Consider the following 72,089-nt stretch of genomic DNA (forward strand, 5'->3'; position numbering starts at 1 on the left):
ATTATCTTTACGATGATTCCACTCCCATGATCAATTGAGAAGAAAAAGATTAATTCTTCTACGGGACTTCAAGAAGCCAACTCTGAAATGATTGAATTTATTTTCGAAAACAGAAACAGACAATCTATATCTCATCGTTGAAAATTAACACGCAAATATCTGTGGTTGTGTTAAGTAGTAAATTCCGGAAGAACGGATATCGTCCCACAAAGATTATCTTCTAATTATCACTAATTGATTTTCAAATTCTATTTGGTGAATTAAAATTTAAGTGAATAATTAAAAATAAAAGAAATACTATAAACTATGAACAAAAGTTAAAGAACTGGAAACAAAACAATGAATCACTTAATTAAAAATCAATAATAAAACAAACCTAGGAATTAATTTCATCAATTGTTCATTCTATTAATTTTAATAATCAATTCTAAAACAAAAGAAGTTTTCTCTCTCTTCGAAACCTTCTTTCAGCAAGTGCTGGAGCCATGGCAAGAGGAACAGGGAAGAAAGGGAAGGCTAAACGGAAGGTGGAGATCTCGTCGGTGGTAAGGGCGGCGAGGAGACGCGGTCCGGCGTCTGCGAATATCCAAAAAACCAGAACAGTTGATGAGGTAACAGGAGTTTCCGCCATTGATTTCTCGGATGTAGGGGAAGAAGATGGAGACTCGATGGATGATGACGGTGGCTTCGGGGAGGCGCTGGGTCCAGATCTGGGACCTCAACCAGATCCCGGCGTAGTGCAGAGCAAACTAATGCAGTCAGATATGGAGAATCGAAGTCCTTCTTCTCCTCGGGCACTGATGAAGAAGGCGCAACAAGATCAGGAGGCTCGTATGGATGTGGCTAGTTACCTGGAAGCAACTATGAGATGCAAAACTAATCTGAAATCAGGTAAGGCTACAACTCTTCCAATTTTACATTCTTCACATGTTGTTCAAAACCTGAGCAACAGATTTGGGGATAATGACATTGGGGGGGAAGAAGAGGTCGAAAAATGGAGTTAAAATTGAATTTGATGATGTTAAAGAGGAGATTGAGTACTGGAAACCTTCAATGGTTTGTTATGTTCTAGGGGCACACCCACCACTTAGTGTTTTAGATCGTTTCTGCCGAAGAATGTGGAAAGGGGATGTGGACAAGGTTGGTATGCTTTCTCCAGGAGTTTTCATTATTCGGTTTTTAACAGAGGAGAAACGAAATTCAGTTGTGGAAGGAAGATTCTTATTTTTCGATAAGAAACCAGTGATCATGAAACAATGGGAACCTTATATGGACTACTCAAAAGAGGATGTATCATCAGTACCAACTTGGATCCAAATTCCGGAATTGGATATTAGATATTTTGGGGAACGATCCTTATTCAAGATTGTGGGTCAATTGGGTACTCCAATTCAGCTAGACAGTGTGACAAAGAATAAGGAACGACTTAATTTTGCTAGAGTTTTGGTAGAAATTCAGATTCATCAAGAATTTCCAAGGGAGATCTCTTTTACAAATGAGCTAGATCAAGATGTCACATTACCAATAAAATATGAATGGCTTCCAGTGACTTGTGGTTTCTGCCATGGAATGGGACATACTGCTGAGGAGTGTAGGAAGAAAGTTGAGAAAAAGGACGAGAAAAGAGAGGAAGGGAAACAGATATGGGTGGTCAAGAAGGATGATGCGAAAGAGAAGGTACCAGCGAAGGAAAAAGGAGTTGATGATGAAGTCTTTGTTCCGGTTAAAAAGAAAGGGAAAGTAAGTTCTTCTGTAGTTGAGCAGACCATGATTTCGAACAACTTTCAGGTGTTAAGGGAAATTGGAGAAAGTTCTCAGGCAATGCAGGAACAAGACAATACAGTGGGAGGGGGGGGGGGGGGGGGGGGGGGGGACCTCCCATTGGGAATGGATAGAATTCTAAGTTGGAATGTTAGGGGGATCAATAAACGCCACAAGCAAGAGGAGGTGAAGAGATTAATATATACCATGAATGTGGGTTTAGTTGGTCTCCTTGAAACTAGAGTGCAGACCAAGAATTTAGGGTCTGTATATCTTAATGTGTTCTCAGGGTGGTGCTTTACATCAAATAATGTGTGGTATAAAGGTGGGAGAATAATGGCTAGTTGGAATCCGAGTATGTTTTCGGTTAATATAATGCATTGTACTAGCCAAATGATGCACTTGGAAGTGATCACAGTAAGTAACAAGGAAAGATTTCTTGTTACATTTGTGTATGCTTTCAATGAGGAAATTAGTAGGAATATGCTATGGGCTGACTTGAAAGAAGTTGCAAAAACAGTAAGGAATCCGTGGCTTTTGCTAGGGGATTTTAATGACATATTGAGTTTAGAGGAAAGAATAGGGGGCGGCAAGACTCATCATTGCTCCGGGGCTTTCAAAGAGTGTATGGATTTTTGCTAAATGGAAGATGTCAAGTTTTCGGGAGCGTTCTTTACTTGGAATAATAAACAAGGCCCTGAAATGAGAGTGTACTCTAAGATAGATAGAGTAATGGGGAATCAAGCATGGTTGGATAGATACCAGAATGCAGAAGTGACTTTCATGAATGAAGGCAGTTTTGATCACTGTCCAGGCCTTTTACAGGTCTACCCGGATGTGCGGTCAGGTAGGAAACCTTTTCGGTATTTCCGAATATGGCAAAAGGCTCCTGGATTCTTAGAGAAACTTCGCTAGGTATGGCAGGAGCAAGTTTATGGTGCTCCAATGTTTCAACTAGTACAGAAGTTAAGGAAGTTTAAAGGAAAGTTGAGAGAATTAAATAGGGTGGAAATAGGTGATATTAATGTGGCTGCCTCATTCAAGTTACATGAGCTCCTTTCCCTTTAGTCGAAACTTCAAAATAATCTGAGGGATAAGGAGCTTATTATCAAAGAAAAGGAGGCTCGGGAGAGGTATGAAGAAGCTCATTCAAGTCTCATTTCCTTCCTTAGGCAAAAAGCTAAATTGCATTGGCTTAAGGATGGGGATGAGAATACTTCTATGTTTCATGCGAGTATCAGAGCCCGAAGAACAACTAGCCGAGTTTATGCTATAGAAGATAAAGATGGTTGCCAGGTGCACGAGCCTCAATAAGTTACAACAGCTTTCTTGAGTTTTTATGAAGATCTCTTGGGAACGGCCATGGCTCACAAGAAAAATGTGATTTTAGGGATGATAAAACAAGGGCCAGTTATTAATGAAACTCACAAAAAGACTGCTACAATACCTGTATACAGATGAAGATGTTAAAAATGCCACTTTTGCAATTCCGGGAAACAAGTCACCAGGTCCAGATGGATACAACAGCTTCTTTTTCAAGACAATTGGGAAATGATAGGGGATGATGTGTGCAAAGCGGCGCAGTCTCTTCTACACACAGGTAAGCTTCTCAAAGAAATAAACTCCACTACTTTGACTTTAATCCCCAAGAACAAATGCCCTCGGTCAGTTATGAAGTTTAGACCCATTGTATGTTGTAATGTCATTTACAAGATAGCCACAAAGTTGATATGCTCTAGACTGAGGAAGGTGCTGCCAGACATAGTTGCTTAGAACCAAAGTGGGTTTGTCCAAGGTCGATATATTACTTACAACATTATGGTTTGTCAAGATTTGGTGAGGCATTATGGGAGAGGGAAAGGCAAACCGAAATGCATAATTAAATTAGATTTGAGGAAGGCTTATGACACTATAGAATGGGATTTTATGGAATAGATGTTAAAAGCACTTGGCTTTCCGGATGATTTTATTCAGTTGGTTATGATATGTGTGAGAACTCCAAAGTATAGCCTAATGTTTAATGGCTCTTTACATGGCTTTTTGAAGCTAAAAGAGGCTTGAGACAAGGAGACCCAATGTCACCCCTGTTATTTGTGCTTGGGATGGAGTATTTATCCCGAATTCTGATGAAAATAGGCAAGAAGGAGGAGTTTAAGTTCCATGATAGATGTGAGAAACTCCAGCTGAATCACTTATGCTTTGCAGATGATGTTCTACTTTTTTGTCATGGTGATTTCAAGTCCATATACCACCCGCTACAAGGTTTGAAGCTCTTTTCTCAATCTTCAGGCTTGCAGCCTAGTGTGGAAAATACATCAATCTATTGTGCCAATATGAATGAATATGAAGTACAGAGAGTGATCCAAGTATCAGGCTTCCAGAGAAGTTCCCTTCCCTTTACTTACTTGGGGATTCCTGTCTGTGCAAAGAAAATACCAACTGCGGAATGTGAGGTGATTATTGAAAGGATAGTACAGCGAATTCGAGTTTGGAGTACAAGGAACCTTTCTTATGCGGGAAGGGCTACTTTGGTGCACTCGGTTCTTATGGCTATCCATTCATATTGGGCGCAAATCATGATTATTCCTAAGAAGGTCTTACATAGAGTTAATACTATATGTAGGAACTACTTATGGAAAGGTATGGTTGACTCAACTAGTTCGGGTCAGGTTGCATGGGAAGATATGTGTCGTCCTAAGAGTGAAGGGGGCTTGGGATTCAGGCGGATTACCAAGTGGAATGAGGCAGCTATTGGCAAGTATGTTTGGGCAGTGGCTTCGAAACAAGATACATTATGGGTACAATGGGTACATGCGGTCTACATAGGTAATGGGGATTGGTGGGCCTATACGGCCCCAAGTACCAGTAGTTGGTACTGGCGTCAGATTGTTCGGGTAAAAGAAGCATACAAGCAACTCAACTTGGTCCACTTGATCTCCTTGGGTAAATACAAAATTAGAGAAGGGTACACTCTCCTTTGCTCATCTCATTCGAAAGTCCATTGGAGGATGGAGGTGTGGAATAGACTTTCCATTCCGAAGCATAGATTTATTCTATGGCTCTCGGTCCTTGATCGATTACAGGTGAAAGAAAGGCTTTACAAGTTCAAGATAGCCCAAGATGACCAATGTGTAATGTGTGGAATGAGTAAGGAAACTAGAGATCATATATTCTTTTATTGTCATTTAAGTAATCTCAGTTTTCTTAGCATAAAAGAATGGCTAGATTGGAAGGTGTCTACAACAACAATTCCAAAATTGCTAAGATGGATTGCTCGGGCAAAGCTCTCACCTTTCAGGAAGCAGGTTATGCCAGCGGCACTTGCAGCTGCAGTATACCAGATATGGCATTGCCAGAATGTAGCAATATAAAACCAGGAGGTTTGTACAGTGATGGTGCTCACAAAAAGAATACAAAGTGATGTGAAAAATAGAATACAAGGTGTAATGCCAAAGAAAGTAAAATTGGTAGATAGAGAATGGTTTGAGAATCTGTAGTAGAATTGTACAGGCCTAATTTTATTGGTGCTGTATAGGTTGTAAATTGTTTGAAAGTTGGGCAATACATAGTTCTGATTTACCCACAAAAAAAAAAAATCAATTCTAAATCTCTTCTTTTGATTCTAATAGCAAATTAATATAGTCGATTCCTATTCTTTTTCAAGATATAAGATCTCAATCTATATGTAGGTTTTCTACATTTCTGTGATATAGTTGAATATATAGAAGGCATTAAACATGGAAACCTAATTACTACACGAGTCATACAGGTACTTTCGTCCAATATGCAACCTATGTCTATACAATGATAGCATATTCAATTCTCATCTTTCGAATTTTGAATCAAAACCATTAAATCAAGTAAATAGTGATCAAGTATTTACTAGCATTAAACAAACATCATATAGATCAGAATAGAAGAGAAGTATCAATAGAAAATCATAATAAAATCAAATAGAAATCCCAGTGACTATATTAATTCCTAGATAAAAGAAATTAGTTCATAAATAACATGATGGAAATAAAATGCAAATAATTGTTCATAAAATCAACCTAAAGAATCCAGATGAAAAACAGAGAACATAAATACAGCAGCCTCTTTTAATCTAGGGTTTTTTAAAACTAAGACTCCTCTCAAAATCGCAGAATAATGTTCTTTAAACAGTCTTCCAAGGTTTCCAAGTGAAAATACCAAATTGCCCTTCAAAAAGTGGTTTAAAATATGAAAAACACGTAACCAGCACTGTAGCGCTGTGTCTGGAGTGCTTTAGCGCTAAAGTCAAAGCCAAAACACATAAAAATTTGTTTACTAGCGTTGTAGCGCCCTTGTTGTAGCGCTGGGACGCTGCTTCGCTGTTCGTGATAGCGTTGTGGTGCTGCATTTGTAGTGCTGGGGCGCTACTTCCAGAATCAATCATACTTTCAAAGTCCTTCCTAGCGCTACGACGCTCCTTTGATAGCGCTATAGTGCTATTAACAGCATCGAAACTTGCACATATCAATCCCGAAAAACCTAATTTTCTTCAACTTAACTAGATTTTCTTCCACTTTCACTCATTTTCACTATTTTCACCAATTTAGCATGGAAAACCTAAAACATGAACAAACGAGCATAATTCTGCAATAAAATAATCCTAAACTAACGAAAAATACCCTAAAAACAGACCATAAATGAGCCTAAAACTCATTTATCAAACTCCCCCAAACTAAACCTTTACTCGCCCTCGAGTAAAGAATCTAACTAAACTCAAACCTAAATAAATCAAGTTGACATATCTAACTAATTCAAACACTCATTACTGCTATGCATATATAATCCGTAGGAAAAAACAATCATACTATGTAAAACATTAATCTAGTTTCTAAGTCTCAGTCACTGTTATATTATTTTATAATATAATGTAATATTATATTATTTTATAATATAATGTTTTAGATTAAATAAATGTGACATGGAGTGTCACATATTGTAACATATAATAGAGAGTTACATTATTTGGATATATGTGAAATATCCAAACATGTAACATATTTGGTGTTACAAATTCATCACAAATTTGTAACTCCTAAATATCACCCATTATTGTGTAGATTTGTTGTTACACAATATTGAGATGAATTTCTTAAAGCCATATGAGAAATGGCTGATAGAAATGTGATTTTAACTCCCATATTGTGTATGGAAGTTACAAAATCAAGTGGGAATAAATTGGAACGTTTTGGAAAAAACTGAAAAAATGTGTTGCTGAAATTGACTGAGGGCCGCGGCGCCTGGAACTAGCACCGCGGCCCTAATGGCTGACAGCTTCTATAATTTCGGTTTTTTATCCAACTTTGAACGATTCCAACAGCTAAGTAACTCCCAAATCTCTATTTTAATTCCATAAAACACCCAATTAATCATTGGTAACAGCCATGGGGGTTGGTGGAATTTGAAATTCAAAGGGTGTCTCTAAACTCTATAAATAGGAGCCTAATGCTCACTTGTAAGACACACCATTTCTATCCACTAGAGCACTTGGCTAGAAACACCTTGAGGCTTGATTATTCCAGAAAGCATTTCCAAAATCTGTGAGAGATCCCTTAGTGCTTGAGTTAGGGGGAAATAAGCTTTTGGACAAAGGTTTCAAACCTTGTTCAAGTTGGTGATCCCCAATACTCTTCACTTTGGTTGTGTGAGTGAGAGTTCTTTGTTCATTGTTCTTATTCTTGTTCTTTTACTATATTGCTTTTCTTTTCTTCTATTATTCACTCTTTTACATGTATCTTTTGTTTTAGAGTTGTAATCTCATCTATATCTTTTCATTATACTACTTCTAGTTTATTTGTATATTTTGTCTTAGAGTTGTATTTTCTATTTCTATCATCTTCTACCTCTTTCTCTATATTTACATGTAACTTTTGTCATAGAGTTGTAACACTTTTAATCAATCAATATTTATTTGTAATATATTGTCTAGAGTTGTAATATTATCTTACCATTTCCATTGAGGCAATATTATTTTTCCTAACAGTCACTTCACCATTTCACTGCAATCTATCAACACCAAAGCTCATTTACTCATAACTCGCAAATAAAATAATTGAACCACTTTATGCACATCAAATTCTTACCAACTAACCACATAACCAAATATGTCCATATGTCTGCATTACTTACTATTCTCCATTAATATAAACAAATGCATAAATAAGAATCAATAGGACTTTATAAGGGTTGTAATAGAAGGCTTAGGTATAGGTAGTAAAAGAGAAAGAAAATTTAGGCTTAATCATACCACAAGCATTCCAACTAAACAAACTTTCCCGGAAATTTCACACATCTCATCCCTTGTTACCTCTTTTTCTCTGCAATGATTGAGAGTATATATATATAAATATATATATATATTTCAATACACTCCCCCAAACTTTGATTTTTCAATAGATAACTATTTGGGAGCATAATCATTTTTCACTTTCTTTCTTTTTCTTTTTTTTCTCAATCATAAGTAAATTTCTGAATAACACATAGTACAAACATCCCATTACACATTCACTCCCCTCATATAGTAATTTTCATGCTCATGGTATGGGTCAAAAAGAGTAAATGGTAGTTTATTTCACAGTTAGGCTCAAAATAATGTGTTAATCAAGAAAATGGTTATAAGGCTCAAAAGGGTTAACTAAAGATAAAATTTAATAGGGTTAGCTTGAAAGGCACAACCAGTCCAAAAATTGTCTGTATCATTTTCCTAAATGTGCACTGTTTCAAATTTCATCTCAAATAGTAAGTGATTAGCGAGTTTTAGACTTGTTTTAGTGTGTCTACATAGGAAGTATTTTAGAAGTTTAGGGTTGTTTTGTTCTATTTTACGCTTGTGTTTGTGTTGTTTTTGTTTATTTTCAGGTTTTGAAGGATTAGGATGATTTAGAATTAAAAAGATGCCAAAAAGCACAAAAATTTGTAAAGCTGTCAAAAATGCCTTTTCTGAGAGAGTAGAGCGACCTCGCTACTGTAGAGCGCGACCGCGCTAGGTTGCTGGAAATTGAAATTCGGCAGATTTTTAAATGAAGGGCATTTTGGTCCATTCACAGGAGCTAATTTAGGGAAACGTGTTCTGATGCGATTGGGAGTGGAGAAAAACGTGAATTAGAGGATAGAGACAAGGAGAAGGCAGGGGAAGAAGAAGAAGAAGAAGCTTGGAGCAAGCGTGGGCGATCTGTGACAATTCCCCATCAAGTTTCATTCTCTTTTTCTTTAATTTTCTATGTTATTGTTTATGTTTAATTTGATTATGGATATGAATATTGAGATTATGAGCTAAACTCCTATTTAGGGATTTAATGGATATTGACTGAGATTATTCCATGGATTAATGCTATTTGATTATTCCTTCTTCCTTGTTTATGTGATTTGTTCATTTTTGTGCTCAATACATGTTTGAGATTGATCACCTTAAGCATGATTCATGATCCTAATATGAAATCTGAAAAGTGAATATTAGGAATGCTCTAAATGAATAAACATAGGTTTTGATGTGAAATGAAAGTATTTGCATGGCTTGTGCAACTTTTAGATTATTGCTTAATGCGAATTGTTTGTTATACTATCTCAAAGATGCAGTAGTTGACATGCAATTTAGCACCTTTATGATCTGAAAAGAGTTTAGGTGATTTTATAATCTGTCATCACATAGGAGGAAGAAGAATAGTTGACAGGTATTAACAATTGGGTAATCAAAGCAATTGACATCATATTCCTAATTTCACATCCATTGTTAAACCCCTTTTTTATTTATTGTTTTGCTTGTTGTGTTTTCTGCATTATAATTTTAAAAACCAATTTTTATTGTTGCCAAATAGAAATATAAATCCAATTTTGTTAGTACTTAGCTGCAATTCCCTTGGGTTCGACCTCACCTGTGTGAGTTACTACTTGTATGATACGTGCACTTGCGTGTAATAAAAATATCGCAACAAGTTTTTGGCGCCGTTGCCGGGGAATTGTTTAGTTAATATTACGTTAATTGGGTTAAATTCTAATTTGGTTTTCTTTTCATTTTTTGCTAACTTGTTTGTGTCAAATTCTTCTTATCTCATCTCAGGTACCATTGGTTTATGCGACGTCAAGGACCAGCTGCTAGAGTGCCTGTTGATCCTGAGATAGAGAAGACTTGCTTGCAGAACAGAAAAAACAAAAGGTTGGAAAGATTTGTACAAAGGATTGAGCAAGAGGAAGTTATGGCCAACAACGGTAATAATGGGGGTGCCGTAGAAGACCCAGCTAATGGTCAAAATCCACCCGACCGTAGCCTGAGGGACTATGTGTTGCCAACAATGACAGGGGTCCAATCTTGTTTAAGACCCCCTACTATAGATGCAAACAATTTTGAGATAAAGCCAGCCATACTTCAGATGGTTCAATCCACAGTCCAGTTTGGGGGACTACCCACTGAAGACCCAAACATGCATCTCTCTAATTTCATGGAGCTCTGTCAGACATTTAAGATGAATGGAGTTAGTGATGATGCTATCAGACTTAGATTGTTCCCATTTTCTCTGAGGGAGCGAGCTAAGAGTTGGTTGGTATCTTTGCCGCCTAACTCAATCAATACATGGAATGATCTAGCACTGAAGTTTCTCTCCAAGTTCTTCCCTCCAGCTAAAGGAGCTAAGTTGAGAGGAGAGATCAATAATTTTTCTCAATTGGATAATGAGTCTCTCTATGAAGCTTGGGAGAGATTCAAAGAATTGATAAGAAAGTGCCCGCATCACGGAATAGAGAAATGGATGCTAGTCCATAATTTTTATAATGGGTTGTGTGGTACCACTCACACACTCATTGACGCAACAGCTGGTGGTGCATTTATGAGAAAGAGCGCCAATGAGGCATATGACTTGTTGGAAGAAATGGCCTTGAATAATCAGCAGTGGCCAAGTGAAAGAAGCTCTTCAAGGAAAGTGGCTGGTATGTATGAAGTGGATGCAATTTCGAAATTGACTGCTCAAGTTGAGGCCTTGACTAAGCAATTGCAAGGCAATATAATAACAGCTCCAGTGCAATAGGCCCAGACTCTGTGTGAAATATGTGGGGGGGCTCATGCCTATGAACAATGTCAGTATGCTGATGTAAACAACATGCCTATGGAGCAAGCTCAGGCTATTGGGAATTTTCCTCGACAGAGCAACAATAACCCTTACTCCAATTCCTTCAATCAAGGGTGGAGGAATCATCCAAAATTTTCTTGGAAGAATGATCAACAAGGCTGTAATGCCCCGGATTCCCTAATGTGGTTTAGCGGCTGGATTTGTAGGCCGGGAGGGCCATAATTGCTTAATTACGCCGTTAAATGTGTTTATGCATGTTTATGAGAATTATATTATAATATAATGTTACTTGTATGCATATCGATGTTATGTGTTGAGACCACATTATGATGTGGGTTTTCTCGAGCTATTCGACATGAGACGATCGTAGATTATAGATTAGCGGTTTAGTCACAACGGGATTAAGCGTCGGGACTTGGGTTGAGTCTCGGGGTGGTTTTGATGATTAGAGCGTTACCGGGAGATAAAGGGTAATGGGGTGTGAACTATTGGTGTTTGAGATTATTGAGAATAGCGGGAATTGGAGAGCGTTAATTATGATTAACGAGTTAGGAGGAAAGTACCTGTTACACCCAGATTTCGAGCCGTGGTAAATATGACCTCGAAAGTTGGATTCACAACAAATGGTCTCGTAAGGATTGAAGTATGCTCCAGGATTGTATATCGAGCCTGCAAAGTACGATATATGACCTCGAATATATGAACTCGAAATGATCTTGATCTCGAAAGGTAGCTCCGAGAACATACTCATCTTCGGGGACGACTTCGGATCGGGGGTCTTGAGCTAGATGTACATACGATCTCGAAAGACACGTGATCTCGGGAGATGCCATTAGCTCGAACAATGACATGAGACCTGAGATGCTAAAGCCTTAGAGATACGCGATAATCACCTTGAATATTTACAAGTGTTATAAATATGAGATGTAATCCTCATTTATTAATGTAAATCCCCAAGAATCGTGGGATATTATTTGGTCAGTTATGCGTTTCCTGGTCTTCAGGGACGTTTCCTTTTATATCTGATTATAGGCATTTAAAGCCATTTATTTTATTCACAAAAGAGTAACTACCCAAAATATGTGGGATAGTATTCTGCGTCCTTCTCTATAAATAGAGAAGCCATGCACCATTGTAAAGGACCGAAATTCTGATCCTGGAGAGAAATCTCTGAAGAATTCATGCTAAGGAATTTTCAGAGATAATCTTAAGATTAATAACAGAGACTCGTGGACTAGGCAGATTTAACTGCTGAACCACGTAAAAATCGTGTGTTTGATTTGTTGTATTTTGCTTAGCCATTCTCATTCATTGTTTACGTGCTCTTCTTTTACTGTTTGACGAGAAACGGCGTCAACAGTACCAAAAATGCCCTTATGAGCCTTTAGAAAGTATTAAATGACCTAGGGGTAAAATGGAAATTTCACCCCTAGGATAGATATAACCCTTGTTGGCTGAGAAAATGAAGGAAAAACAGAGTACACTTAAGAGTTCTCCCGTACCTTCTTCTCCTCACTGTTATTTGTGGTTTTTGAACCAATTTTGAGGATTCAAGCTTAGGAAGCAAGCCTTGGGAGTTTGGGAGTGTGTTCCACCATTGAAGGCCATCATAAGCCAAGCTTTGGGTAAGTTTCTAACCATGGTTTCTCTGGTTTGCTCTGTTTTGGTTTTGTTTTGCAGCTGAGTTTCCTAGGGTGAATTCATGGTTTTTTTTTGGAGTTTTGGCTAGGGTTCCCATGCTTGTGATGTTTGGGGTGTGTTAGGATGGTTTTTGGGTTTATTTGGCATCAAGAATAGGCTTTGGAAGCTTGGAAATCGAGTTAGAATGGAAGGAGATGAAGAAGGTCGGTTCAGGGGTGTTTGGGTCTGGAGGTAGCGCTACAGCGCTCCTCAGGAGGCTTTCTGGCGCTTAGGAGGTTCTGTGTTGAGCGCTGTGGCGCTAGGGGTTGAGCGCTGTAGCGCTACCCTGTTCCTTCCAAACCCCGTTTTGAGTGTTTTTAAGGGTTTTTGACTTGGGGTTTCAATCCTTAAGGCCCGGGATCGAATCTACTCACCGTGTGGGCATGTTTCGGGGTCCCGAGGGTGGTGCTTAGATTAAGACCTTATTATTGTGGATTCTCATTAATGGAGGTTATAATTGGTTGTGATTAGGTAACCGCTAAGGAACTAAAAGGTCGATCGTTCTCAGGGGTCGTCTTTATCATACTTCTCGCTCGAACTTAAGGTAAGAAAACAGTGTATGAACACAGTTGCACCCTGTACAGGTATATGACATGCACGGTTTGATATTGAGGCATGTTGGTTGATATATGTGAACGTGGATTGCATATTAAATGCTAATGAATGCTGATTACCTGCTTGAGACACTGACTAGTCAGGGACCGACTCTAAAGTCGTTGATCACGCATTGAATGGCTCTATGGCATTAATGCGGGACCAGCCCTAAGGACGAAGAACTTATAAGCGCTTGCCTGGTCTACGACCAGATGAATATAGCCAAGGTATATGACCCCGGTGACCGTTTGTCACGTGGCTAGGGGACGTTGTCCATAGTTTCGACCCTAGAGTCGTGAGGAAGGTTATGTTGGTGACCAATCACCATGCACCTGTCCTGAACATGCTTATGAAAGAAATCACCTATCAGTTAAGCCCTGGTGACCCTATCGTCACATGGCTAGAAGGAGCGATGCTCATTATTGTGACTTTTGGCTATTGTCACCTATTTGTCGGACTGATAGTCCCGAACGGTTATTATGATCGTTGTTGATATTTATATCATGTTTTATTATGTTTTCTTGCTGGGCCTTGGCTCATGGGTGCTATGTGGTGCAGGTAAAGGAAAGGAAAAGCTTGGCCAGCCTTGAGTGGAGAGCTTGGGCCGATGTGATGTACATACAGGGCCGCTTGACCGCCACGGTCAAGAAGTTCTCAGAGGGACTAGGGGTTTACCTTATTTTTGCTGCTTAGGCCGGTGGGGATTGTAAATTTGGAACTGTAGCGACTCTTTTGTATTACGAACTACTTGTAAACATTTTGAAAGGCTCATGAGCAGTTTGTTTACATAATAAAATGCACCCTTTCCTTTTTTCTGGTTTTTCACCTTAACCTGATATTAACACTTAGATCACGTTTTTAACCAAAGGACTCGGGTAGCGGGTCAAATTTCCGGTTCACCGTTCACTGTAACTGTTCTGGGGTAACCAGAGCGTTACAAAGGCCAATCTTCGTCCCAACAATAGCCAAACCAACAACAACCACTGGGGTTCTTTCAGCCGAGATTTAGGCCGCAGCAACAACTTCAACCACCCACTCGTAATCAACAACAACAAATTTTTGGTGGAAATTCTAATGCTCAGTCAGATGTGTTGAATCAATTCATGGCTGAAACTTGGTCTTCTATTAGAAATTTGAAGACCCAAATGGGACAGTTAGCTACTCTCATGGCTAATCGTGCCCAAGGTAACTTGCCTAGCACCACTGAAGTCAATCCGAAAGAGAATTGCAAAGCAATCACGTTAAGAAGTGGGAAGAATTATGAGGGACCAAGTGAGAAGCTGCCAGTTGAAGAAGTGGGTCAGGATCAACAGGCACAAGCACCGACACAAGAGGAAAAGAAGCACAGTGAGAAGAAGGCTACCGAAGGCATACCAACAAAAGAAGCTTCGCCACCAATTAGTATTGAACATCACATAAAGATTCCCTACCCCCAAAGGCTCCGTAAGAACAACATGGACAAGCAGTTTACTAAATTCCTGGAAGTATTCAAGAAACTGCACATCAACATTCTATTTGCGGAGGCCTTAGAGAAAATGCCGAGCTATGTCAAGTTCATGAAGGACATCTTGTCCAAGAAAAGGAAGATGGAAGACTTTGAAACTGTGGCATTGACGGAAGAGTGTAGTGCTATACTGGAAAAGAAGCTCCTTCCTAAACTGAGAGATCCTGGGAGTTTCACAATACCGTGCACTATTGGGAGAATTGAGGGAATAAATGCTCTTTGTGATTTGGGGGCTAGCATAAACCTGATGCCATTGTCAGTTTTCAAGAGATTGCAGCTCAAAGAAGCCAAGCCCACAACTTTAACTTTACAACTAGCTGACCGTTCGTTGGCATATCCAAGAGGGGTAATTGAAGATGTTCTTGTCAAAGTAGACAAGTTTATTTTTCCTGCCGATTTCATAGTTCTTGATATGGAAGAGGATAGCAATGTTCCCATTATCCTTGGGAGGCCCTTCTTGGCAACAGGCCAAGCACTTATAGATGTTCAGAAGGGTGAATTGAAGTTAAGAGTGCAAGGGGACGAGGTGGTGTTTAATGTCTTCAAGGCAATGACGTATCCGATGGCTAGTGACAGTTGCTACAGTGTGGATATAATAGAGAAAGTAGTTTTAGAAAGAAGGGTGAGTAGTGATGCTTTAAAGGCAATGTTTTCTGGTGATGAAGATGAAGATGATGATGAGACGAAAGAATATGTAAAGTGGATTAACTCTTACCACCCGTATTTGAAGAAATTTGAAGAATTGGCAAAGGCTAACAAACGACCATTAACATCCATTCAATAGCCACCGAATTTGGAATTAAAGGCTCTTCCTGAGCATTTGTGCTATGCGTACTTAGGGGAGAATGAGACCTTGCCAGTAATTGTTTCAGCTGATCTCTCAAAAACTGAATTGGAGAAATTATTGAGGGTTCTACGGGATCATAAGTTGGCCATTGGATGGACATTGGCGGATATTAGAGGAATAAGTCCTTCAACAGTAATGCATCGAATCTTAGTGGAGGAAGAAAGCAAGCCATCTATAGAGGCTCAGAGAAGGCTCAATCCAGCTATGAAGAAGGTTGTACTTGAGCATATCTTGATATGGTTGGACGTCGGGGTGATTTACCCAATTTCTGATAGTGCTTGGGTGAGCCCAGTGCAGGTGGTGCCATAGAAGGGGGGAATAACAGTAGTCAAGAATGAAAATAATGAGTTAATCCCAACTCGAACTGTGACCGGGTGGCGCATTTGCATTGACTATCGAAAGTTAAATAAGGCGACATGAAAAGATCACTTTCCACTTCCTTTTGTTGATCAGATGTTGTATAGGTTGGCAGGCAATGAGTATTATTGTTTTTTAGATGGTTACTCGGGGTATCATCAAATTGCTATTGCACTAGAGGACCAAGAGAAAATGACATTTACATGTCCTTATGGCACGTTCGCGTTCAGGAGAATGCCATTCGGACTATGTAATGCACCAGCAACATTCCAACGGTGCATGATGGCTATCTTTTCAGATATGGTAGAGAGGAGCATTGAGATTTTCATGGATGATTTTTCTGTCTTTGGCTCTTCATTTGATCTGTGTTTGGGTAATCTGGAGAATGTATTAAATTGGTGTGAAAAAGAAAATCTGGTGTTAAACTGGGAAAAATGCCATTTTATGGTCAAAGAAGGAATAGTTCTTGGGCACAAAATCTCTAGTAAAGGTATTGAGGTGGATCGAGCCAAGATCTTAATAATAGAGAATCTTCCTCCACCGGTGTCAGTAAAAGAAGTACGAAGTTTTCTTGGGCATGCTGGATTTTACAGAAGATTTATCAAAGACTTTTCCAAAATTTCTAAGCCTCTTTCGACCTTGTAAATGAACGGAGTGAAATTCGATTTTAATGAAGATTGTTTAAAAGATTTTCGAATGTTAAAGGAGAAGTTGATTTCTGCACCAATAGTTGCTGCACCAAATTGGGACCTTCCATTCGAATTGATGTGCGATGCCAGTGACTATGTTGTTAGGGCCGTTTTGGGTCAACGAGTTGACAAGGTTTTTCGCACCATCTACTATGCTAGTAGGACCTTGAATGATGCTCAGTTGAACTATGCTACTACTGAAAAGGAGATGTTGGCCATAGTCTTCGCTTGTGACAAGTTCAGGCCATATTTAATCGGGAATAAGGTTATTGTGTACACAGACCATTCGGCGATCAAATACCTTATGACCAAGAAGGATGCCAAGCCAAGACTAATCCGATGGGTCCTTCTCCTCTAGGTGTTTGATTTAGAAATCAGAGACAAGAAGGGTACCGAGAACCTAGTAGCAGATCATTTGTCAAGACTGGAGTCAGAATATGAAGGAAGTCAGAATATGAGTTAGCGAGTTTTAGACTTGTTTTAATGTGTCTACTTAGGAAGTACTTTAGAAGTTTAGGGTTGTTTTGTTCTATTTTACGCTTGTGTTTGTGTTGTTTTTGTTTATTTTCAGGTTTTGAAGGATTGGGATGATTTAGAATGAAAAAGATGCCAAAAAGCACAAAAATTTGTAAAGCTGTCAAAAATGCCTTTTGTGAGAGAGTAGAGCAACCTCGCTACTGTAGAGCGCGACCGCTCTAGGTTGCTGGAAATTGAAATTCGGCATATTTTTAAATGAAGGGCATTTTGGTCCATTCACCGGAGCTAATTTAGGGTAACGAGTTTTGATGCGATTGGGAGTGGAGAAAAACGTGAATTAGAGGCTAGAGACAAGGAGAAGGCAGGGGAAGAAGAAGAAGAAGCTTGGAGCAAGCGTGGGCGATCTGTGACAATTCCCCATCTAGTTTCATTCTCTTTTTCTTTAATTTTCTATGTTATTGTTTATGTTTAATTTGATTATGGATATGAATATTGAGATTGTGAGCTAAACTCCTATTTAGGGATTTGATGGATATTGACTGAGATTATTCCATGGATTAATGCTATTTGATTATTCATTTTTCCTTGTGTTATGTGATTTGTTCATTCTTGTGCTCACTACATGTTTGAGATTGATCACCTTAAGCATGATTCATGATCCTAATATGAAATCTGAAAAGTGAATATTATGAATGCTCTAAATGAATAAACATAGGTTTTCATGTGAAACGAAAGTATTTGCATAGCTTGTGTGACGTTTAGATTATTGCTTAATGCGAATTGTTTGTTGTGCTATCTCATAGATGCAGTAGTTGACATGCAATTTAGTACCTTTATGATATGAAAAGAGTTTAGGTGATTTTATAATCTGTCATCACATAGGAGGAAGAAGAATAGTTAACTAGTATTAACAATTGGGTAATCAAAGCAATTGAAATGATATTCCTAATTTTCACATCCATTGTCAAATCCTTTTTATTTATTGTTTTGCTTGTTGTGTTTTCTGCATTATAATTTTTATTATTGCCAAATAGAAATATAAATCCAATTTTGTTAGTACTTAGCTGCAATTCCCTTGGGTTCGACCTCACCTGTGTGAGTTACTACTTGTATGATATGTGCACTTGCGTGTAATAAAAAAAAATATCGCAACAGTAAGCAAGCAAGTTCTAGAATTTTTTCAAAATTTTCAATCCACAATCCGAATTTGACATGCATAAAATAACTCAAGTATAACATTTGCAATGTATGAGCAATAGATCTCTAATGTCAACAAATCACAGTGAAAAACAAAGTAATCTAACCAAGCATACATATTGTTTTTAGAAGCACATCAATTTTTCCTTTGGATTATATTACACAACAGTCAATCATATTCAAATGGCAATAATTATCAACTTAATTTATAATCTAAAACATGACTCAAAACGAACAACTAATGAAAATTAAAAACAAACAAATGAAATTTAAAAACAAACAAACCGTAAAACAAACACAAAGAACAAACAAAATAAATCTCTCCCCAAAACTTAAAACTGAACATTGTCCCCAATGTTAAGTACAAAAAGAATGGGAACAACGACTTACCTGACCAGCCACTTCAGTATGGCAGTTGTGGCGATTGAGAAGAAGGTCCCTCAAAAAGTTGAGACTGCGGAGGATGTGGTTCCTGAAACCCCGCAAATGTCTGAGGCGGAGGCGGAGAGTAGAATGGAGCATACGGTGGATATGGTGGTGGTGGAGCAAAATAAGTTTGATCTGATTCATTTGAAGACCACCGACTCACCAGGTTGTTTAAACGAGCCACATGGTTCACCTCATATTCATATCGTTGGCCCATATACTGATTCATCATGTGCTGTTGTTGAACCATATATTGATTTTGTTGGATAAGATAATCCAACTTATCACTAACATTCTTTAGGCTTTGATCACTACCATCTTTCGGCATCACTGGATCAACCTCTTCTTCCACCTCCATTTCAACACAGCGTTTACCCCTTTTTCTCGTTTGTGGCACAATAGAACAGGCTCGGGATAGTCCTTCATCAAAGAAATACACAAAGGTTGCTGCAACGACTAATAAATATCAGTAACAAACTCTAGAACACCAGCCTTATAACACAACATTGTAATGATCGATCCATGGCCCAAACCTCCAATGGTATGGCCCTTTTCAATGAACTCAATATTTTCCTTAATCCATGAACCCGCATTAATAGTCATTCCCGTCATAAGCGCATAAATCAGTAATACTTTATCTTTGGTCATATCAGATACATGACTTGCTAGCATAAATCGAGCACAGACAAAGAAAGCCCAAAATCTAGCCTCAATATTTAATTGACAGGGGTAGAGTGCCAGATAAATTCCAAGGAGCACAGCAGTATAATCTCTATATCCCTTCAAAAATTTAGTGTATTCCTCCTCCTGCTCTTTTATGTGCGTGACCTGGAAAACCTTATTAATGGACTCTACAGTAAAATGCACTCACTTACCTCGAACAAAAACGGTATCATTGTGTTTATTTCTTAAATTGGCATAAAAATCATACACCAATGATACGTTTGCCTGCGCCAATTTTGTCACAAAATTTTCCCACTTCCTAGCCGCAAGATTTGCTCTAACTAACTCAAAAGTCTGATGATTAAAAGGGTCAGAATGATATTCCACCTCACACTCAGGAATCAAGGGTTTTCTAACAAATTTCTCCTGTTGAGCCTGAAAATTTATAAACCTAGTTTCACCATACTCTTGCTTCAAATTATCATCCCTTGGTTGGGAAGCAGACGCTTAACCTTTCCCCTTATCGTTATTCCTACCCGCTCTACTCTTAGGAGCCATTATCCACACTCTCACCAACCCAGAAAAAAAAAATTGACAGCACCTCCCCTTAAATTAAACATTTTCCCTCTTCATAACCACCCTATATATTCAATCTCACAAACACAATATCCAAATTCTCCAAAGCACAGCACAAAAATCAATCCACCAAAAACAATCAACAACGAAACCTAATCCCAAATGCAGCAAAAATTTGAGAATAAGAGGGAATGAAAACACTTACTAACCCTTGAAATGTACTCCCTTGTGCTTGAGGGAGTATAGCCCCTTGAAAATTTTGATCTTCCTCAAGAAATTAAAACTCTGAATTTTTAGGGTTTCAAAAATGAATTCAGAAATTGGAATGGGTTTGAGAAGAAAGAAATTAAGTGAAGGATAAAAAAAACGTAAGATAGAATAGAAAATGAAGGAAAGTGGGAGATTGTATGGTGAAATTTTCTGGGTAATAGGCTAAAATGGAAGATCTATGGAGGCTTTGAGAGTTTTGTAAAAATGAAGGGAAGAGAATGAAAAATGAGGGTTTTGGAAAAAATTTCGAAATTCAGCCCCGTTTTAAAAAAAAAAATTCGTGACCTAGCGCCGTAGCTACAAGTGCAGCGCTACAAGGGGATTTTTGGGCATTTCAGCTTTGGAAAGAGCGCCATAGCACCACCAGACCAGCGCTGTAGCGCTAATGAACAGTTCAAAAATCCTTTTGGCTCTGAGATTAGCCCCATAGTGCTACCAAACCAGCGCTGTAGCGCTGATCATTCTAAAAATACCGTTTTTCAATATGAGAATAGCGCCATAGCGCTACCAAACCAGCGTTGTAGCGTTGGTTTCTGAAAAATTACCACTTTCCAACCTTCTTCTTGCAACCCCTTGCGTTTTTTTTCACGATTCATTCTATACATCAAAATTTCTCTAATAAAACTAAAAATAATCACCAAAATAAATTCCCTAAATATTGTTCCAAACCAAATAAAAACAAAAATCATAAATTTAAAATGTAAAAGAAAAATAAAAATAAACTTAAGAATGCCTCCTAAGAGCGCTGTCTTTAACGTCTTTTAGCCTGACTCTTGTTTATTTTTAGATCAAATTGGTTCCAACATCACCATAGACTTGCATTTTTCCACCGGACCCTCCAAATAATGCTTCAACCTCTGACCGTTCACCTTAAAATGCCCTGTCTTCTCACTATGAACTTGCACTGCTCCATAAGGAAATGACGCAACCACCGTGTATGGTCCTGACCATCTCGATTTCAATTTACCAGGAAAAAGTTTAAGTCTGGAGTTAAATCATTGCATTCTCATAAGCTTCATTTCAGAATTCTTCAAGCTTATTTAACTCCATCAGCCTATTCTGTCCCGCCATAAAAAGATCAATATTTAACTTTTTCACGGCCCAATAAGCTCTATGCTCCAGTTCCACCGGTAAATGACAGATCTTACCAAACACCAATCGATATGGTGACATACCAATCAGAGTTTTAAATGCAGTGCGATATGCCCAAAGTGAATCATCGAGCTTCTTTTACCAATCTTTCCTTGACGTATTTACTGCCTTTTCTAAGATACCTTTTATTTCTTTGTTTGACACTTCAGCTTGGCCATTTGCAATTGGATGATAAAATAACGTGTTTCGATGATGAACACCATAGCGAGCACAAAGAGCAGTAAACCACTTATTGCAAAAATGACTTCCCCGATCACTAATAATTGCTCTGGGGGTGTCGAATCGAGTAAAGATATGTTTATGAAGGAATCTAAGTACCTTTTTCCCATCACAAGTAGAAGTTGTTGCAGCTTCTACCCATTTAGAAACATATTCCACCACAAGCAAAATATACTTATTATTATACGATGATGGGAAAGGTCCCATAAAGTCTATTCCCCATATGTCAAACAACTCAACTTCCAAAATACCAGTCATTGTCATTTGATCTCTTCTTGATATATTCCCAATCCATTGACAACGATCACAACTTTTGACAAAATCATTAGCATCTTTAAATAATGTAGGCCAGTAAAACCCACTTTGCAAAAATTTTGTTGTTGTTCTTGTTCCTCCAAAATGACCGCCGCAATGAAAACTATGACAGTGAGTCAAGATTGACAACATCTCCTCTTCGAGCACACATCTCCTAATAACTTGATCAGGGCAATGTTTATACAGAATAGGCTCCTCCCAATAACAATGCTTCACCTCCGAATAAAATATCTTTAGTTGTTGCCTTGTCATCTCAGGAGGTATAACCTTTGCAGCAAAATAATTAACATAGTCTGCAAACCATGGAACATCTTTACAAATACTCACTTCAAAAAACTGCTCATCAGGAAAAACATCATTAATCTGAATTCCTTTGTCAAGAGAATCTTCATCAACCTCCAATCTAGACAAGTGATGAGCCACCAAGTTCTCAATACCTTTCTTATCTTTAATTTCCACATCAAATTCTTGAAACAACAAAATCCACCGAATAAGACGAGGCTTGGAATCCTTCTTGGTCATAAGATATTTTATCGCAGAATGATCTGTCTAAACAACCACCTTATTACCAATCAAGTATGACTTAAATTTATCAAAAGCAAACACTATGGCCAACAATTCCTTTTCTATAGTTGCATAATTTATTTGAGCATCATTCAAGGTATGACTTGCATAATAAATTGTTCTGAATACCTTGTCAACTCTTTGTCCCAACACTACCCCAACCGCAAAATCACTGGCGTCACACATCAGTTCAAATCGCAAATCCCATTGAGGTGCAACAACTATAGGTGCCGAAATCAATTTCTCCTTAAGTATCCTAAAAACTTGTTGACACTTCTCATCAAAATCGAACGTAACCCCATTCATTAACAAAGTGGACAGTGGCTTCAAAACCTTGGAGAAATCTTTGATAAACCTCCTATAAAATCCTGCATGACCTAAGAAACTCCGTACTCCTTTTACTGAACCCGGTGGTGGCAAATTCTATATCGTAGAATTCTTAGCCCTATCCACTTCAATGCATTTCTTAGAAATCTTGTGCCCCAATACAATTCCTTCATTTACCATAAAGTGGCACTATTCCCTATTAAGCACCAATGTGACTCTTCACACCTCCTCAAAACCTGCTCCAAATTAGTCAAACATGTGTCAAAAGAGGGCCCATAAACCAAAAAATCATCCATAAAAATCTCAATCCCCTTCTCAACCATGTCAGAAAATATTGCCATCATACACCATTGAAATGTGGCTAGTGCATTACATAACCCGAATGGCATCCTTCTAAAAGCAAAAGTCCCATAAGGACATGTAAACATTGTCTTCTCTTGATCCTCCGGTGCAATTACAATCTGATGATAGCCTGAGTACCCATCTAGAAAACAATAGTAGTTATGCCCCGCCAACCTATCCAACATCTGATCAACAAAAGGCAAAGGAAAATGATCTTTCCTAGTTGCCTTATTCAACTTCCGGTAATCTATACATATCCTCCAACCTGTCACAGTCCTTGTTGGAATCAGTTCATTACTTTCCTTCTTCACCACGGTCATACCACCCTTTTTAGGTACTACTTGTACTGGACTCACCCAAGCACTATCAGAAATAGGATAAATCACTCCAACATCTAACCATTTCAAAATCTCTTTCCTCACCACTTCTTTCATTGTCGGATTAAGTCTTCGTTGAGCATCAATAATTGGTCTCGCATCGTCTTCCATGAGAATTCTATGCATAACTATCGATGGGCTAATTCCTCTTATATCAGCCAGAGTCCACCCTATAACAGTTTTATGAGCCCTTAACACCCTCAACAACTTCTCCTCCTCTACTTCTAAAAGAAATGATGAAACTATAACCGGGAGAGTCTCTTTTTCCCCAAGATAAGCATAGCGGAGATGTTCTGGTAAAACTTTCAACTCTAAAACAAGTGGCTTTAGAATCGATGGTAATAGTCTTTCCGGTCCCTCACCCAATTCTTCAAACTTTTTATGCTTCCATGGCTCAGATGATTTTATCCACTTCAAATAACTCACCGCTTCTTCATTTTCCTCACCATCTACATCATCAACTATAAGACTTAATTCAAGAGGATCCTCAATTAATGTTTTTCTTCCTACTACTTCTTCTACCACATCAACTGAGAAACAACTATCACTTGCTTTAGGATAAGTCATAGCCTTAAACACATTAAATACTACTTATTTCCCTTGAACTCTCAGCTTTAACTCTCCTTTTTGTACATCTATCAATGCTTGCCTAGTTGCTAAAAATGGTCTCTCCAAAATAATAGGAACATTCTCATCCTCCTCCATATCAAGAACTATAAAATTAGCTGGAAATATAAACTTATCCACCTTTACCAATGCATCTTCTATAATACCATGTGGTTTCTTCACAGATCTATCAGCCAGCTGCAATGTTACTGTGGTTGGCCTAGCTTCACCCAAACCAAGTCTACGGAATACTGACAAAGGCATTAAATTAATACTTGCCCCCAAATCGCAAAGTGCATGTTTACATTCAAATCCTCAATCGTGCATGGAATGGTAAAACTCCCAGGATCTCGTAACTTTTGAAGAAGTTTCCTTTGCAAAATCGCATTACATTCTTCCGTTAACGCTACTGTTTCATAATCACCCATCTTTCTCTTATTAGACAAGATCTCCTTCATAAACTTGACATAGTTGGGCATCTGTTCTAATGCGTCTGCAAGTAGCATATTTATATGTAGCTTCTTGACCACCTCTAAAAACTTTGCAAACTGTTTATCTAAATTATGCTTACGAATTCTTTGTGGATATGGATTTCTAACATGGTGCTCAATACTCACAGGTGGTGTCTCCTCTTCTTTCTTACGGTCTTCAGTAACATTTTCATCATTAAACTTTGTTTCTTCTTTGCCTTGTATATTTTCCTTCTAACCTTCTTATTTTGATTGATCATTATTCTTTGGCCCTTCATACCTTGTTCCACTCCTCAAAGTAATAGCTTGGCACTGTTCTTTAGGATTAACTTCTGTAGTGCTAGGCAAATTTCCTTGAGCTCTATTAGACATTGAAGTAGCCAACTGCCCTATTTGAGTCTCCAAACTCCTTATGGACGCCCTAGTTTCAGTCATGAATTGGTTAAGTACATCAGGTTGAGGTTCATCATGTAACGCCCTGGATACCCCAAGACCGTTACGGTGAACATTGAACCGTGAATTTAACTCGCTACCCGAGTTCTTTGGTTAAAAACGTGCTTCTAGGTGTTATTAATAGGTTAAGGTGGAAAACCAATCAACAGGAAAGGATATATTTTATTTGCCCATCAAAACATTATATAAGTTATTTACAACTCAAAATGGTCATTATGGTTTGAAATTTACAACCCGCCGACCTAAGCGGCAAAAATAGGGAAAACCCCCTAGTTCCTCTGAGAACTCCTTGGCCGTGGTGGTTAAGCGACCGCATATGTACACAACACCACCTAAGCTCTCCACTCAAGGCTGGGTGAGCTTTTCTTTCCCATTACCTGCACCACATAGCACCGATGAGTCAAAGCCCAGCAAGAAAACACAATAATGCAAACATATAATATCAAATGATGATCATGATAATCATACAGAGCTTATAGCTCTGAAGAGATGAGTGAATATCACTTTGTGTTTACAATAACCATGCAGGAGCTTATAGCTCTTAATCAAATGAGTGGTTTAACACTTGAGGTTCTGGTAAACCATAATGAGCGACTGACGAGCAAGTCACTAGTTTAAACAAATGAGTGACTGCTGGGTAAGTCACTAGCTTAAACATATGAGTGATTGCTGGGTAAGTCACTAGCTTAAACAGATGAGCAACTGCTGGGTAAGTCACACGGGGCTCAGCACCCACTGCCATGTGACTAAATAGTCACTGTGGCTCTAAGTAACTAGCCTTTGGATAGACAAGCGCTTATATTATTTATCGAACTTGAGGTCGGTCTGGCATTAACGCTCTTCTGAGTCATTTAGTGCAAATGTCGATTAGATCTAATCTTTGTTGGCTTGCATGGAACATGCTAAGGCCATTCATGACTTATGAGTCAACACTGTGTGACCAGTGCTCAGTACCACTGCCGAACTTGACTAATGAGTCACAGCTTGACAGTTGATACTGACACCTTTGCCAATTCTGACTATTTAGTCAGTACCAGGCACAAGTGAGCAAGATTTGCTAAGCATTCAATATTCAATCCATGTCCACATTTAAACATTAAACATGCCTCATGAATAACCATGCATGTCACATATGGGGTGAAATTTTCTTACCTCTGGTTCGAGCGAGAATTAATAAAAGAACGACCCTTGAGAACGATCAGTCTTTTAGTCCCTTAGCGGTCACCTAGTCATAACCAAATATGGGATTCCATCAATAAAATGAATAATAAAAAGTTCCTGAACCAAGATCTAGCCTCCGGGACGTCGAATCCTACTAAACCTGGTAGTAGGAATGATCTTGAGGCCTAAGGTTTGAGTTCCCATGACAAAAACACATTTTTGGCCAAAAAAGCTCTTAAGGGCCGCGACCCTACTTCCACCATGCTACGGCCCGCCTCCCAGCAGCCAAAAACCCATGTTTTCTCTCATCAAAACATCATTTTTTCCCTCTTCCAATCCTTCCACAAAATTACTCAAACATCTCCAAATCCAAAACTAAGTATTACCACAACACAATCAACATACCAACAACAAAACCTAAGCAAATTTTCTCAAAAACTTCCATGAATTCCCAACTAACCACATCAAAATCTCTTGACTAAAAACCACAAGAAAAACAAAGTATAGCTTAAATTCATGGGAGAATTCTTACCTCAAGCTGGGTTTGTGTCCTCTTTAATGGATGAACTAAGTTTATATACTCCAATCCTTGATTTCCTAGCTTATTCTTCAAATTAAGGTCAAGAATTCCAAAGGAAAAATGTAAGAGAAGGGATGTACAGGAGAAGGGGAGAACTTGCTCTATTTTGGGAAGCTTCTACAATCTACAAAGCTGATATATATCTTAGGGGTGAAATGACTATTTTTCCCCTAGGTCATTTAAAGGTTTCTAAGGACTTCCAAGGGAAAAACCGTTATTTCCCACCTATTTCGTTAATCATAATTAGCACCCTTCCATTCCCACTATTCTCGATATTCTGAAATACCACTAATTAATATCCCGTTACCCTTTAATTCCCGGTAACGCTTTAATCACCAAAACATCCCGAGACTCACCCCGAGCTTAAGCCTGTCATGACCAAACTGATAATTTATATTCAAAGATTGTCTCATGCCAATTAGCTCGAAAAAATCCACATTATGATGTGGCCTCAACAATATGTCACTGACATGCATACAATATACAATTATGCCCTCAACGGGCCAAATTACCAAAATACCCCTATGATGAAATGTGGACCCACATGCATGCATTTAACATCATATTATAATATAATTCACATAAACATGCATATAATCATTTAATGGCGTAATAAAGAAATTATGGCCCTCCCGGCCTACTAATCCAGCCATTAAACCGCATTAGGGATTTTGGGGAATTACAACTATCCCCTCCTTATAGAAATTTCGTCCTCGAAATTTACCTAAATAGCTCGGGATACTGACTCTGCATATCTGACTCCAACTCCCAGGTCACTTCCTTGACCTTGCTATTCCTCCACAATACCTAAACCAAAGGTATCGTCTTATTCCTGAGGACCTTGTCCTTTCTGTCAAGTATCTGGACCGGCTGTTCCTCAAAGGAAAGATCTGCCTCAAGCTCTAGATCTTCATAACTCAATACATGAGTCACATCAGATACATATTTCTGAACATCTGAAATGTGAAACACGTTATGCACTGCTGACAATGCTGGAGGCAAGGCCAACCAGTAAGCCACCTGACCAATCCTCTCTAGGATCTCAAATGGACTTACAAATCTAGGGCTCAACTTGCCCTTCTTCCCAAACCTTCTCACCCATTTCCATGGTGACACTCTGAGGAAGACATAATCTCCCACTTGGAACTCCACGTTCCTACGCTTGGGATCTGCATAGTTCTTCTGTCTACTCTGAGAAGCAAGCATCCGAGCTCTAATCTTCTCAATGGCCTCACCGGTCCTCTGAACTGCCTCAGGACCCAAGTAACTCCTTTCACCTATCTCATCCCAATGAATGGGAGATCTGCACTTCCTACCATACAATATCTCATAAGATGCAACTCCAATGGTAGACTGATAGCTGTTATTGTAGGAAAACTCTATCAAAGGTAGATACTTACTCCAAGATCCACCAAAGTCTAGCACACATGCTCGCAGCATGTCTTCCAATACCTAGATCGTCCTTTCAGATTGCCCATCTATCTGAGGATGATAAGCAGTACTGAACTTCAACTGTGTTCCCATGGCCTTCTGTAGACTCCCCCAGAACTTGGAAGTAAAAGTAGGGTCCCGATTTGACACAATCGATCTCGATGCTCCATGGAGCCGCACGATCTCTCTCACATAGAGATCTGCATACTGATCAACTGTATATATGTAGTTCTCACTGGCAAGAAGTGAGCTGACTTGGTGTAGCGATCCACTATAACCCAGATAAAATCATGCTGATTAACAGTCCTGGGTAACCCCACCATGAAATCCATCGTGATGTCCTCCCATTTCCACTCTAGGATATCCAGAGGCTGCAATAACCCTGCTGGCCTCTGATGCTCAGCCTTGACCTGTTGACATGTTAAGCACTTAGCCACATATTCCACTACATCTCTCTTCATCCCCGACGACCAGTACAACGATCTCACATCCTGACACATCTTTGTGGTGCCTGGATGCAAATAATAAGGAGTAGTATGAGATTCATCCAGAATCTCTTGCCTCAATGCAGTGTCTAATAGAACACATATCCGCCCCTTGTATCTCAACAAGCCTAAATCAGATACTGTATAATCTCTGGATCCTCCAGCCAAAACATCCTCTCTGATCTTTATCAACTGTGGATCAGCCAACTGACCCTCTTTTATTCTTTCCAACAGTGTTGACTGTAGCGTAATATTGGCCAACTGGCCCACCAACAACTCGATACCAGCTCTGGTCATATCATCGGCTAACTCTCTGACTATCAGCCTTGCACCATAAATCTGCCTCGGACCTTTCCGGCTTAAAGCATTAGCAACCACGTTGGTTTTTCCAGGATTATACATAATCTCACAATCATAATCTTTTACTAACTCCAGCCAACGCTTTTGTCTCATGTTCAAGTCTTTCTGGGTGAAGGAGTATTTCAGGCTCTTGTGGTCTGATTAAATCTCACATTTCTCCCCATAAATATAATGCCTCCATATCTTTAAAGCAAATACCACAGCCGCCCTATCCCTCAGTGAAAATGGGAATAACCTCACTCTCATAGCATCATCACTCACCCCATTCATCTTGAACGTTGCACATAAATCCAGAAAATTAGCTATGTGTAAATTGGGGTCCTCCGTTGGCATACCTCCAAACTGAACAGTTGACTGAACTATTTGAAGAATTGTAGGTGTTGGAGCAACAATCTGTCTTTCTATATCTGGAGGCTTCTCCCAACAATGGACGATGCACAGTCAGTATTATGGTGATGAAATTTTCCTTTGATTCGTCGGGATCACCTGCAAGAAAGACACTCCGATGCTTAAGTCAGTTCAAAGTTCGATCCCCTTTCCCTTCTATGAATCTTATATTTATAGGACAAAATATGCAAAGCAGTTAGTTGGTTAAAGCGAACCTTGAAATGGGGGGGGGGGGAATAAATAACTGAATTTCCCTAAAAAAATACTGACTTTGAATGTCTCGCTCAGGGGTCAGAGGCGCAGATCGCCTCTAACCCACAGCTTCTGCCTTCGGAACTTTTATACGTCAAAATGTTCCGTTTTGAATATTTGATAAATGAGGAAAGGGATTTTGGGCCGAACATTTTGGGCCCAACAGATGCCCCCTGGCCCAAGCTTCGGATAAGCGAGGTGTGCTAATCTGTTAGAATCTTGGGCCGACTCTTCAACACCAAAAAGTTTGCCTAGAGCCGTCATTCTCCGTAAATCGAGGTAATTCGTAGGTGTATGATCATTTGATTATCTGACAAGTTACATTTAATGCAAACACAGTTATCGAGTGAAGTGTTTGGTTCAGAATTTTACCTTTCATTTAAATATTTTTTATTTTAAAATAATTTTCATTTAAATTTCCAAACTTTATTCCAACTTCCAGAGAGAAGCTCCGAAGAAACCCTAGAGATTTCCTTCAGTTCAATCCTTCAAAAATTGTCTCATTCTATGTAATAATGTCTTCTCGTTCATCTCCTGAGCCTTTGGATCGCGACGGATACAAGAATGCGTTCGACATTCCTAACAATGTCACGGTGAGGATGCTCTTGGATGCTGAGCTTCGAGAATGGCGATTTAAGGACGTAGAGAAGCCTTCTGAGATTGTCATGAGTCTGAGACATATCGAATGGCCCCACTTTCCTCTTCCGGCTCTGCTTGTTCAGATAATTTCAAACTCCGGGGCTCACATTTCGCAGTTTCTCCTAAACGCTATTTAGTCTATAATCGGGGCTTAGATGATAGGGAGCCTCAGGAATGTCAATATTCAATCGGGCGACATTTACGCGTGTTTCACCAAGTCTACGAACAAGGTGATAGAAGGAAAGCCTTGGAAAACCTTCTACCTCTCATCCAAAAAGGATCGGACAATCTTCACCGATTTTGATAGCTCCCATCGAAATTGGGATAAATACTTCTTTGTTGTTGGAGGAGTGTGGTATCCTGAATTCCTGCCTCAGGAAATTTTTCCTTTGACCAGGGTGTTTATAAAAGGTGAGTCACATTTTTCATTCTGTTCCTTATTGATTTTAATGTGAACTAATCATGTCTGGATGATTATCTGCTAGTTTAACTCTGTGTATTACTGTTTTGGTTATTTGCATCAGATTTTTCTTGGCATCAGGTTAGTATGAGTTCTGAACGGTAGAGTATGCTGACAGAGAAGGGGCTTCTGCATGAATCTAAGGAGAATGCCATTAGTATCAGGGGCGTGCTGAACCCCTACTGCATGCAAATTATGACTCGGCTTTGCTTCGTGGATCGAGTTGATCCTGGCGCTGTGTGAGTTATATCACAAAAAGGGGATATGACCCTTAGCAAAATCACAGCAGCATGTGCGAAGCAGCTCTGGGCTTTTATGAAGAAATCTCCTCCCACTCCCTCAATTATGTCTCTGTCGAAGACCGAGTGTGAAAGGTGTGTTCTGAGACTTACGACGCATGCACCAAACGTCAAGGGGTCCCAGAAGGCAAAAAGAAAGAGGGCTCTGGTCTGGCTTTTGCTGCAGAGTCGTCCCTTGATAAGTCCGGCTTATCGCGCAGATCTTCCCGTATCCAAGGGCGATCGTCCATGCCTTCTGACGCTCTGCAGATTCAGCCTCTCCAACAAGTGCCTTTGCCTGCAGACGCTTGAGGAAAAATAAAGGAGCGTGAGGAATCCTCTGGCGAAGATTCGGATGACAGGAAGTGCATTTCGTCCAAGCTTCGGATCCCAAAAGGTTCTGTCTCCACTGCTCAAGGATCTCCCTTTGCAATCCCCAAACTTACGCCAGGAAAATTACCAATGGGCCAGGCTCTCTCGTTGTGCAAGAAGCCACGAGGATCTGCCCCCGTTGGACATTTACCTGGGGCGTCTCCTACTTCTCACGCAATTGGGTCTTCCTTGGTGGTAGGCTCAGAAGGGGTGGCTCATGCAGGGGGCGTCTCCTCTTCTCCGTCCAAATTATCAGGAGTGGTGACTGGAGATGGAGCGCAGGGTGGCTTACCAGTTGTGGTGAAGTCTCCTATTGTCTGTATGAAACCGTCAGAAGCATTACCCTCTGCTTCTACTTTGGCTGAAGGGTCTGACATTGGCCATAAGCGTGGCTCAGAGGGGAGACATCCTTCTTCTGCCTCTCATAAGAACAAGCTTCTAGAGGATGCCTTCAGAAAGGGTTTTGAGTCTGCGGATACCCCTCCTCTACTAGTTGAGCCAAGTAAGACCGTTGTATCTGAAACTACCCTTGGGTGTCAAGAATCAGGGGCTGTCGAAGTAACAGGTGTTGACACTCTTAGTGTTGACGTTTCCTTATTACCGCCTACCGCTTCTGAGTCTCTTTCAAGGGATGTCATTGTTGTGTCTCCGAAGGGTACTAGCACTTTTGAATCTCCTAGCGCTTTCTTGGAGCAGCTAATGTCTTCTGCCGTGCAGACGCCGGTGTACCTCCCAAGTGATTTGGGTGAAGATGATAGCTTATTTATACGCCCTTTGAAGACGAATTCTTCTGGCGCGGGGACAATTGTGCTGGCGTCTGATAGCATTATGGTGTCGACGTTTGCAGAAGGTGGGAAGCTAGCTGCCCCCGTTGCTTCTGTGGCTGCATTTTCAGGGGGAGAAGCAAGTGACAAAGCAGGAGTAGTGCCGGAATATGGCCCTTCTACATCTACTGAAGTGATGGAGGAAATACTACGCATAAGCAGGCCCCATCTACATACAGAAGCAATTGGATTCTTGAGCAGGCAAGGTGATTTGCTACAGCAGGTATCAGACCACATCTGGATGGTAAGTTGGTTAAAAAATCAGGCCTTGTTATATCTCGTGATATGTGTATGATGTTATATTTAATGGGCGTAATTGTTTTGTCACAAAGCAATGTATGCGCGTCTGCTGCAAGGCGGGAATATGCGACGGCTATACAGAATGGCTCCAAACTAGCGGAGCAGATGGCGAAATTAGAAGAGGAGCGGGTAGGGAGAATGATGGCCGAGGAAAATCAGGACGTGCTTGTGGAAGCCATCAAGAAGTTAGAGGCAGAGCTGGCAGAGGCAAAAAAGAGGGTGACTGCCATAGAGGAGAAGCTTGTAGGCACTGTCAGACTCGAAGTAGAGTGAGACAAACTGAAAGCTGACTTGGTGGATATGACCAATAAGTGGATGGAGAAAAATCAAGTCTGCGTTCAGCATGAAGCCCACATGGAGAAGCTTAGCGGTATGATTGAAGAGGATATAGTGTCGTTGCAGACTGATAAGGAGATCTTAGAAAAAGAGAAAAAAGAGCTTGAGCGAAGGTCAAATAATCTTGAGGCCAGCGCAGTGGACCCCAGGAAGCAGAAGTTGGAGGCTGAACTTCATTTAGGGAAGAAGTTGAAGGAAGCAGAAGAGGCGGTGACCGAAACCAAGAAGTAGTTGGAGGAGATGGTAGAGGTATGCGACTCTTCTTTTGTTATTAATGTATTAGAAAATTAACGGGCTCATAAAACACGTGTGTTGATTTCATAATGTTTTTGGTTTTGTAGAGGGCAGCAGAGGCGATGATTGAAGCCACAAGGCAGCGCATTCAAGATCGAGAGATCACCGAACGCAAACTTGTGAGGGTGGCGGAGGTAGATACTGCGAAGTATCTGGATCTGGAATTACGCAATAAGAAGCCGAACCCAGAGGAGAAATGGGCAAAACTGGAGATGTATTGTAAAAGCATCATGTAAAAATTGGAGAGTATGATGTCGACAAGTACTTGAATGAACTTGGGGATCTGCAGATTTCCTATCCGTCGTGTCATTTGGAGAAGTTGAAGTTGAGGGGCGACGCGCTGGGGTTGATGTATAATGCCAACGGGGAAGCTGTTGAAGATAGTGTTGTCAATGTGGCGTCTGATCAGAAGGCAGCAGAATCCGCGCCTGTTGCAGAGGCCAAGCCAGATGGTGAAAGAGGTGCCGTAGAATGAACGACACACTATCGTTTTGTTAAATTCTGTCATATTTTGCTTTGAATTAATTTCTGTATATGCATTCTTTGGGCTCTTTTGGTCGCTAATATGTAGATGATTGTAATAGAGCAAATTATCAATACAAATAGAGCTTTGTTTCCTGTTGGCTGTTTTGGTGTGTGTATTGGATGTGTTTGTTGTCGTTTAGGGCTTAATAGAAGGAGTGATGACAGGTGAGAGTCATATGGTTTATTCGGATCAGAAGCTTCATAGACCCTTCAGGCCACTGCGTGCGAGATACAACGAAAGATTATACAGATGGTGGGAGAGAATGCCCAGTTAAGTGTTGTGTGAATGATCCATCTTGGTGTTTTGGTGATGGGTTGGAGCTGACAAAATTATTGTTGCAGGTGAGCACTATGAGTGGACGAAGGTTCCCTTTTTGAGCAGAATCTTTGACAACCCATAGTGGCTTTACTCAACGTGGGCTATGGAAGAGCATATCATAAGTGGCATCCCATACTACATATCGTGTGAACGCTATGGGTTAGGCCATCCGAAGCTAGAGAGTGTGATGGCAGAGTACATGCGTCATATTGAATGGGATGAATTATGTGCAAGAAAATAGTTGTTCATAGAGAATAAATCAATTTATGAAATCAGGAATTAATATTGTCGTTAATGTAACATAATTTATAAATACCAGCTTCTGTTTTATTGCCATTTTTGAGTATACGTCGCCTTATGATTGTGCATAGTACAAATATTCATTTTTGTTTATTGAGAAAGGAATTGAGCAAATATGTCTGTCCATGCTTAGCATCTGCCAATTTAAAAGTATTGTACTCCTGCGGCGTTGTCATTATTGTTGAGTGGTAGACCTTCTTACGCGTAGGGGGTTTTGTAGTGGTCTTGATCGGAACAGGTTCGGCCTTTGGAGGCTGAAACTTTCCCATGAGATCAGAGGGGTTAATTTGATTCTGACCGAACGCGGGGGACAAAGCGTAGAGTTGGGCGTCGAGGCAGATGCAAAGAGGTCAAGATTGTGAGGCAGGTATCTTTCCAACGCACCCATACCGTGTAGTATAGTGATGTCTTGTTTGGGCTGCCGTGTATCCTGTCAGAGGCACCCATCGTGTAGGATATGGGTGCGACTGCGGGAAAAGTTCACCTCCGTTGGGCGGCCAGATCGGTGTAGTCAGGGTAGATTAGATTGCGAAATGGCTGGCCGTAGCTCCCTGTGAGCTTAGTCAAGTTAGATTAGAATGCGATACAAAATCCAGTGAAACGGCAGAGGCGGTTGGATCGTGTACGCAGATTGTGTGTAGTGGCCTTACTGCCACGATCTGCTGAGATTCAGCCTGGTGCCAATGTGCAGGGTGTGATCCTTGCTGTGCATTATTATTGCTCTTTGTTCATTGGAGTGTAGGTGTGGGTAACGTATGTATTGAGATTAAAGACATACGATGTATTACTAGAGGAGGTTGGCGACTTCGAGCATTCATATAATTGTTTATTTATAGCCATTGTGGTAGGTGGTTTTTGAGTGCACGTGAATAATGTTATTTTTGAACAAAGGTAGGTGGGGATATAATTGAGGAAACCTTTCGGGTGAAAAGTTAATTGTCACGTGTCTGGCTTGGTGTAATTTGGTGGACAATTATGTCAAGAAATTGAATATACAAGAGAAATTTAAAAGAATGTGAAAAAATGGAAAGTTGTATTATTTTTTAATTGCACAGTACAACAATTAACAATAATATTGTTTCAAAGACATTGAATTCCACGTACGAGGTACGATTTTCCCACTACGTACATTCTTTAGGGTGTAAGACCCTTTGCCTAGTACTTTAATGATTTCGAAAGGCCCTTCCCAATTAGGTTCTAGCTTCTTCTTGTTGCCTGTGACTTTACGCAGAACCCAATCACCTTCTCGAAATGTGCGTGAGTGGACTCTTTTGTCGTAGTAGCATTCTGTAACCTTTTGATAATTTTCTAGTCGTAATTGTGCCACCGTGCGTATTTCTTCCAAAAGGTCTAGGTTGTGTAATAGTTGAATGTTGTTTGTTGTTTGATCAGATGCGGTCTCTGTTCGAAGTGTAGGTAGGCCCACTTCTGTTGGGATGATGGCCTCTGTCCCATATACCATGGCGAAGGGAGATTCTCCCGTAGAGGATCTTTTTGTTGTCCTATATGCCCATAACACTTTTGGTAGTTCTTCTGCCCATGCTCCTTTTTTATCTTCTAGGTTCTTCTTAATGTTGGCAAAGATAACTTTGTTGGAAGCTTCTGCTTGGCCGTTGCCTTGTGGGTAAGTGACAGAGGCAAAGCTCAGCTTGATCTTATAAGTGTCACATAGTTCTTGTACCTTCGCATTTTGGAACGGGGTTCCATTGTCCACGACTATCTCCCATGGTATCCCAAATTGACATATGATATGCTTCCAAATGAAGGACATAGTGTCTATTTTGCTGACTGTGACGTATGCCTCTGCCACAACCCATTTCGTGAAGTAATCAGTGGCTACAAGGGCATACCGTCTTCCTCCAGCAGACTTAGGTAGTTCACCTACCACATCCATACCCCATTTTGCAAAAGGCCAAGGTGCAACGATGGAGTGTAAAGTTTGAGCAGGTTGATGGATGGTGGGTGCGAATCGTTGGCATTTGTCGCATTTTTTGGCATAGTGACGTGCCTCTGTCATCATGTATGGCCAGTAATACCCTGCTGTAAGTGCTTTGTGTGCCAGACTCCGTCCCCCTGTGTGATTTCCGCATGTCCTCTCATGTATCTCTTCTAGCAATTTTTTAGCTTCTGATGGGCGCAAACACCGTAGGTAGGGGCCGTTGAAGGACTTGCGGTACAGCATCCCATGGATTATGGAATAACGCTGTGCCCGAAGGCGCAGAAGTTTTGCATCTTTTGGATTAGGTGGGAGTTCGAAGGTGGACAAGTATCTTATGATTGGATCCATCCAGCATTCAGGTTCTAATGAGGTTGAATAGACTTCCATGTCTTTGCTTGATCGGCTTATAGATATGGAGGACTGGCGTGTGCAACCTCCTACAGAGGCTAATTTGGCAAGGGCATCGGCCTTCTGATTTTGCTCCCTAGGTACTTGTATGATTTCGAACTGGTGAAAATGTGATCGTAAGTTAGTTACCTTCTGTAGAAGGCTAGCTAGATGGGGTGCTTTAGTATCGAAATTCCCAGCCACTTGCTCTATCATAAGCTGTGAGTCTCCTCTGACACTCAGACGTTTGATGCCCATTTCTCGTGCTAGTTCTAAACCATATATTAATGCCTCATATTTTGCTTCATTATTTGTCATGGATTGCTCTAAACGAATGGCATCTTCGATTTTGAGGACCGAGGGAGCCTCTAATACGATGCCAATACCAGCCCCTTGGGAATTGGATGCTCCGTCAGTATGCATCGTCCATACCCATTGATCTTCTGACTCCAACAGTTCTGGCAGAGTGTCAGGAGCGAACGACTGAGTTTCAACCAGGAAGTCAGCTAGTACCTGTCCTTTTTTTGCTTTTCGTGGCGAGAACTGAATATCGTACGTCCCTAGCTTAATTTCCCATTTAGATAACCTTCCAGAGAGGTCGGGCTTACGTAATACTTGCTTTAATGGATAGTCCATATATACAATGATGGTGTGGCTTTCAAAATATTGTCGTAACTTCTTCTTTGCCTTAAGGAGTACGAGAGCCAACTTTTCCATCATACTGTAACGAGTTTCAGCATCCAAGAGCATCTTGCTGCAGTAGAACACTGGCTTCTGATGATTGGCTTCTTCTCGGAAGAGAACAGAACTCACAACGAATTGTGAGACGGACAGGTACAAGAATAAATCTTCGTTAGCTATGGGGGAGCTTAATATAGGGGGGGAGCTCAAATAAGTTTTCAGTTCTTCCAATGCTTTTCTTTGCTCCGGTCCCCAGGTGGTGTTGGTAGATTTTCTTATGCACTGCAAGAAGGGCTGGAAACGGTCAGACATTCGTGATATGAATCGGCTTAATGCTAGTACTTTTCCCGTCAGAGCCTGTATGTCTCGGATGGTTCGAGGCTCTTTGACTTCTGAGAGGGACGCAATCTGTGTTGGGTTCTCCTCGGTGCCCCTCTGACTGACGACGTACCCCAAGAACTGTCCAGAGGACACCCCAAAGACGCATTTAGAGGGGTTTAATTTCATTTTAAAAGCATAAAGGATGTTGAAGCACTCGGTCAAGTCATCTATATGTGAAGAGCTTTGTTTGGACTTGACGACCATGTCGTCAATATAAACCTCCATATTTCTCCCAAGCAATGAGGAAAACAGCTTGTGCATCAGCCTTTGGTACGTTGCGCCCGCATTCTTTAGACCAAAGGGCATAACTTTGTAGCAATATAAACCACCTTCTGTTATGAAAGCCGTGTGAATCCGATCTTCTGATTTCATGGGGATCTGATTGTATCCCGAGTAAGCGTCGAGGAAGCTCATTCTTTCATATCCTGCCGTGGGGTCTATCATTTGGTCGATCTTCGGTAGAGGGTAGCTATCTTTGGGACAAGCTTTGTTTAAATTTGTGTAGTCTATGGATACTCTCTTTTCCCCATTCTTCTTTGGGACCACGATGGGGTTGGAAAGCCAACTGGGATATAAGCATTCTTCGATTGCCCCTGTGCTTAAGAGCCGTTGGACTTCCTCTTGTATGACTTGATTCACCTCTAGAGCAAATCTCCTCTGCTTCTGCATGACGGGTGGGAAGTTGTTGGAGATATTTAGGCTGTGACTCATGACGGAGGGGGCTATTCCGGGTATGTCATGAGGAGACCAGGCGAAAGTTCTCATTCTAGTCTTGAGAAATCGAATGAGGGTCTGTCTTTCTTCTTCAGAGAGCTTGGTACTTACCAGCACTCTCTTAGAGGGGTCGGCGTCGTCTAGACCCACTTGTTCTAAGGTATCCAGCGTAACTAGGGGTTTTTCTTGGTCTTCCTCTAGATCGATTCCTTTTAGGCATGCTGGTAGGTTCTGTTGTAATTGCTATTTGTGAGGGGAGTTGTTGTGGGAAGCAGTGCCAGAGCAATTTATTCCTTTCAAGGTAAGGAAGCACTTTTTGGCTTGCTTCTAGCAACCCTTGATGTCAACGGTGTAGCGCCCGTTGAGTGATTGACACCGCATCACCTGATGTAGAGTTGAGACTACCCCCTGCATCCGGTGGATCCAATTTCTCCCCATGATGGCGTTGTAGCTTGTGGTGGAATCTATAATGAGAAAGTCTACTGGCAGGCCACATTTTGCGGCCACCACAGTTAATCGAACGACGCCCTTTGGATATACTCTTTGGCTGTTGAATCCCAAAATGGGCGTGGTGGAGGGCCGGATCTGATTCTCCTCTAGCCCCATCTTCTGGAAGGCTTCCCAGAAGAGGATGTCGACCCAAATGCCCCCGTCGATCAGAACTCTGCCCAGCTGGAAATGGTCAACCTGTAGGGAAATGACGAGTGGATCATTATGGGGTAGGTGTACGCCCTTCAGGTCATCATCGGTGAAGGTGATTGCAGAGGCTGGGTAGTTTATGTCTTTTTAAGTGACGTGATTGACCACGTGGCCTAATGATTTGTATCGCTTCACTCGTTCTTCCATTCTTTTATGGATTTTGGTTGTATGCTCTTGATTGTCAGTGAGTTCTACGATCCCGTGGATCATAGGGACTTGCTTAAGAGGCTCCTGGGTGCTGTCAGAGGCTGGGTGCACGGGGGCTGACGCTGGTGGAGCGGGGGCAAAAGCGGGATTATGCCGCGAGGCTCCTGGTCTGCCCGTCTCCTTGATGTATTGGGTAAGCCTCCCACTCCTCATGAGAGCTTGGATTTGATTGTTCAAGTTGTGGCATTCAGCGATCGTATGACTGTGGTCTTTGTGGAAGAGACAGTATCTGCTTTTATCCCTTCTGTCAGAAGGAGTGGTAATTTTGTAGGGCTCTCGCCAGATAGGTCTGTCTTTATTTTCTTCATAAATGACTTCTTGCGGGACGGTGTATTCGAAGGACAGGTATCGTGATGAATGTCGATCCTGTCTTGGCCTTTTTCCTTCCTTTGTGTGATCTGTTTGGTTCCACTTCCTCTTGTCATCCCTAGCAGGTGGTGGAGGATTATTTGTTGGTGGAGCAGAGATGAGTGCAGACTTCTTCTGTGCACGTTCTCGAAATTCCAAGACCCTGAAGACGCCCTCGGCTCGGGTCTGCACGTCTGCCATGTCGTATGGTGGTGTCATGGTGAGATTCTCATGTAAAAGAGATCCCACCTGCAGGCTTTTGACGAAGAGATTTTCTGCGGTGATTGGATCGACGTCGTGGATTTAATGCACGAGGTCAATGAAACGCTGTAAGTATGCTTTCGGATGTTCATTCTCCCCATGTTCAATCCGATAGAGATCAGCCATTGTTCTGGGTGCCTCTCTGTTTGCACTGTATTGCTGTAAAAAGGTCCGTCGAAGATCACTAAATCTGTTGAGTGACCCAGGCTTTAATTGTCGGAACCATAACAGAGCTGGCACGGAGAAAGTTGTTGAAAATACTTTGCACTGAATAGCTTCGTTATTAGCTTCTAATGCCATCTTCTGTTGAAATTGGAATAAATGGTTTAGCGGATCTCCTTTTCCATTGAACGCAGGCAGGGACGGGATGACGAAGTCTCGAGGCTTTGGCTCATTCTGAATCCATTATGAGAAAGGTGATTTCTCAGTGGTTCTTGATACTATATCCAAATGCTCGGTGGTTTAGGCTGATCGCCCATCTGAGAACTTCTGCATCATTTCCCTCATCATGTCTTCTATCCAACTGTCTAAGAACCGGATTGAGGGAACACGACCTTCAGAGGGAGGATCGTGCGCGGCTTGAGGTGTGGTGTGTTGAAGCCAGATTTCGGCTGCTGGCTGAGCAGATCCGATGGGTTCTGCTTCCGTCTACCCATGCGTGTCAGAGGTTGGGGCTCGTCGCTCTTCGGCCCCGGAGGATGGCGGTATGCCTTGGGAGTTTTCGTTACCTAGGTACATGTTTTGATTTGGGGAATTAACGTGGTGGATTGGAATGTCAGATCTGCCAGAATCAAGATTGTTGTTGACTTGGGTATTGCGTGCGGTGTCAGCGGATCTGCGCAATTAAGCTATTTCAGCTTCGAGCCTAGCCTGAGCATCGGTCAATGTCCTAATCGCTTCGTCGGACCGCTGCTGGCTCGCTTCTAATAGGCGACACATCCTGTCGATCTGATCGCTCACGTCCGCCGAAGGGACGCTCTGGGCGACTAGGCCCGAAACTCCGTTGAGAACGATCAAGAATTAGTAAAATAACGACCCTTGAGAACGATCAATCCTTTGGTACTTTAGCGGTCACCTAGTCATAACCAAATATGGAATCCCATCAATAAAATAAATCATAGAAAGCTCTATAATCTAAAACCTCACTCCCGGGATCCATCCCACACTCTTGGGACTCTCAATCTACCCAAACGGGGTAAAGGAACCAACCCCCGAGCCTTAAAAGTCCTCCCGAGCCCTAAAATATGCTTGCTGGAAAGTGCACTAGCGCTAGGGCGCTGCCTAGTGGCGCTGCCCCAAAGTTAGAGAACACCAGAAACGGCTCTGCCTAGCGCAGGGGCGCCAGGAATGGCGCTGGGGCGCCACCAGCAGACCAGAAACTTTTCTGGTCTTTTCCTTTGCGATTTCCCTTGAAAAAAAACCTCCAAATCAATCCCAAACATCATCAAAACATCAAACTCAACCCCCAAACCTCATCTACAACACACCCTCATCAAAACCCAAGCAATCTTACACAAGAACTTCCATGAATTCTCACAACTAACATCTCAAATTCCCAACTGAAAACTAACTTGTAAAACAGGGTAAAGATTAATTTCTTGGATGAAACCTTACCTCAAGTTGGATTTGAGTCCTCTTCAATGATTGAACTAAGTTCCTAAGCTCCCACCTTTGATCTCCTAGCTTGGTTCTTCAAGTTGGCTTCAAAAATTCCAAAGGATGGAAGAGGAGAAATGGTGTACGGGAAGGAGAGAAGGATGAGGATGATGATGCTCTGTTTTTCTTTCTGTTTTCTACAGCCATCTAATTGATATATATCTTAGGGGTGAAAAGACCATTTTGCCCCTAGGTCAAATTAAAGCTTCTAAACACTCCCAATGGTAAAACCGTCCTTTCCCGCCTATCTCGTTAATTATAATTAACACCCTCCAATTCCCATTATTCTCAAAATTATCAAATACCAATAAATCATATCCCATTACCCTTTAATTCCCAGTAATGTTCTAATCATCAAAATGACCCCGAGACTCACCACGAGCCTCGAACTTAATCCCGTTATGACCAGACCGAAAACTTGCATTCCCATGATCGTCTCATGTCGAATGGCTCGAACCAATCCACATATCACGTGGTGAAATTATAATTCACCCATATGCATAAAATTACACATTCACGCCCCCAACGGCCAAATTACCAAAATGCCCTTGCAATTAAAATATGAGCCCATATGCATGCATTCACCATCATATAATAATATAATTCACATAAACATGCATATAATCATAAAATACCATAATAAATCAATTATGGCCCTCCCGGCCTCCTAATCAAGGTCTTAAACCTTTTTAGGAAATTTGGGGCATTACATTGAGTGTCTCGCTCAGGGGTCGCGGATCGCCTCTGACCCACAGCTTCTGCCTTCGGAACTTTTATACGTCAAAACGTTCTGTTTTGAATATTTGATAAATGAGGAAAGGGTTTTTGGGCCGAACATTTTGGGCCCAACAACAGGCTTAATCTCAAAATTGTTTGCAGCAATGGTTGGAGGTCTAATGCATGAATGCACTCCTATAACAGTAGGAAGTACATAATCTCTCAAAGTTCTTGGTCCTTGCTCCCTTGGAACCTCTGCAGCCCCTTGACCATTATTAGCACCATTTCCCAAATTGTCAGCCATGGTAAACTCCAATCTCCTCTTTATTTTTTGGTTCTATCTGCACGTTCTTTCAATTTCCCGATCTATTGGTATAATCTCCTTTTGTCTATTGCTTCCCATATACCAACAAGTCCTGAAATACAATAGAACCTTGTTCCAAATAAATGTTAACATAAATAAAATAAAATAAAATAACCAAATTAGAACAAAAAATAATTAACTATGATATTGGAATATAAGTCCCCGGCAACGGCGCCAAAAACTTGATCGTTGAAAATTAACACACAAGTATACGTGGTTGTGTCAAGTAGTAAATTCCGGAAGAACAGATATCGTCCCACGGAGACTATCTTCCAATTATCACTAATATATTTTCAAATTCTATTTGGTGAATTAAAATTTAAGTGAATAATTAAAGGTAAAAGAAATACTATAAACTATGAACAAAAATTAAAGAACTGGATTCAAAAAAATGAATCACTTAATTAAAAATCAATAATAAAAAAAACCTAGGAATTAATTTCATCAACTGTTCATTCTATTAATTTTAATAATCAATTCTAAATCTCTTCTTTCTATTCTAATAGCAGGTTAATATAGTCGATTCATATTCTTTTTCAAGATATAAGATCTCAATCTATAAGTAGGTTTTCTACATTTCTGTGATAAACTTGAACATATAGAAGACATTAAATATAGAAACCTAATTACTACACAAGTCATACAGGTACTTTCGTCCAATATGCAACCTATGTCTATACAATGATAGCATATTCAATTCTCATTTTTCGAATTTTGAATCAAAACCATTAAATCAAGTAAATAGTGATCAAGTATTTACTAGCATTAAACAAACATCATATAGATTAGAATAGAAAATAAGTATCAATAGAAAATCATAGTAAAATTAAATAGAAATCCCAGTGACTATATTAATTCCTAGATAAAAGAAATTAGTTCATAAATAACATGATGGAAATAAACTGCAAATAATTTTTCATAAAATCAACCTAAAGAATTCAGATGAAAGACAGAGAAAATAATTATAGCAGCCTCTTTTAATCTAGGGTTTTTAAAACTAAGACTCCTCTAAAAATCGCAGAATAATGTTATTTAAATAGTCTTCCAAGGTTTCCAAGTGAAAAGACCAAATTTCCCTTCAAAAAGTAGTTTAAAATCTGAAAAACGTGTAACCAGCGCTGTAGCGCTGTGTCTGGAGTGCTGTAGCTTTAAAGTCAGAGCCAAAACACATAAAAATTTGTTTACTAGCGCTGTAGCGCCCTTGTTGTAGCGCTGGGGCGCTACTTCCAGAATCAATCATACTTTCAAAGTCCTTCCTAGCACTACGACGCTTCTTTGATAGCGCTATTAACAGCATCGAAATTTGCACATATCAATCTCGAAATTTTCTTCAACTTAACTAGATTTTCTTCCACTTTCACTCTTTTTTACTTTTTTCACCAATTTAGCATGGAAAATCTGAAACATGAACAAACGAGCATAATTCCGCAATACAATAATCCTAAACTAACGAAAAACACCCTAAAAACTAGACCATAAACGATCCTAAAACTCGTTTATCAATATCTATATATTTATATCTATATAATAATAATAATAATAAATGTAGTTACAACATTCACATAAATGGCTATAATAATAATATCTATATATTTATATATTATAAATGTGAGTTTAAAGAAAATTGTTATGTTTCATTAGATTTAACACTATTTTATTTTTATTTTCTAACATTGTTAGTTTTAAAATTATCTAAATAAGTTAAATAAATTGAAAAATAAAATAATAAGTAATAAATGAGTCATAATAATTTCTCATCATGTATTTAAAAATTTCATATTAAAGTATTTAAATTATTCTATCAATTATGTTTTCAAAACTATAACCGAAAAATATTCATGTGCTTAATTTTTTTTATTAATTATTTATTTTTTTATTTAACATATTTTGTTTATCCAAACATATATATAATAGTGAAGTAAGACATAAATATACATATTTTATTTTTTTCATTTAGTTTCTTAATGAGAAATTACTTATTTTAATTGCTCTAATCATTAATTAAATAATATATATTTATATATAATTTTTTGTTGGCTTTAAATTTTTTTAAATTAAATAATTAAAGTTTGATTAAATAAATTTTTTAAATTCATAGTTTTAATTTAAAATATTTTAATATTTTATTATGTTCAAATTCGTAAATATTTTTTATAAAAATAAAATAAAAAATATTTAATTTTAAAACTAGAATGAACCATATCTTTATATATAAAACGCATGTATCTAATTTGGTTTAATTTTTTTTAATATATTTATGTCATTATTTTATAATATATGCTATTATTTATTTATTTGAAATTTATATAACAACGAAAGAAACACAATAAAAATAAATTAATAAAATTTTTAAATAAAACTAACTAAATGTGCATTTGTAGGTTGCAAATACCTAGTTATATATACTAGTTAATATATATTCTATAGTCTTAAAATGCATTAGATTTTTAGCCGTGATCATAATAATTTATAATATAGTGGTTATGTCTGATTATTGCAACAAATTTATACACTGATTAATTATATATATCGATACAAATATATATAATTTAGCTATTCTAATGGCAATCCACTGGACTCGTCCATATACATTTATGGGAGTGCCATATCGAATATATCCTTTTATTCTACATAACATACCTATAATATTTATATGGTCATACTTGTTCTAAATATAATTTTTGTTTTTTTAATAGAAATAAGAATGAATTGATTTAGTATTTGGAAATAAGAGTTTACAAATTAATAATTAACCTATTAAAATATTTGATCGGTAATATTTTCAAAATCATTAAAATTATTTGAAATTATATATACTCAATCTTTCATAAAAATTGAAAACACATAATTTCTTGATTTTTCTATTTTACTTTTATTTTTCTTAGAAAATAACTAACCGATATATAGTAGTAATTAATTAAGGTTCAGTGTATAATAATATTTACAATCAACAGAACTCGATCAATAATTAATTTTGATAAAATTAATTAATGTACTAATTATATACTTATAACTGCCAATCGTGACAAGTCGAAATTAATTCTCCACCGCATAGAAAGTCTAAGATGCCACATGGCACAAAACGTTATCAAAAAAAAAAAAAAAAAATCAATCGACTCTCACATTTTTATTTACAAGGAAAAGAAAGGCATATCTTTATCCAGCTAATTAACTTGTACGCTTATTAGTTTTGGAATTCAACGAATACGATATATATATATATGTGAGTATATATGTATTATATAAATCGATCTCTCACTTTCAATTGGAAAGAAACGCGTGAAAAAAAGGACAAAATGAAACGGTGATCCAATGGTTAGAGCTTAACAAAGGCCAACCAAGGTGGTCCAAGGGACAAGGGCTTGCTTAGCCTTAATACAGAAAAACAAAATTATAAACAATGATATGTAATATATAATTAAAAAATAAAAAGAGATGATAAGAGATTAAAGATAATCTCTAGTTATGATATTATTGACTTGTGAGGTGCTTTCACCATCTGTTGTTGTGAAGCCAAAATTGGAAATCGGTGTAATGGAAAATCCATTCACTTAGCCGATTTTGTCATACCATGACAAAATATCTATATCAATACATCGCTCACATTCAATGCCACACTGTACAACATTTCAAAAGATATTTCTTTCTCTATATCACCATACATGGATATATATAGCATCCCTCTCATGCAATAAAATCTTCAAAAAGTAGTTTCACTCCCATGAATTAATGAAATGACAATATATAATTTCTTCCTGACACTAAAATTAACTCATGAAAGATACTTTCACTTAGAAAGATTTTCTTTATGAAAAAAAAATATAACATATATTGAATTAACTTAAAATTTAACGGAGTCAAAATTGGTCAATAATGGAAACAATGTCACGTACTATGTAAATTTATTTGTAAGTTCAGGTCATAAAAGCTGTTTTTGATTAATATGCCTTGATGTTATAAATTTATATATATATCGGCAAATTCTAACACCACTAAGAGGATTTAGTCCTTTCCATGGGTCCTAATTTCAGGCCATGTATCATATTAAGAGAGATAAAATAATATTTTGGTAAGAGATTCTAATCAGTTATGGAAACTGGTTGACTAAAAGTCTTTGATATAACTTTAAAATGTAAGGGCATATGTGTCATTTTATGTCCAAAAATGTGTTTTGTTGAGAATTGTATGGTAAATTTATTATAAAATTTGACATATTTACCATAGTAGTTACGTAAACATATGTCTAGGACTATGTAATTTAAATCTTGTGTTTGCATAACGCAAATCAAGTAGAATGTAATAAAAACTTATATATATTATGATTGTTTTGTGTATGAGTTTTGTATTAATTTCTTTTTGGATAAGTTTTTTTTGTCAGTCTTATTTTTTAATTTTGAGAAAATTGAATTACCATTAATTAGGTTGGAAAATATAATATAGTGTAGAGCCATATAAATTGTGTATTTTAATTATTTTAAGTGTTCTTTTTATAAAATAAAAAAATTGTAGATGGTAGAATGTTTAGTATCAATTATTGTAGATGATAGAATGTTTAACATCAATTATTTTTATTAATGTATTTAACAATAAAATTAATTAGATGTTTTTTTAACATAAAAATTAATAAATGAGAAAATGATTATCATTAATATTTTTTATATGTAAAATTAAATATTTATAAATTAAAAACCATTTAAACTAGTTTTATTATTCTTAATTATTACCATTATATATGTATATAATTTAATAGATTTTAAAATTAATCAGTAAAGCAAACAAGATTAAATAAAAAACAAATTACTTGCCCTCCACCCAAAGAAAAAAAATGACAAATGAGTTAAACTTATTTAGGACATGATTGGTTCGTGAGTATAAAATTATATTTATAAAAGTGTGATTATGAATTAAAAATCTTAATTTAATATGTGAAAGCCTGTTTATGAAAATATGATTGATTGCATTGTGTGTTAATTGTTTTACAAAACATGTGATTGGTTGATCAAAATTTCAAAACGATCTTCATTTATTAGAAATTTTGTTAGTCAATTTTCATTAAGATTAATTTTCTAATTTAACTACAAATTTTAGTTAATTAAATTCTGTAATGATAAATTAAATTAAATTCATATTTTTTAATAATAATCTCATAAATAGTTGTATTAATAATGTAAAATTGTATTAAAAAAATCCATATGAGTGAAAATATCCAAAATAAAAAAACTAACAAGTATTAGGTTGTTAGGGGTCAGTTGGGTATTTTACCAATTTTTAAACCGTAAATGATTATCCAACTATCTATTATGATTAAAAGAGAATCCAACAGCTGATATCAAAGGAGGGATTTGGTCCTTCAATTTGAAGTGAGGGATTGAATAAATGCTTCTATATATATATATATATATATATATAAAAAGATGAATAGATTTAAGTGGGTGGGTTAGGTTTGTGTCCTCTGATGATTAAATGATAAAAGGTTTGTTGTCTAACCTATGTAGATCCAGTGTGTGGAACCTTATTTTTCCCAGTAACATAATAAAGCAAATATTGAAATATATATAATTATAAATAAATAAATGTGAATGATTATATACATAGATATCCGGTCTACTACCATATAATATAATCAGTGCAAGAAAAAAATTATATTTTAAATTAAAGGCAACTGAGCAATATTATTAAGATAGTGAGATTAAATGTGAATGGAAGAAATTATAGAGAAGGGAAAAAACTAAACAGTACTATCGAAGAAATGTGTGCATGCAATCCGTGTTTCTGTTATTGAGATTATATATTTACATGTTTAGTTTATAGTATTTCTCAATCGTTGTATTTAATTATGCTGCAAAAAAAAATACGGATTATATTATTTTTTCTACTTTATTATTTGCTATTTTGTACACATTTAACAAATCAATATATAACTATATACTCAGAGACAAACCCAATAAGTGTCGAAAGGGATACTAATTAAAGTCCCCACTGAAAAAAAGAATATTTAAATTTATATGTTATATATTATATTTTAATTTAATAATTATCAACTATATAATAAAAAAAGTCCTGACAAAAATAAATAAAATTATTAAAAATAATTGTAATTTTTATTTGAAGTAGACAACTATAATTTTTATGATTATTCCTGAACCTGTCATATTCTTTCTTACTATAATGTTGGTCAAATTTATTATAATATTATATTAATTACATAATACATATAATCTATTAAATTTTTCATTTTTAATTTTAAAATTTAAATCCAAATTTGAAATTAATAATTTTGTTATTTTTTTCTTCTTATTAAAAAAATAACAAAATTTTTAATTTTTAATTTTTTAGAAAGTCAGTATTTAATACCAATTTGTTTTGAGTTAAAATATATTAACCGACTTGTTTTATTTTCATATTTTTTAAAAATTAAATAAAAACCTCTTTATATAAAACTCCTATGAAAGTCGTAGTTCGAATGGTATGCTGAGCTCTATGGAAGTCTTTTAGTTTTGGGTGTAGACTCTAGAGGTAGGATTTGACGAGCAGGCCGAGCCCATGGTCATGGGCCATAGTCCTCAATTTTAGGCCAGGCCCTGTTTATGATGACCTAGTCAGCTCTGATTAACAGGCCTTTAAGCCCATTTTATAATCCAGTCACATGTGCATCGGAAAGTACAGCAGAAACTTTACAAAAATACAACATATTTTGCACGAACCATATTATCCTCGTTAACTTCTACTTGCAAACGGGCGAAGTTAGGATCTTAGACTGCATATATTATGTTATATTTCACACAAAAAAACTCAAAATAAGATATATTTAGCATAAATTTTAGTATCATGCTCAGCATCTCCAATTGAGTGCAAAAAATGTGGTGCATTGTTATATTTAGCATATTTTAGTAAAAGTATCACTTCAAAGTGTTCTAAAAAGTGAGTCAAATTTGGCACATGCTAAAAGTTGTGCCAAATTGAAACACAAATGCAAATATTAAGCCAAATATGGCATTGACTCATTTTTTTAAGCCAAATTTAGCACAAAATTTACATATTGCATTAGAAATGATCTAATGCACAATGGTAAAAATGATATAAAAATCAATATTTCATGGGATATTTCACTTTGTATGCTTAATAGTCTCTCCTATTACAAAAAAATATTACCATTATTCACTCTTTCATTTTGATGTTAAACATTCTTCTTCTACCAAAAATACACCTCCCATTATATCAAGAATACCAAAACTCTCTCTTCTCTCTCTCACGAAACCCTCACCAAAACCCACGACGAGTGCCAAATTTCTTGCTGAAATCGTTGTTAGCCATCTCCATTGTCTCTGTAAAAATCCCAATATCAAAGGTAATATCCATTTTGAGGGATTTTGGAGGAGAAAAGCTATGAGTAAGAAGATTGTTCATTTTTTGTGTTAGGTATTGTTTGTTTACTTTCTTTCTTTTTTGGTTATTTCGAACAGATGTGACCTATATTGATGTGTTTTTTTGGTTTGCTAGAGAGATTTCGTGATCTGTGTTTTTCTGGTGCATTTTCTGCAACATTGTTGCTCGATAAGAGCTCAATAACAGGTCTCCAAGGGCTCGATAATATGTAGAAGGCTGTTAAATTGTGAGCTCGATGTTGCTCGATAGTGGCTCGATAGGTATATCATTTATCTCTCGATGGTGCTCGATAGTAACTCGATAGGGGTTCTATGATATCTCGATACGTGCTCGATGAGAGCTCAATAATAGGCAGATGGTGTGGGTCCTGTGAATATCTCGATTGTTGCTCGATTGTAGCTTGATTTTGGATCGATAGGGGTTCCTGATGGAGCACGAATAGTGCTCGATAGTGGCTCGATGCAATTTTTGTTTAGGGTCATATTCGGTGAAAAACTTGTCGCTCGATATAGGTTCAACGACAGCTCGATAGATTTCTTTTTGAAGCTTGAAAAAAATTACAATATTTTTTTAACAATTTCTTGGTTTTTTTCATCACAAGTTCCATTGTTTACATTTTTTTATCTTACAGTGGTGTTTGGGAAATAGAAGGGAGGAAGTGGATTTTCAAGGATGCTCAATGCACGGTGATACTGATGAAGAATGATGTAACGTACTTGCAACTTCTTGACAAATTGCACAAGGAACTTCGTGTTGATAAAGAGATGTGTGGGTTAAAATTGGAGGTTCCTTACACATGCGACAACCAATCGTTTACACCCGTTCATGTTGAAAGTGATCTTGGTATTTGTGCATTCTTAGGAATAACATTGAAAGAAATGATTGTCTTGTGTGTCACTCATGTTGAGAAGATTGTCATTGCAGATCCATATTCCACTCCTGGTCCTAGTATTAATAAAGTTCATAGTGAGGTGGACACTAATGTTCAAGAAAGAGATCCTGTGGGAGATCCTGTGGGCACTTTTAGTGTTGATCATGTGGGTATTGTTGGACCTGAGGGAGATCTTGTGGGAGGTCTTATTGGTGACCTGTATGAGTATGACCCCTATGTGAACGACGATCCAATAGTTGAATTTTATTAAGTGTAACGACCCAACTATTTTAGATTTTTGACCATTAATAACTACTATACACAGACACTAATCTTAAGAAAACATATACATGAAATAACCATAACTTTATTAAAACTATAAAGAGTTAAAATACATAAAATTCATAGTAGGATATGGGATCCCATTGTTTTGAAAATAAAATAGAGCATAACTTAAATCTTAAATAAAATGGTTACAATATTAAGTGCGGAAATACATAAAAATCATAATTTAAAAGACTTCATCATCGAATCGTTCGCGCAGTCCACCAATTTCATTCTCCCTCAATACACATCCCCAAGCTGCCAAGAACCTTCCCGCCGCCAAAACTATTTTTCTGCACATATAAAACATAAATGAATGAGCCTAATGCCCAGCAAGGAAAATCTACTACAAGCATGAAACATATACATACACATAAACTATAAACTGTAAACTATAATCATATGACTATATAAATACAACATCTATTACAATGACCATCATACTTCTTGGGACTTTCTAGCTAAGCAATTATATGCCCATAAATTTACGGGGCTACTTATCTAAACATGTCACATAAATTCATGGGGCTCGTTATCTAAATAATCATATGCCCAAGGAATCTACTACTGGGACTTGTTATCTAAACAAGTTATTTATTTGTTATCTAAACAAATTATGTGATTGTTATCTAAACAATCCAACAACTAAAAACATATCATACTTACAACATAAACATATATCAACAACATAAAAGCATACAAATCTACCCTATTTTCCTTACCAAAAACCAGGATGTGAGAACAAGATCGGGACTTTGGAACACTCCTAAAAACCATAATAGAGAGGTGAGTATCTAAGGAAAAGAGATGAAAAGAATGAACTACACCATCGAAAAGATACTTGCCAACAAGAACCTCAAGTTCAAGAACTTAGATGCCTAACCAAGAATAGAAAAAACTAAGTTAGGATTTGAGTAGAGAAGAACTATAAGAATCAATACAGAAAGAAACTAGAATTAGGAATACCTTGAATGCTTCTATGACCGAACTATACCTCGAAACCGAAATACACTATAACCTTACTTCCCAAGTATTTATTAAGCTTATAATAATTAAGCTTATAACCCCAACCCAAGTGTTTATCACTCTATAGTCTTACTAGCACCTGGAAGGCTCTGATCAATGCTTGAAGAATGAATGAAAAGGCTTGGTGCTAGGTCCTATGTATAGAGTTCTAGGAATAAAAATCTTCTTTTTGACTTTGAATAAAAATAATGAATTTAATTGAAAATATTTGAATATTCTTCAACCAAAGGCTTAAGACTTGGTCAAATTGTTCAAAGAGAGGTTTAAGGAGTCAAAGCTTGATTTTTAAAACAAAAATAATAAAAATAAATAGAATCCTAACTTCTAACTCCCTAAATCTCGTAACTCTAAACTCACTTGCAGTAAAATCAATATATCTGGAGCTTTAGGACTCCGATTTAGACTATATTTATACCATTAGAAAGCTAATTCAATTATCTACAACTTTTTAGAAATACTATTTTTCGAAATTCATAACATAATTGTGTTAAAATAGGTCGGAAGTTATAGTACCCTAAAGTTATGAAAAAATTATTTACAACATAATCCCTAAATAAATAAAATTGTGACAAATGTCATGCTCCTAACAGATTCTGGTGAAGACTAAGTCTTATATTTCCCTTATTTTATCATTAAAATAATAATGCCTTAATAATCATGCATATGACAAATGTCATAATCCTATTGGTTCTATCTAAACCTTAGGAATAACTATGCTCATGACAAGTGTCATATTCTTATTGGCTCTATCTAAACCTTAGGTTATAATAATTGTCATATTAATAACCAGCAATATTAATCAAACCTTATGTTATAATTAATATTCTTAATCTATAGGTTAAACTAATAAAATTCATAACTATTGCTAGGAGTTTCCAACTAAGTCCCAGCTTGAACCAAAATCCACAGTAATAAACATACTATAACTACTACTATCTATTATTATTACTACTACTATCTAACTAGCTAAGTAAAGTTCTTGGACTCTACATTAAGGGGTCGGGATATGATTAAGAGGCATATTATAATGCACAAGTGTCGATTGATAGGTCTGATGATTTGCAAGTCGAATAAGTACAAGACAACCAATACGTCTTATTGCACTAGAAAACCTACTAGGTCAAGGATGCCAAACACTTGGTACAAGCTCTAGTCTAGTGGAACACACAATAACATTACAAGGAAAGTTCCAATATTTTCAATAGAAGATCACAGAAGATAGAATGCTCCCATGTTTACGAAAAATGATATTTTGGCCTCTGATCAATCTCAAACCTCCTCATCCAGTGCACAATTGGGATAAATACACCTTGGTAAGACTTTTGAGAACAAAATGGATTTGAAATCCAAAGCGGCTCTCTTCGCAATGAAGAATAATTTTGAGTTTGTGGTGAAGAATGCAATATCCCACATTTTCATAATACATTTCTTTATTATAATTCAGAGTTTCAATACATAAAATGTACAAGTTTACAAATTTAAGAAATAGTAATGGAAAAATAGTGTTTAAAATATGTTTTTATGTTTTTAATGAGATTAAAGAGAGAGAAACTTGAGTAGTCAAGTATTGGACCCTGTACGCCCTGATTTTCCACGGGCTGATTAGCAGGCCGAGCTTCGAACTAATCATGGTTAGTCCATAAGTATCCCCCAGGTCGGGGGTCCTGTCTTGAGGTCGCCCCCATTAGCTCGAGGAATCCTCAAGGACTCGCCAAGACTCCCAAGACTGGAGCAAGGAATCGGAAGGCCGAAGGTCGGGTCAGATGCACAGCTAGTGGTACGAGCTAGATATGGAGGCTACGGCCCCTTGTAAAGTAAACACACGCAAGATAAACGTGCATATATCTGACATCACGTGTCCGATATCTCCCTGACTTCTCGGACACGCTGCAGGAACGTGCGCATTCAGACACCCACGGCTGGGTTGGGCCGTGCGGCCCAATATCTCCTTACCTATCGATGTGACCATACTTACGTGTCAGGTTTAGGAATTAATCATGAATGTCACAGAGTTGATATGACAAATAAGAAGGTCACGGGATGACCTCCTTGCCAACTTCCAGGTGCCTTCTCCTATAAATATGGGGACCCTGGGAGTTGATAAAGGTTGGAAAAACAATAATCTCTAGAGAGACATACTTTGTAACCAAATACCCAGAATATATCAATAATATTGACTTGTGGAGTAGAAGGATTTTAACCTTTGAACCACATAAAAACGTGCCTTGAGTCACCTATTTCATCCTCTAAGATCTTATATATGTTACGGTTCTACATACAGCACTAATTCCCTTCTCTCCTTCTCTTAATTACCTGTTGGCGAAGAACCGCGTCAACAGTTTGGTGCTTTCATTGAGAGCAAGTTCGATTAGTGCTGCTACAAACATCCAACTATGGTGACTACTCGATCCAGGCATGGCAACGAGACAGAACAACATGATGGGCAGGAGGCTCATCATATCGCCATCCCTGATGAACAAATTCCTGAAGTCCAGCAGCGGCCAGGAAAGCAGACGGCGGGCCAAGACGATACTGGTAGTTCGGCGCCCCGGCCACCTAATCTGAACCCGTGTTATTATACTGCGGTGGAGATGGAGAACGCTCAGCTGAGGAGCCAGTTAGCAACTGCTAGTCGGCAAATCCAGGATATCCTGGCCCGATTACCCCCTCTCACAACAAACGTTAACGTTGGAGAGAGGCAAGGTGAGGCTCCTAAGTCTCGCCGGGGTAGTCGGTCCAGGCATAGCCGTTCGGATAGACTTCCAGCAGCCAACTCCCCCCCTTCATCGCACCATCGAGACGCAAACTTCGGGGAAATGCCTGGGACCAGACAACAGCAATACAGTCGTTCGGTTAGGACGTCAACTCCTAGCTCTCAACCATCCTCGAGGACGCCCAGGAGAGCTCGAGGAAATTCTCGGAGGAGATCCAGGGAGGGCCCACGGCGTCAGCCCGTCTCCGAAGACCGTCCTGCGCCTCGTCCAGATCGCCCGGCGTGGGACCAACAAGTTGGCAGGGCCGAAAGGCCCCCACCAAATTTGATCTGTCCAGACGGAACCAGGATCGCTTCTCCAGTCAGGCATCCTCCATCTCCGATCAGATATCCGCTTCTCCTCGGCCAGTCCGAGACATCCCAGCTTACGAAAGTAGTAGGAGAAACCCACCATCAGCGGGACCTTCCCGGCGTAGCAGGGCGCCGGAAGAAAGCCCAGGTCCTCACCACCAAAGACGGACTCCAAGTCTATCCGGCAGGAGTCATTGGACCGGTAGTCGCCGGAGTGATCTCTCTGGAGGAGACCTATGTCAGAGACTAAGTTCGGCACAAAGCCACCAGACCACCCAGGGAGGCGACCTTCGAGATCACCTCAACTCTCACAGAGAGGACCGGACTAGAGATGGTAGTCAGGCTCGCTCGGGGGGGGGGGGGGGGGGGGGGCCAATCCGAAGTACGTAACGGAGGGAATGTCCCAAATAACCTATCTCAAGATAGGAGGGGCAATAACCCACCTAATATGTACAATGGATCCGGAGCTGCTGAATAGCCCCGGAATAACCAAGGATCTCAGGATCAAACCCTCGAGCGCCTCACTCCGATGGAGGAACTGATGAGGAAGCTCCTATCAGAAAAGGAAAAAGACGAATATGATTCGAGAGACGAGATGGAACTCTTCGCCCCCAACATAGCAGCGACGGCATACCCAACGGTTTCTGTATGCCTCATTTATCAAAGTTCAACGGGGACGGAGATCTGTCGGACCATTTAGGGATGTTCAACACCCTAATGATGGCCCATAATATTGGCCCGGAGCTGAGAAGCTTGATCTTTCCCTCCACACTGACCGGACCTGCCCGACAGTGGTTCAAGCAAAGTAAAAAACAGTCAATCAGCTCCTGGAAGACCTTCTCAGCTGACTTCAAAAGGGCATTTCGCGCCTCCCAGGCCGCCCGTGTACAAGCCGACTCCCTGGCCAATGTGAGACAACAGCCCGGCGAGACGCTGAAGGCCTACCTGAGCAGATTCGCGAACTTCGCTGCCCGAGCTAGGGACGCAGATGATAGCTCCAAGCTCATGGCCATGAGCACCGGAATCCTTGTCAGAGGAGACCTATGGAAGGATATACAGAGGAAGGAAGTCATCTCGGTTAACGAATTCCTTAACAGAGCCCAAGAATGGATAAACTTGGAAGAAGCAGAAGCCTCAGCCGCGGGAACCAGCCAGGTTACCAAGCAGTCCATTGGAGTAGAGACGGAGGTTGTGGCAGCGACCCCAGGCGTCATACAGAACAACCAGCCGGGTGGAGGAAAAAGAAATGGAAATGGCGAAAACAATCAGCAAGGCCAAAAGAAGAATAAGTCTGTAGACAAGTTTAAGCCCGTGTTCGCGACATATACCGAACTCACCCAGTCCAGGGAAAGTATCTTCCTGGCCAACTCTACTTGGGTCCCCTGGAAGAGGCTGAAACCATTGAAATACCACAAGGGAAAGAGAGACACTTCCAGGTTCTGCCGTTTTCATAACGACGTCGGCCACAATATCGACGATTGCAGGCATCTCAAAGATGAGATAGAGACTCTCATCCGAGCTGGCCCCTTGGCTCAATACTCACGGAACAGGGTCCCAGCAAGTTGACCTGCTCCAGACGTCCTAGCCAGTCAGCCCGGGACTTGGATAGATCAGGACGTCCCTCCTCCCGTGATCGGAGGAGAGATATCCACCATCTCTGGAGGACCGCATATGGCTGGCATGAGCAGAGGCGCCCAGAAGAGATACGTGAATGAACTAAAAGCTCACAACAGAGTGGAGTTCGTCCCGGAGCAGCGTCAGTCAAAACAGCAACGACTAGAGAAGCAACCGATCACTTTCACGGAGGAAGATGCAGGCCACGTCCAGCTCCCTCACAATGATCCCTTGGTTATAACAGTCCAGCTCGCCAATCGGAAAGTAAGAAGGGTGCTGGTGGACAACAGGAGTTCGGTGAACCTTTTATTCCGATCCACCTTAGAGAAGATGGGTCTGACTGTCGCCGATCTAAGGGCAACCTCCATGATGCTGTATGGCTTTTCGGGAGAAGGATCGGCAGCAATAGGGACGATCGAGCTGGTGATCACCCTAGGAGAAGAATCTCGGACAGTCTCTAAACTACTTGAGTTCGTGGTCATTGACTGCTCCGCTGCCTACAACGCCATTTTGGGCCGACCTACGCTCATAGCTTTTGAGGCTATCACTTCCATTCGACACCTCGCCATGAAATTCCCTACTTCAACAGGAATCTGCACCATCAAGGGCGATCAGCTCGCTGCCAGGGAATGCTACAACATTTCCATGAAGGGAAAATCTAAACCCGGGCAGCTGGCTATGGCCATTCTGAGTAAAGAGGAATCCCGGGAGCCCTTGGTGGCTCCTGAGATTGAAAAACCTCAAAACGCCCAAGGGAAAAGTGTCGCCCTTAGCGAGGACATTGACCCCCGAATAGGCGAAGACAGGTCCGAGCTCCAGGCTATTGAGGAGCTCAAGGAGGTGAACCTTGATCCACAAAATCCGTCATGGACGGTCAAGCTCGGGAAAAACCTCTGTAGCAAGAGGAAGGCGGAGCTGATTACGTTCCTCCGGGCTAGTTTAGATGTATTCGCATGGTCACACGAAGACATGGTAGGGATCAGCCCGAGTGTCATCATGCACACGCTCCATCTGGACAAAAGCGTTCCTGCCAAGTCTCAGAAGCAAAGACGTTTAGGAACAACCCGAGCTGAAGCCCTTGAAGAAGAAGTGGCCCGACTCAAAAAATGTGGTTTCATCCGAGAAGCGAAATTTCCTATTTGGGTCGCCAACCCCGTGCTAGTTCCAAAGCCCAACGGGAAATGGAGGACCTGCGTTGATTTCTCCGATCTGAATAAAGCCTGCCCCAAGGATTGTTTTCCACTACCAAGGATCGATCAGCTGGTGGATGCCACGGCGGGATGCGAGCTCATGTCTTTTATGGACGCGTACTCAGGGTATAATCATATCGCGATGAACCCGGTGGACCAAGAACACACCAGCTTTAGGACACCGACTAATGTCTATTGCTACAAGGTCATGTCGTTCGGTCTGAAGAATGCCGGAGCTACCTACCAAAGGCTAGTAAACAGAATGTTCGCGGACCAGATCGGAAAAAACATGGAAGTGTATGTCGATGACATGCTCGTCAAGTCAAAGACTGTCGACAACCATGTTTCCGACCTAGAAGAATGTTTTAAAATACTAGGAGAATATGGCATGAAGCTCAATCCCCAGAAATGCACTTTTGGTGTCGCATCCGGGAAATTCCTAGGGTTCATAGTTTATACCCGGGGAATCGAAGCAAACCCCCACAAGATCAGGTCATTGCTCGAGCTTACTTCGCCTAGGTCGCGAAAAGATATCCAGGGCCTGACAGGAAGAGTGGCCGCAGTGAACCGGTTTATTTCCAAGTCAACCGATAAGTGTTTGCCCTTCTACAACCTGCTCCACGGAAACAAGAAGTTTGAATGGACAATAGAATGCGAAAGCGCATTCCTCGACCTGAAGGCGCATCTGGCTGAACTGCCCGTGCTATCCAAGCCCAAGGCAGGAGAGCCTCTTTTCCTCTACCTGGCCGTCACTGAGGACGCGGCTAGCGCCGTACTAGTACGAGAAGAGGACTAAGTTCAAAAGCTAGTCTATTACATCAGCAAGAGACTCCTCGGGGCAGAATCACGATACCCACTGATGGAAAAACTGGCATTCTGCCTAATCACGGCCTTGCGAAAGCTCAGGCCGTACTTCCAATCCCACTCGATACACGTCATGACCGATCAACCTTTAAGGCAGGTTTTGTAAAAGCCTGAAGCATCGGGACGTTTGTTAAAGTGGGCGGTCGAACTCAGTCAGTTCGAGATGTTCTATACTCCACGAACTGCCATAAAAAGTCAGGCCTTGGCCGACTTTGTGGCAGAGTGCACGGGATTCCAAGAGAATCCAGCGGAGGACTCATCTCAGCTCACTTCGCCCCAATCGTTATGGAAGATCTTTGTAGATGGTTCATCCAACAAAAATGGCTCCGGGGCCGGAATCATCCTGATATCCCCCGAGGGACATAGGTTCCACTCGGCGCTAAGGTTCGGGTTCAAGGCCTCCAACAACGAGGCAAAATACGAAGCTTTGCTGGCCGGCCTAAGGATAGCCAGGGAGTTAAAGGCTAGCTCAGTCCAGTGCTTCAGTGACTCCCAGCTCGTGGTTAACCAGGTCTTGGGCGAATATCAGGCACGAGGACCCAAGATGGCCGCCTATCTGTCGAAGGTAAAAGCCGAGCTGTCCGTGTCTGGGCGAGGATCGATCGAACAGATACCTCGAGAACAGAACACCAATGTAGATGCTCTTGCCAAGCTCGCCACCTTGGGAGAGACAGATACCCTGGGGCTGATACCAATAGAATTCTTGGAAAAGCCAAGTATAGAAGGATATCGGGCAGAGGTCGAGATGGTCGACGCCAGGCCGACCTGGATGAACCCTATTCTTGAATATCTCGCCGAGGGCAAGCTGCCCGAGGGACGTAACGACGGGCGGCGAGTCCTATATTAAGCTCCGAGATATACGACAATCGATGGAGTGTTGTACCGACGTGGGCACTCTTTACCTCTCCTCCGATGCCTTCTTCCAAATGAAGCGAGGGCCATCCTGCTGGAAATTCATGAAGGATTCTGCGGAGACCACACCGGGGGGCAAAGCTTGGCCTTAAATGTTCTCAGGCAAGGGTATTAATGGCCGACTCTGTCCAAAGACTCGATCTCATACGTGAAGAAATGTGACAAGTGCCAGCGATTCGCTGCGGTTGCCCGAGCTCCTCCAGTCGAGCTAAAAATGATCTCGGCCCCTTGGCCGTTTGCCGTTTGGGGGATAGACTTAGTAGGCGCCCTGCCTACCGGAAAGGGCGTGGTCCGTTTCGCCGTGGTCGCCATCGACTACTTCACTAAGTGGGCCGAGCCGTTGGCAACCATCACGTCTAAAAAGGTGCTTGACTTCGTGATTAAAAGCATCATCTGTCGCTTCGGCCTACCCAAGAAGATCGTCTCCGATAACGGCACTCAGTTCGACAGCGACCTGTTCACCGAGTTTTGTGACAGGCATGGAATTGTAAAAAGCTTCTCTTCCGTGGCCTATCCTCAGGCGAACGGTCAGGTCGAGGCTGTCAACAAGACTTTAAAGGCGAGCCTCAAGAAAAGATTAGATGAAGAAAAGGGAGTCTGGCCGGAACAGCTCCCCCAGGTCCTGTGGGCATACCGGACCTCGCATCGGACTCCTACGGGTCATACTCCTTTCTCCCTATCCTTCGGGAGTGAAGCAGTCCTCCCCGTGGAAGTTAAGGTTCTGTCGCATAGAGTCCAGTCCTACGACCAAGATCGGAACCATGAGCTCCTATGCCATTCCCTAGACCTCGTTGATGAAAGGAGAGAGGATTCACAACTCCAGCTCGCCCATTATCAACAGAAGATCACTCGCTATTTCAACTCTAAAGTCAAAAAATGTGCCTTTAGCGTTGGCGACTTGGTCCTAAGGAGAGTTTTTCTGGCCGGGAAAGATCCCAAAGAAGGAGTTTTGGGACCAAACTGGGAAGGACCATACCAGGTCATCGAAGTCATCAAGGAGGGAACTTACAAGCTAGCTCGACTTGATGGAGGGGCGGTCCCGCGAACTTGGAACGCCATCCACTTAAAAAATATTACCAGTGATCCACTTGTAAGGCCTGGAAAGCCACTTTCTATGTATTAATAAAAATCAGTTTTTTGGGCATATTTGTAAGTGTGATCTTAAAAGTAACCACGAAAGACCCTTTCCCAGTTACTTGGGGGGCATATGGTACCTGGATATAACCAGGTCTCCTTAACGACTTAGATGTTGATCCTTATCTATGGATCATTGCTCTCCTTAAAGAGCTCGAGATATGGATAAGGGTGAACGCTAACTAAGTCCTATCCTGGTTTTAACTGGGTCATAAAACTTAGAAGTTGATTTAAATCTATTTCTCCTTGTTCTTCTTAAAGAGCTCGAGACATGGATAAAAAATTAACACGAACTAAGTTTTCTAAATAAGTTCCTGGTTTTAACTAGGTCATAAAACTTAGAAGTTGATTTAAATCTATTTCTCCTTGTTCTTTCTTAAAGAGATCGAGACATGGATTAAAAATTAACACGAACTAAGTTTTCTAAATAAGTTCCTGGTTTTAACTAGGTCATAAAACTTAGAAGTTGATTTAAATCTATTTCTCCTTGTTCTTCTTAAAGAGCTCGAGATATGGATAAAAAATTAACGCGAACTAAGTTTTCTAAATAAGTTCCTGGTTTTAACTAGGTCATAAAACTTAGATGTTGATTTAAATCTATTTCTCCTTGTTCTTCTAAAGAGCTCGAGATATGGATAAAAAATTAACATGAACTAAGTTTTCTAAATAAGTTCCTGGTTTTAACTGGGTCATAAAACTTAGAAGTTGATTTAAATCTATTTCTCCTTGTTCTTCTTAAAGAGCTCGAGATATGGATAAAAGTTAACACGGACTAAGTTTTCTAAATATGTTCCTGGTTTTAACTAGGTCATAAAACTTAGAAGTTGATTATCTATTTATCGCTGTTCTTTCCAAAGAGCTCGAGATATAAATAGCGGTTAACACGAACTAAGTTTATCAAAAAGATATATATATCGTAGCCGAAAGCATAAAAAAAAAATATATGAGTTAAAAATGTAAGGCAAATTGTCTCGAGGTGAAAACACCTCATGCAAAGGTTACAAAGAAATACTCCAAAATATATAAAGAAAAAAAAAAAGAGAAGAGCGCCCTAAGCTCTGTCTGTCGGCCCTTTGAAGGTCGCCGTTTCACCCTGCTCCGCCACACCAGAAGCTTCCCCAGTCTCCAAAGGCGGCGTCTCTTTGTCGAGGCGAGCCTGGAACTTCACCAGCGAGTGTGCCCACAGATTCGGTGGCATGAAAGAGAAGTCAGCCTCCGGATTGTGAAGCCAACAGTGATAGAACAGATCCTGCATGGACTGCTCCGAGATGGTCCTCTCTTCCTCCAGGGCGGCCTGGATTTCTGTCCTCGCTGCCTCAAGGTCTGCCTGTGAAGTGGCAAGAGGTGTCTCGAGCTTCTGGACCTTCGAGCGGGTCTTCTCCAAGTCGACCTGGGTCCTCTCCAACTCGCCCTTCGAGGTCGTCAGGGCATCCTTAGCCGCCTTAACCTCCTGAAGGGTGGCCTGGTGCTCGGTCCTCATGTCATCGAGCTGAGTTCTGGCCCTGATAATGCTCCGAAGAAGGGCGACGACACCCTGTGAGGAATGAAAGATAAACTCTCAGAGGAAAAATAAGGCAGAGTATAATGGTGAAAGCTTTAAAAGAAAAAGGGCAGCTTACCGCTAGGGTCATGCTCATTGAAGAGTCCATAACGTCAACCGGGCTCATTGACTCAATAGTCCGGAGTTCCTTCTCGGTGAACTTGTAGATGTGGTTAACGACGTAGCTCGCCGATTCGTACATCTGCCCCCGGAAGGCCTCTGGGATCTTCTCCAGGTCCTGGGGTTTGACCGGGATGCGTACGTCGAAGGCCGCCACGGCCAGGGTCCCGAGCTCCGATCCTCCGACCTGGGTAGCGGTCGGAGCTCGCTGAGTTGGTGGGGGCATTTGGCCTGCTTCGGCAGCAGGAAGGTGTTGGGGTTTTATGCCCTAATTAAAACCCAAATTCTTTGTAATCTCATTTTATTATCAATAAAAGAATAGAAATCATTTTTTGACTTGGTCAATCACTTTGCTCACATGTTTTATTTTCATGATTATTTATTTAATATAAACTTCTATTAAATCCCGAGCATATAGCTAATCTTATTTATAGTGACGTAATCACAGTGGAATATAAATATGATTATATGTTCAAAAATAAGTTAGTCCTAAGATTAGTCAGTGCACCGGATTTACACTGACTTGCCAATCTACGATATGATCTACTTACACATTACAGTGTTATGTTCTTTCCAGAACATTAGCAAAGTAGATAAGATCGGATGTATTTGTTACATCGGACAGGACCGATATTGACAGTTGATAAGATAAGTAAACATACCGTTATTATCTATTCTAGTCATATCATATAGTTGACCATAGGTCAATTCAATCTCAATTCTGAGTGGTTAGTATCCTAACTGATTGTATTATTTGAGTTCTTTGACTTGTTCGTTACCAGCTTACCCTACGGACTAGCCCATACTTACATCTTGGGAACTCGGTAGTATAATTGAGTGGGAGTGTTAATCATAGATATGAACATCTATAGCTTCTGATGAAGAAGTGAAACGATGGTTTCCTTTTAGTTTGGTTCAAGGTGTTAAATGATAGAGATCTCATTTCAGTAATTAAATTAGTTTACTGAAATATCATTTACAAGGAACTAAGTGTTTTAAGGATAAAATACAATGAGGGGTAAAACGGTATTTTAGTCCTATCTCATTGTAGACCGTCTATAGAGGATTGAGTGACAATTATGGTTGTAACAATGGATAATTAATAGCGTATCTATATTTGTTATAGAGCGTTCTATGAATTCAAGAGTGCAATTCCAAGTCTATAGTGGAGTCATGAGGAATTAATAAGTTAGTAAATTTATTTGTTAGATTTATGATAACTTATTGGAGCTTGGTTTCATAGGCCCATGGTCCCCATTGTACCTTGGATAAAATCATCTAGATAGTCTCAATTAATTGATTTAATCATCAATTAGAATTATCAAAGTTGACCAGGTCAATTTTGGATAGTTTCACAGAGTTGTGTAATTTTGAGAAGAAAAGAGAAATTATGGCAGATTTATTAATTAAGATAAATTGGTATCTAAATTAATAAATAAATTTAAATCAAGGTTCAAATTATAAATAATTAATTTGATAAAGGATTTAAATAATTATTTAATTAATTAAATCAATAGAAAATAATACAGGCCTTGATTTTAAGTCCAATGGGCTTATAATCAAATGGGAAATTTCACGGGCCTATAGCCCATGATAATTTCGACCTAGGGCTTCAAAATGGCTGTTATTTTATTGATTTTTTAATTAAATTAAATGGCCTAATTGAGTCTATAAAAGGAGTGCTTATAGAGAAGTTAAAGAAGGGTTTTTTGATAAGTCAGATTTTCTGATAGTTTTATATTCTCTCTAAACACAAGTCCTTTTCTAAGCCTCTTTATATTTTCTCTTCTTCTCTCTATATCTATCTCATGTGTTGAGAATTGCCCACACTAGTCTAGGTGGTTCTAAGGATACATTGGAAGATCGTGAAGAAAATAGAAGATCGGTTCAGTTTCTTGATAATACTCTGCGACAGAGAGGATACAAGAGTTAGAGAAACTGAAGGAAGGACTCTTAATTCCGCTGCGTATACTGTAAGTATTATATTGTTTGTTTCTCTTTGAATTCAATTTAGAAACATGTTTTAGGCTATCTCGTATTAATTTGTTTAATATCAGATATACATGAAAATAAATAAAGATCCTGTATAAGTTTTTCCAACAGAAGGATCGCCCCCACGACTTGGGCTGTCAGGGTTTTCTCCTTCTCCTTTGCCAGAGATCTAGTGGAGGCCCCAGCAGTGCTCTTGGAACCCCGGAGCCTTTTATGTCTTGGCCCGGCTGAGGGGTTCCCCCTGAAGACCACACCCCGCAAGTTATCCTCGGGCTGCGACATCTCTTCTGTAAAACAAAAACAAAAAAAAACATTGTTATTACAAGTTAGCAATCATACAGAGATAAAGACAGAAGGTTAAAGCTAAAAAAGTATACAAATACTAAGGGAACCCTACCCCCCGAGCTGGAAGAACCTAGGGCGATTATTTCTCGAACTGGAAAAGGTTCTGGCTCCGGGTCCGATTCCGGGCTAGATTCCCCTACGTACTGCCTAAGCCCCGGAGCATAGATACTCCTTTGGAGTGATGACCATGTTTGTAAGTTTGTCCCATACTCCTGGAAAAGGATCGACCTAAAGGCTAGGGTGTTATCTACTACTACGGTGCCCCTAGGCCGGCTCTCTGGGTGATCCAGCACGAGCCGGTCGACACAATGGAGCAGAAGTGTGTTCAGGTCCGGATTGCTCCTATGACGATGGACGAGTTGCCTAGGATTGAACCTAGCCAGCCGGGGGTCTGCAGCGGCCCTATCTACACTCCTAAACAAGTAAGGGTTACCTTGGCCAGAAGGACCAGCAGCTGCTCCGGATTGGATCCTCTCCTCGCCCATCCTCTGGGCGACCTCCAAGGTCCTCTTCCTGCTCCTCACGAGTGGAACTTCATCGCCCTCGTCATCCTCATCTTCATCTTCCGCGACCTCCTCCACGACTACAGGTCTGGTGTCCTGGGCTGGGGGCGCCCCCCGAGGCCTCTTGAGGTTCAAGGTCTGATTTGGAAAAATCAGCTTGCAGAACACCATCGTCTCGTCCGTCACGAGCGTGCGATAATCCTTCTCACTGGGGGGCAAGCCCGCCAGTGTTTCATACTGTCCCCCGAGGGTCACATATTTCTTTGTTCTCGCGAAGATGGATGCGTAATGAATTTAAGTCAGAAAGGGGTGCAGGAGGAGTTAAAGTGATAATTAAACACACGGGCTAGGGTCAGGGAGCACTTACGAGGACGAGTGAAGTAGTGGTGCTCGTAGTTCCGAAAACCAGTTGACATGAAGAACTGGTCCTTGAAGTCATTAGGATGGCTAGGCAGCTCGATGACCGCCGCCGTGTTGGGAAAACGGGTTAAATTAAAAAACCCGTCGCCTCGCCCCCGCTGGTCCAGGCTGGCTTTGAGGCAAAAGAAATATAGAATATCTGCAGGAGTGGGGACCTCCCACTCATGCTTCTGGAATAAGTACCTCAACCCTGCCAGCAGACGGTAGGAGTTGGGGGGGAGCTGAAATGGGGCCAACCCCACGAAGTTTAGGAAATCAGCAAAGTACTGATCCAGGGAAAGGAAGGCCCCTGCCTTAAAGTGTTCACCGCTCCAGGCCGCGAACGACTCGTCGAGCGGCGAGCAGCTCCGCTCACCCTCCGCAGCAGGACGGGCTATGATGGAGGCTTTCCCCAGCGCGATGTTGTGAGTGAGGAAGAGTTTATTAATCCTCGTCTGGTCGGTTATCTTTGAGATGATTCTCTCTGCCTCAAAGAATGCGTCAGGGGCCACCTCGACCTCCTTCTCCACTGTCGGCCCGAAGCGGGGGATCGGGGAGCTAGGCATCACCGCCTTTCCTTTTTCCTGCTGGGAGGCCGAGCTTCTGACGTTCTTCTGAGGGAGATTCTTTTTTGGAGCCATCTGGTCGCCTAGCGAACAAAAGAAAACACTTTAGAAATAGGCGACTCGAACAGGAGGAGGAAGCAGTTATTATTTTCCCGAGCTGAGGTAAGCCCAGCTCGTGGAGAGTGGAACCACGCGGTTCAGTGAACACGCGAGTATACTCCCAACAGATCCCAGATTACTCGGAATCCGTGTGTCAGGAGATTCATAATAGAATTTTCCTTGGGGGGGGAAATTTCAGTAGGTTGAAAATTACAAAACAGCTTATGAGGCGTGTTCCCTAAGCTACCCGATTTTGCACCCAAAATTCCCAAAACTCCTACCCAGAAATTTCCCCAGAAAAAGTCCTGAAACCCATATTCTAAAGCAATTTCCTACGGCAAATATACCCTAACCTAAAAAAGGGGCTGTCACCCTCCATATCCACAAAACCCAGAAAACCCTTGCATGCAGCTACAATGAAATTTTTTACCTAAGCTACAGTAGCATGTTATCAAAATACACGGGGTCAGAAAACTTACTGTGTATGACTGGGAGATAGACGAAGGTGTTGCGTTGGTAGGAGCTTTGTCGGTGTAGTAGCTTCCAAAGCTTCGGAGAAATCCGTGCGCCTAAGCTTCTTGAACGGTGAAAATGGCAGCAGTAGTTTCGAATGAGGAAAAGGGTTTCCTTCTTCTGGAATATGGAGAGGAAAGAGGAAAAGAGGTTTGAAAAATTTCGAATGAAAGGGTGGCCCGTGCGTAGGGTGGCCACCCCCTTTTATATGCGTAAATTATCACGTGTAGAAGGCCCTTGGATGGCCCTGATGAGGGATCCGAGGCCTTCCACTCGAAATACGAAACGACGGCTGGGCATAGGCTAGGCCATTAAATGCGGTTCTCGTAAGACGTACCGTCACCACCCACGATGTGCCACGTACCAGGCGCCTGCGTAAAGGGTGGAATGCGAAGAGTTGTGGGGAAGTCTAAAAGCCCCTACTGTGGTCTTATATATGACGTCATGCACCACGAGCAGGAGCTTGGGGGGCAGATGTACGCCCTGATTTTCCACGGGCTGATTAGCAGGCCGAGCTTCGAACTAATCATGGTTAGTCCATAAGTATCCCACAGGTCGGGGGTCCTGTCTTGAGGTCGCCCCCATTAGCTCGAGGAATCCTCAAGGACTCGCCAAGACTCCCAAGACTGGAGCAAGGAATCGGAAGGCCGAAGGTCGAGTCAGATGCACAGCTAGTGGTACGAGCTAGATATGGAGGCTACGGCCCCTTGTAAAGTCAACACACACAAGACAAACGTGCATATAACTGACATCACGTGTCTGATATCTCCCTGACTTCTCGGACACGCTGCAGGAACGTGCGCATTCAGACACCCACGGCTGGGTTGGGCCGTGCGGCCCATTATCTCCTTACCTATCGATGTGACCATACTTACGTGTCAGGTTTAGGAATTAATCATGAATGTCACAGACTTGATATGACAAATAAGAAGGTCACGGGATGACCTCCTTGCCAACTTCCAGGTGCCTTCTCCTATAAATATGGAGACCTTGGGAGTTGATAAGGGTTGGAAAAACAATAATCTCTAGAGAGACATACTTTGTAACCAAATACCCAGAATATATCAATAATATTGACTAGTGGAGTAGAAGGATTTTAACCTTTGAATCACTTAAAAACGTGCCTTGAGTCACCTATTTCATCCTCTAAGATCTTATATCTGTTACGGTTCTACATTCAGCACTAATTCCCTTCTCTCCTTCTCTTAATTACCTGTTGGCGAAGAACCGCGTCAACAGACCCAAATGTCATATAATTTTAATTCGGAATTTTTATAAAAATTAAGAAAGTTTTGCTAAATGGCTTATTTGAAAAGAATTTTAATATTTTGGTCCAAGTGTAATTTCAAAAAAAAAATTAAAAAAAAAGGCTTCAGCCTTTTAACCGAGCCTCTCTCTCTCTCTCCTCAGAATTTTTTTCTCTTCTCTTTCTCTCTCCTTCTCTTCCTCTTTCTTTCTCTCTCTTTCTCCTCTGCGTGCTACTGTTGTCGACGACGCAGGAATACTTTCCGGCCACCAATTATAGCCACGCGCCGGACCGTTGGATTCAGAGGCCTCCGAACTATCGACCACGAGGGAATCTAGAGCTCACTCACCGATTAAAAACCTCAACTGGTCGATTTAAGTTCGGCCACCCCGCGACTTCAAAGTTGCGATTCGGCCGCCTCGGGCATCCGTTTGCCGATCCGTAACCACCATCGTGTTCCTCGTGTTGTGGGCTTCAAAATCCAATAACTTGTTCCTACATCTACCATAGTTGGGTGGTGGGCCCACCACGAGCTACCACCATCCACCGTAGACCGACGGTCGAAACTTAGTATTCGAGGTTTCGAAGTACGTTTTGAGCCTCAGAAAATCATCGTTTGACTTGTTGTGGAACCCGATCATTGTGGTATAAATTCTTTAACCTATATTGTTAGTGATTAGAGTAATTATTATTATGTGTATTTATAGTATATAATTATATATTCTTGATATATGGAATATTTTTCTGTAATTATACTGACTGTCTGGGATTATATATATTTTTTATACAGGTTTTGATTTTGGGTTTGTCCATTTTATAGCCGTTGTGCTGTCCAATTTTCTAGAAAATATTAGATATTAAATAAAGTATAAAAATACATATTTAATTGATTTTATATTAATATGGAAATTATTATGATTAAGTAATTTTAATTATTATTGTTATTATTTTGTTAAGTAAATCAATAATATAATTTCATATATATATATGAAAAGTGTGATTTGTAGTAAACCTATTATTTAACAATTATTCTTAAATATTAATATTTGAATATTAAAATAATATCAATATTAGTTTCTTACAGTTATTGATATTTGTAAGACTAGTGAATTTTGAATAAAGTATATTTATTATATCATTGGAATTGATATTATGACTAATTAATAATAATATAAATATTTATATTTATATTATTATCATTATATCTATTATTACAATTTTATGTTAAAAATATGATTTCTTTTATAAAATGACTATTTGAATATATACATTCATATATGTATTGTTATTGAAGTATTTTGTTATTAATATTGAAGTAAGTTTATTTATAGACGATAATTATTATTCTTGTTATTATTATCATAAGAGTACATTATCTTATGAGCAAGGTTTAAAGCATGGTTTTATATGAAGAGTTATTTGCATTACGTTGATAATAATTATTATTATCATTTATATAGTTTCTGGTATTGTTAATATACACTATCAATAGTGTATATTTACAATTTTGATAGAATTTAATAAATGATGTGCCTTGAATAGGATTTGTATGGATTTTATTGATTGACTCTTGGTGAGCACTTTTAAAATAAGCTAAGGACCTAAGGTAAGTGAATCTCACCTTTTGTGCTTAAGTGTAAGATGCATGACTACATTGATTGTGTATATCTGATGAGTTAAGTATGGGATGATGATGATGCATATGATAAGTATGTGAAGAATGGTTATATGAATATCATGATAGTGTTGTGTGATATGAAATTGATGAATTTCGTGATATGTGAAAGATGTCTTACTTGGTTAAGATTGATATGAATTATGGTCAAGTATGTGTTCTTATGTTGATGAATATGTGGATTACTTTATGTTCATGATTTTGTTATATGTTATGATATATGAAGCGTTTAAGTTTTTAGGCTGGAAACCTTAGACCTGAGCCATAGCTCTATGTTAAGGTATAACAACGCCACCAACCCAAAGCTACATGTATTATGACTAAAGATGTTTTGAGTTATATGAGATGTGATACAATGCCTTGATTGAATACCATCAACATGAATCATGAACATGAACATTGGCATTTCAGCATCAGTATGTATACATGGCATGTACAGTTATGTGATACATTATTATGTGATATAAGACCATGCATATGAATATGAGAAAAGTTATGAAATGCCTTGAAAAGTCTTATGTAAAATTAAACATTTTAATGACACAAGACTTAAGAAAAGTGATAATAAGATGTTTAAAAAGGGTGCCACTGTTTTGATGAAGCAATTAAGTAAGTTCAGCAAAGAAGACGGAGGTTTATAAGACTAATAGTGGCTGCCCACTAGTATGGGCTAGATCAGAGTTGACCATTCAGACATGCTTTCCATGTTCCCGTCTTTCTCCTCCATATGTGTAATAAGTATGGCAACTATGGCAATGATGAAATGGGTGTTATGATGAGCCTAGCTGTGATGATGGCTAGCCGGAGGAGAACCCATAGGATTCTATATGATATGTGTAACAAGCCTTGCATGCATTGGCCGAATCAAACAGTGTGCACAAGTGATATTGGGCCCATAAAAAAAATGTGAAACTAAAAGAAAAATCATAAAAGTAAAGTTTGAAAGTGCATGAGCAATAAACGAAATGCATAAGTATATAAGTCAGCATATTAGTATATGGGCACTTCAAACTCACGACATTCATGTGTATGCGTATGCATGAGATTTGCTTACTGAGCATTAGCTCATTATGTTATTTTCCAACATTTTTCCAGGTGTGACTTTAGCTGTTGAGCAACTTGTGGAGCACAGACTCAGTAGCAACGCAATAGTGGTTTAGAGTTTTCATATGGCTACATTAAATTTAAAATATTCATACGTGTAATAATTTATACTAATAAGTTTATATAAAAGTTTTAAATTTTTCTGTATTTCTTTGTATCATTTTATTTAAATTCATTTGGTCAAGTGTCTTACATACTCGTAAACCCTAGAATTTCGAGTATGTGGCGGACGTACCCTACCTTAGGGTCGTCACAAAGAAATTTAGTACTGATGTGTTATATATCACTTGCAAGGATCTTGACCGTGATTGGAGATTAAGGGGAAAAAGTAGCATAGTATTCCATGTCTGAGATCACTGTTTACAATAGTGTACATATGTGCCCACTAGAAGTTCGGCAGAAAGACCACTGTCACGCAACACCCTGGGTCGTTGGGCACCTTATCAAGAACAAATATGCTATTGATGGCACTATCTACATGGAAAACAACATAAAGGAGAATATGAAGAAATCTTTTGGGATCGATATGGGTTATTTTGAGGCATGGAGATGCAGAGAGAATGCACTCGGTTATGTCAGGGGGAAACCTGAAGAATCTTACTCCAAGTTATCTTCTTACTTGTACATGTTGCAGCAAAAAAATCTAGGTACAATAACTAATTTTCTAATAGAGGATGGTTGCTTTCTTTATTGCTTCTTCTCACTTGGAGTTTGTAGAAGGGGATTTACATCATGTCGTCTTGTGATATGTATGGATGACACTTTCTAGAAGATGAGGTAAGGTGGCTACTTGTTGTGTGTTGTTGCATTGGATGTGAATAGCCACATTTATCCAATTGTGTTCGCGTTGGTGGACAGTGAGAATCACAATTCTTGGAAGTATTTCATGATGAAATTGAAGGAAGCCATTGGAGTTGTTGATAATCTGGCTTTTGTATCAGACAAGCATGCTAGCATTATTCATGCTCTTGAGGTCATCTACCATGACGC

General features: G+C 39.7%; 1 non-coding gene across 1 annotated transcript; it reads right to left on the reverse strand.

Annotated features, from left to right (window-relative positions):
* Positions 1-10,415: 10,415 nt before the first annotated feature.
* LOC133798913 (small nucleolar RNA R71) lies at positions 10,416-10,522 on the reverse strand. The gene has a single exon (XR_009876130.1). It is a non-coding gene; the product is annotated as a small nucleolar RNA R71 (small nucleolar RNA).
* Between the last annotated feature and the right edge of the window lie 61,567 nt (positions 10,523-72,089).

Source organism: Humulus lupulus, chromosome 8 (genome assembly GCF_963169125.1).
Source record: "Humulus lupulus chromosome 8, drHumLupu1.1, whole genome shotgun sequence".
Classification (NCBI taxonomy): Eukaryota; Viridiplantae; Streptophyta; class Magnoliopsida; order Rosales; family Cannabaceae; genus Humulus; species Humulus lupulus.